The sequence below is a fragment of the Muscardinus avellanarius genome (assembly GCF_963383645.1).
Source record: "Muscardinus avellanarius genome assembly, chromosome: 4".
NCBI lineage: Eukaryota > Metazoa > Chordata > Mammalia > Rodentia > Gliridae > Muscardinus > Muscardinus avellanarius.
In genome coordinates, this window is record NC_137789.1 from 142,602,511 (window position 1) to 142,663,458 (window position 60,948).

The 60,948-nt window shown below is 39.6% G+C and overlaps 1 protein-coding gene across 1 annotated transcript; it reads left to right on the plus strand.

Moving 5' to 3' along the window:
- Positions 1–11,425: 11,425 nt before the first annotated feature.
- On the plus strand, positions 11,426–55,598 carry SMC3 (structural maintenance of chromosomes 3; the record flags this gene model as incomplete). The annotated part of the gene is made up of 29 exons (XM_080694096.1): positions 11,426–11,440; positions 12,187–12,262; positions 20,580–20,618; positions 22,225–22,292; positions 25,272–25,343; positions 25,688–25,767; positions 26,444–26,522; positions 31,521–31,638; positions 32,790–32,965; positions 33,385–33,465; positions 33,894–34,058; positions 34,333–34,454; positions 35,886–36,099; positions 37,976–38,079; positions 38,181–38,280; positions 38,664–38,824; positions 39,158–39,299; positions 41,855–42,005; positions 46,092–46,246; positions 47,795–47,944; positions 48,923–49,081; positions 50,140–50,247; positions 50,721–50,829; positions 51,635–51,882; positions 51,969–52,181; positions 52,633–52,824; positions 53,153–53,330; positions 54,750–54,856; positions 55,527–55,598. The coding sequence occupies 29 exons, from the start codon at positions 11,426–11,428 to the stop codon at positions 55,596–55,598; spliced, it is 3,654 nt and encodes a 1,217-aa protein (XP_080550222.1).
- Between the last annotated feature and the right edge of the window lie 5,350 nt (positions 55,599–60,948).

Here is a 60,948-nt window from a genome sequence, read left to right on the forward strand (position 1 = left end):
AATCCCTAGTACTACAAAAAACAAAAACAAACAAAAAAAATGATAGACATAATAGGACTAAGTACATTCACATTATTGTGCAACCCATCTCTAGGATTCTTTTCATTATACAAAGTTATCTGTTCAACTTCATGTCATCCCATTTTTTACCGACCATCTTGGTTTTAGCTCCAAATACAGAATCACTGGGTTTTGACCTCTTTAGTCTTAGTGTGGCACGGGATGATATTAGCATTCAGTAAGTGTTCAATGGGTAATTGATCTTGCTTTTTTTTTTCCCTGCATGTTTCAATCTCTAGGTTTAAAAGCTAGTTGAGAGCCGGGCGTGTTGGCGCACGCTTGTAATCCCAGCATTTGGGAGGCTGAGACTGGAGGACCGACGTTTGAGGACAGCCTCAGCTACTTAGTGAGGACCTCTGCAACTCAATGAGACCCAGTTTTAAAATAAAGAATAAAAAAATAGGGCAGGGGGTGTAGCTCGGAGGTAGAATGCTCCTGAGTTCCATCCCCAGACCCGCAAAAAAAACAAACAAACAAACAAACAAAAAAACTAGTTGAGCTTTGTACATACATCCCACAGTTATAAGTACTTATTGACTGCCCTCTAGTGGGAAAGATGAAAAAGTGACGGAGGGATAGTATTACTTTCTTTTTCTTTTTCTTTTTGGTACTAGGGATGAGCCCAGGGGCATTCTACCTCCGAGCTACACCTCCAGCCCTATCTTTTTATTTTTATATTCTTTATTTTCAAACAGGGTCTCACTGAATTGCAAAGGACCCCACTAAGTAGCTGAGGCTAGCCGTGAACCTTGATTCTCCTGTCTCAGCCTCCCGAATGCTGGGATTACAAGCATGAGCCACCACACCTGGCCAATCACTCTATCTAAAGTAAATTAAATTGTTTATCTATCCCCAGTATCACACACAAAAAAAAATGTAGGTAGAGTGGTTGGCGACAGTTGGGTAAAGGTGTGAAGAGAAGACCAAATCTTAGGGGTCTCTGGTAGGAGTGTTCACCAGACAATGTGAAGTGGTTAGGCGAAGCCTTTCTTTCTGTGTGTGTGTGTGTGTGTGTGTGTGTGTGTGTGTGTGTGTGTGTGGTACTGGGGATTGAAACCAAGGGCATTCTACTTCCAAGATACACCCCCAGCCCTTTTTATTTTTTTAAACAGGGTCTCATGGGGCTGGGATGTAGCTCAGTGGCAAAGCACCTGCTTTGCAGGTGCAGTGCTCTGGGTTGGATCCTCAGGTCCAAAAAGACACACACACAAAAATCTTTAAACACGGTCTCACTAAGTTGTGGAAGACCTCATGAAGTTGCTGAGGCTGGCCTCAAGCCTGTGATCGGCCTGTCTCAGCCTCCCAAGTACTAGGATTATAGGTGTGCACCACCACGCCCGGCTTAAACGGGAAAATATTAAAATGAAAAACAGCCGGGCGTGGTGGCGCACGCTTGTAATCCCCGCGCTTGGGAGGCAGAGACAGGAGGATCGCGCAGCTTCGAAGCCAGCCTCGCTGGCTTAAGAGACCCTGTTTCCAAATAAAAATATAAAATAGGTCTGGGAGTGTAGCCCGGAGGTAGAAGGGTTTCCGGGAACCCCAGTACCATCATAAATAAATAAATAAATAAATAAATAAATAGCATATGTACTTCAGGGCTGGGGTTGTAGTTCGGTGGTTTGTGCTTGCGTAGCATGCATGAGGGCATGTGTCCAATTCCCATTACTGCAAAAAATAAACAAAACCCCAAACTCGTGCTTCAAATGGACGTTATCGAGAAAATAAAAAGACAGAAATGGGAGAAATAGTTGTAAACCATGTGTTTTGGGCAGGACGTGGAGAATTGGAGTCCTCCTTGCTGGTTTATAGTTCTATAAAGCTTGGAAGAAGAGAGATATGAGAAATTTCTTTTGATTGATAGAAAAGTAACCAGAAGGCCAGACGTGGTGGTGTGTGCTTGTAATCCCAGTTCTTGGGAGGCTGAGACAGGAGGCTCTCAAGTTTGAAGCCAGCTTCAGCAACTCGAGTAATGAGGTTCTCAGCAATTTAGCAAGACCCTATTTCCAAATAAAAATAATAGATTTGGGGGTATAGCCTGGAGGTAAAAGGCCCCTAGGTTCTATTTCCTGTACCACAAAAAAAAAGTAAGCTTAAAGGTTATAGTAGCCGGACATGGTGGCGCACGCTTGTAATCCCAGTGTTCAGGAGGCTGAGACTGGAGGATCGCCATTTGTGGACAGCCTCAGCTACTTAGTGAGGCCCTCTGCAACTCAGTGAGACCCGGTTTCAAAATAAAGAATAAAAAAAAATAGGGCGGGAGGGGTGTAGCTCGAAGACAGATTGCCCCTGGGTTCCACCCCAGACCTGCAAAATAAATGAATAAATGAATGAATGAATGAATGAATAAATAAATAAATAAATGTTATATTATCACCCAATAGAGTACTTACCAACTTTACGTCTTACTTGAGAAAAATATTTCAGCATTCTTTTTTTTTCCAATGATTCTGTAAACTTCAGTTTCTTATATTCTCTTTACTTATTATTTTATTTTGTGGTACTGGGGATTGAACCTAGGAGCATTCTACCTCTGAGCTAGACTCCAGTCCTCTAAATTTTTTTTTTTTTTTGAAACAGGATCTCACTAAGTCGCTGAGGCTGTCCTTGAACCTGTCATCCTGCTGCCTCAGCCCTCCAAGTAATGGCATTACAAATACACAGCACCACACCTAGATCTTATATTTTCTGTCTCTTTTTGGTACTAAGGATTGAACCCAAGACATTTTCCCTCCAAGGTACACCCCCAGTCCTAATTGGTTTTTCATTTTGAAGCAGGGTGTTGCGAAATTGCTGAGGCTGGCCTTGAACCTGCGATCCTCCTGTCTCAGTCTCCCAAGTTCTGGGATTACAGATGTACACTATCATGCTCGGCTCTTGCGTTCTCTCTCTCTCTCTCTCTCTCTCTCTCTCTCTCTCTCTCTCTCTCTCTCTTTTTTTTTTTTTTTTTTGGTGGTACTGGGGGTGGAACCCAGAGGCTTTCTACCTCTGGGCTATACCCCCAGATTTATTTTATATTTTATTTGGAAACAGGGTCTCACTAAGTTGCTGAGAGCCTCACTAAGTAGCTGAGGCTGGCTTTGAACCTGCGCGATCCTCCTGTCTCAGCCTCCCAAGCGCGGTGATTACAAGCGTGCGCCACCACACCCGGCTCTTACGTTCTCTTTTAAACCAGTGTTGTCATCTTACTGATTTTCCCATTAATCATTTAAATAGAACTTTGGCATATGCTCCTGTGAGAATTCATTTTTAATAAAAAATTGAAGATTACAGATGTCACGTAAAGGAAGCTGAAAATATGGAAGAGAAATGAGGGTTATTGAGGTTGTATTGAGCCCTCATTTTTTAATTACTGGGTTTTTCCTACAATGATCCACTAATTTCATCTAGTGGAGGGATGAGGGTCTGTATTACCCATAAGGTATAAGAGTATGGTTTTTAGCTTTGGGAATTGGTACTAGTACCTCAAAAGCTTTCTTCCTATTCTAAGTTTTGTTTTGTTTTTCATTTCTTGTGATGCTTTCATTTCTTGTGGTACTGGGGATTGAAACCAGAGGCATTTTACCTCTGAACTACACCGACAGACTGGTTATTTATTTATTTATTTATTTATTTATTTATTTATTTATTTTTGTGGTACTGGGATTGAACCCAGGGATATTCTTCCCTCCAGCTACACCCTCAGCTCTATTATTTATTTTGAAACAGGGTCCACTAAGTTGCAGAGAACCTCATTAAGTAGCTGAGGCTGGCCATGAACCTGTGATCCTCCTGTCTCAGACTCCCAAGTACTGGAATTAAAAGCGTCCACCACCATGTCCAGCTTTTTATTTTTTATTTGGAAATAGGAACTCACTAGATTTCTGAGAGCCTCATGAAATTGCTGTGGCTGGCTTTGAATCTGCAATCCTCCTGTCTCAGCCTCCTAAGTGCTGGGATTTCAGGCATGCACCACCACTCCCAGCTCTCCCTAAGTTTCTTTCTTTTTTTTTTTTCTCGCAGGTCTTGGGATGGAACCCAGGGGCATTCGACCTCTGAGCTATACCCCCTGCCCTATTTTTTATTCTTTATTTTGAAACCAGGTCTCACTGAGTTGCAGAGGGCCTCACTAAGTAGCTGAGGCTGTCTGTGAACCGCGATCCTCCGGTCTCAGCCTCCCGTGTGCCACCACGCCCGGCCTCTCCCTAAGTTTCTTAAAAAGGTCTTGAAATGTGTCTGTGAGAGAAGCAATGAATAATTTTGTCTTTCTTTTTTTCTCTTTCTTTCTTTCTTTTTTTTTCTTTTTGTGGTACAGGGGTTCCTAGAACCCCTTCTACCTCCGGGCTACACTCTCAGACCTAATATATATATATATATATATATATATATATATATATATATATATATATATATATATATATATATTGTTGTTGTTGTTGTTGTTGAAACAGGGTCTCTTGAGTCAGCGGCTGGCTTTGATCCTGCATGATCCTCCTGTCTCCTCCTCCCAAGCTCTGGGATTACAAGCGTGCGCCACCACACCCTGCTTGTCTTTCTTTTCTAAGCCTCATCTTCCCACAAGTGCTATGCTTGCATCTTGCCAGGCTAGAAATTTCCCAGGTTTTCTCTTAGGTGATCTAAGATTTAAGGGTCCAAAAATCACTAAGACAAAACTAATTTGGGGGCATCTTTGGTGTGTCAATTCCATCTCCTGGGGACCATAAGAATCAAGCAATAGTGAGGTAACTCCCTCCTGATCCCTGTGGGAGCATCCATACAAAGTCTACATAGCCTAAGAATAAAAAAAGACAAGCACACATTGAGAGAGAGAATAAGAGAGAGAGAGAGAGGAGAGAGAGAGAGAGAGAGAGAGAGAGAGAGAGAGCACGTGCCGTGCTCACGCCAGGCATGATGGTGTATGCCTGTAATACCTATAATCCCAGTACTGAAAGGACAAAGTTTGACCACACCAGAGACTACCTTGTAGCCAAGAGATTTATTGGAGGGGCCAGTTTGAAAGGAAGAAAGAGAGAAAGAGAGAAAAAGGGGGGGGGGAGAGAGAAAGAAGAATCCAGGAAGCGAAGAGCACGTGCTGGGATCAGGGTTATATAGGGTCTTGGGGTTACAGATTGGGGGCTAATAGGCTAGGAGAAATGCCCTTTGAACTACTTGGCTAGAGTCACATGAGAGAGGGTCGCACAGCCAGGTCATTGGCTAATGGTCAGCGGGGAATGTCCCTTTCACTGATTGGCCAAGGGCACCAGGAGGGGGCAGGTCTCCCAGGTAAGTGACCAGGTGTGGTCAGAGGGGGATGGTAGCTTAACTGGTCAGACCAGGGCCTTTCAGGAAACTTAGCTTATGGTGGGTGGTTCTGAAGTAAGGACCTAATTCATCTAACAAGTACTTGGGAGGCAGAGACAAGGAGGAGTACAGGTTTAAGGCCAGCCTCATCAACGTAGTGAAGATTCTCAGCAACCTAGTGAGACCCTGTTTTAAATATATATATATTATATACTCTGTGAATTGAAATTAACCTAACAATGGAGCTTTGCCATGGAACCTCTTAGCAGTAGAAGGGAGAGGAAAAGGAGGAGAGACAGTGACATCAAGGGTGATACTGTACCTGACATCAAGGGATACTGTACCTGCCCTTGACCGTCTCCCACCTTTGCTGACCTTGAACTTTTTATTGCTCTAGATACCGCAAACTCTACGAAATTTTAGTGAGTATAGGGCAACATCCTCAGAACTTAAAAAATACGATCAGAAGTCTGGGTGCAGGGAGCTGGGCCCTCTGCTCAGGTAACAGGCTGCCATCGAGGCATTGGGCAGCCTGCAATTTCACTGCGCCCCTTCTGTACAGGCTCATCGGGATTGGAAAGTTAGTTCCTTGCAGTCATAGTGTTAGGTCATTAGATAGGAAAATAAACAGGGCAGGGAAGGAGGACAGAGAATAAAGTCTTCCTGAAAGGAGGCACAGGAATTGCCCCGCCCCATCCGTGGTCAGAGACTTCCAGCCTATTACCTGCAGCCTTAGGTTTCCCATGTGACATCCGTCATGTGCAGCTGCACAAGCTGTGCACAAATCCCAAAACTGTTAAACATAAAAGGGGTGGAATTTCTAGGGGGATATACCATGTGGCAGGAACCCTCTCTTTCTTCTGGCCCTCTCCCTCTTACCCCGCTCCTGGACTCACCGGCTCTGTGGCCCTCCTATGGAATCTATCCAATAAAGCTTTTTTCATGCCTACCTTACCTGTGTTTTCTGGATGGAATCTTTCTTCTAGGGGACAAGAACCGAGGAAAACTCCAGGGCCCTCTAACAACAGGGGTGAGACTGTTGCGTCCTAAAGCCTGCTGTCATTCCCTTGTGTTACATCTGCCTCTGCAACATGCAGTTAACTTTTTAAAGGCTGAGAGGAGCACATTTCTGTCTGCAAATCTTTTTGATGTGATTTCCTTTCTGATGCCCTCTTTTTTTGTGTGTGGTACTGGGGATGGAACTCAAGGGCCTTCTACCTCCAGGCTACACCCCCAGACCTATCTTTTTTTTTTTTTTTTAATTTGGAAACAGGGTCTCACTAAGTTGCTAAGAGCCTCACTGAGTTGCTGAGGCTGGCTGCAAATCAGCAATCCTCCAGTCTCAGCCTCCCAAGTACTGGGATTACAAGTGCATGCCATCATGCCCAGCTCTGATGCCCTCTTTTAAAGAAATCATCTGATTAAGCCAGACCCACTGAAAATAATGTCCCTTTTCATGAATTCAAAGTAAACTGATCAGGCATATAAAATTACATTTGTAAAGTCCCTTTGCCTTTGTGATATATTGGAAATTATAGTAATGATACCCCATCATCTTTATCTCTACACTTGAAGGTAGGAGGCTATCCAGGGTGTGTTCAGCACAGAGGAGAAATCTTAGGGTCCATGATAGAATTTTCCCTGCCACAGAAAGTGAGGGAGAAAATCAAAGAGATAGAAAAGTGTTAGTCAGCTTTCTGTCACTAACAAATATACCTGAGACAAATAAACTGGTAAAGAGAAAAGGTCTCTTTCGGCTCACAGTTTTAGAGGTTTAAGCCTATGATGGTTGACTCTCTTGCTTTAGGTCATGGCAGAAGCAAAACCACTCACTGCCTGGCTGGACAGTAAAAGAGAGGAAGAGGAAGGGGCTGGGGTCTCATTATCCCCTTCAAAAGCTGGCTTCCAGAAACCTGAAGATCTCTCTCTAACCACCCCTCCCTCTACCTCGTAAAGTTCCACAACCTCCCAATGGCACGACTCTGGGAAACGGGGCTTTAACACATGTGTGTTCAGGATGTAACAATGAGGGAAGAGAGTTTCAGGCATCAGGAAGGACAAGTGCAAATCCCTGAGGTATGAGACACCTGGGACCCTTAAATGTGTGGCTCGAAGAGAGGAGAGAGGTAGCAAGAGATGAGATCAGAGAGGCAAAGACAGGCTAGATTTAAGATTTGGAAAGACTTATCTCCCAACATGTTATCATTTCAAGGTGCAAAAAAATGATTTTTAAAATTTTATAATAAAACCCACAACCTACTACACGGATCCCATTAGTGCTTTACTACACCTGCGTTGTCACATCTGTTCATTCATTGATCTAATTCTTCTGGAATCATTCCCAAGTAAGTTGCAGATATCTGTATCATATAATTCCCCTTAAATGCTTCAGCGCTGAAATCATTAACTAGAAATTAACATTCATTTGTTATTACTTTTTTTTTTTGTGGTACAGGGGATTGAAACCAGGGGCATTCTACCTCCGAGCTACAGCCCCAGTCCTATTTTTTATTCTTTATTTTGAAGCAGGGTCTAAGTTGCAGATGACTTGGCGAAGTAGTTAAGGCTGGCTGTGAACCTGTGATCCTCCTGTCTCAGCCTCCTAGGCTTTTGTTATTTCTTTTTTTTTTGGGGGGGGGGTCTGGGGATGAACCTAGGAGCATTTGACCTCCGAGCTACAACCCTGCCTTATTTTTTTTTTTATTCTTTATTTCGAAACAGGGTCTAAGTTGCGGAGGGCCTCACTAAGTAGCTGAGGCTGTCTGTGAACCGTGATCCTCCAGTCTCAGCCTCCCTAATGCTGGGATTATAAGCGTGTGCCACCCCGCCCAGCTGATTTCTTTTGATGTAAGAATCACATAAAATGAAATGCAAAATCCTTAAGTGAATACTGAGTTTTGATAAGTGCATATACCTTGGAACCCTATAATGATATGAACAGTACTACCTCTGCCCCACCCCCTACCGCCATCCTTGGAAAATTTCCTTGTATTTCTTCCAGTTCCCTCTTATGCTCCCTGAAGGAATAATTTTTGAGGGTTTTTTTTTGTTATTGTAGATTTATTTCACTTGTTCTAGTTTCAGAATGGATAAAACATCTTTTTTCAGTATAATATTCTTATCCATGTTCTTGTATGTATAAGCAGCTTATTTCTCCTCTCTCTCTCTCTCTCTCTCTCTCTCTCTCTCTCTCTCTTTGCGGCACTGGGGATGGAACCCAGGGGCATTCTACCTCCTACCTACAGCCCTGGTCCTATTTTTTAGTCTTTTTATTTTTTGAAACAGGGTCTCACTGAGTTGCAAAGGGCCTCGCTAAGTAGCCGAGGCTGTCTGAGAACCGCAATCATCCAGTCTCCGTCTCCTGACCTGTTTCAAAATAAAAAATAAATTAGGACTGGGTGCATAGCTCAGAAATAGAATGCCCCAGGTTTCAATCCTTAGTATCAAAAATAAGTGGAAAGAAATGGGATTATAAACTGGGATTACAAACGTGCACCACCATGCCTGGCCTTTTTCTAATTCACTTATTTATTTATTTACTTATTTATTTTGCGGGTCTGGGGATGGAACTCAGGAGCATTTGGCCTCTGAGCTATGCTTATACCTGCCCTATTTTTTTATTTATTTTGAAACCAGGTTTCACTTAGTTGCAAAGGGCCTCACTAAGTAGCTGAGGCTGTCCGCGAACTGCGATCCTCTGGTCTCAGCCTCCCAAATGCTAGGATTACAAGCGTGTGTCACCACACCCGGCTCCTTTTTCTAATTCTTAATGTACAACTATTGTCTTTATACATTGTCTTTATACTGATGGCTATAAAACTTTTCATTCCAGCACTTCTTTCACTTTTTATCACTTGCCACTGGTATGCTTCTATAGTATAACCCAGCAGGTGCTGTATATGAGCCAGGCACTGTGGTAAGTACTTTGCTTCTGTGCATTTTTTGTCCATAAATATTTCTTTCCACTTATTTTTGGTACTGAGGATTGAAGCTTGGAGCATTCTATTTCTGAGCTACGCACCCAGTCTTATCTTTTTTTTTTACTTTGAAACAGGGTTTCAGGAAGTTTTTGAGGGTTTCCCTAAATTGCTGAGGCTTGCCTGGAACCTTTAATTCTCCTCTTTCTGCCTCCCAAGTAGTGCGGTTACAGGCATGGACCAGCTGTATTTATTCTTTCTGTAAACTAATTACTGAGGGAATGGCAGGAACAAAATAAAGTCCTTCTCCCTTTGGTTTATATTCTTGTCCAGAGAGACAATAAACATATAAATATTTATAAATAAGAGGACAGCATTGAACTCTCAAAATCACCTTTTGATATTTTAGGTTTTCACACCGATACACACAAACACACACACACACACTACACACACACACACACACACACACACACACACACACACACATATATATATATATATATATTTGCCTGCATAAATTATAAGCTAATTATTTATGATTCACTTAATATGAAAAAGTCTGAGGAATAAAATAAATATTCCTTTACTGGAAAAGTCATCACAAATGTTTTGGTGGTTTTATCCTTATTTTAAAGAATAGAAATTAGAGGCTTAACACTACATCGTAAATGCTTAAAATTCCACAAATTGGCGGCGGCGGGGGGGGGATATTAATCCAGAAATGAAATGTTTGAGTTTTATTTTTATTTTTGCCAAGGGTTAGATCGGATTAACCTCAGCTTCAGATAAAGGATTCCTAGAGATAAGGGTTAAATTCATTAACTGAAGCCAGAGGCCTAGGTGGGCTCGTTTGCAATCCTGGTAAAGGAAGGCAGGTTCAAAGCTAGATCTAGAAATTTAGTGAGACCCTGTTTCAAAATAAAAAATTAAAAAGGCTGGGGGTGTAGCTGAGGTAGAAGGCTCTTGGTCCAATCTCCAGTAGAGGGGGAAAAATCGTTAGTTTAAGAGAACGGAATTTGTAGGATATTAAGTTCAAGCTGGAAAAAATGGGGGCCAGAGTTGCCTCAGGCAGCAGGATGGGCGGCCAGGACCAATTTGGGTAGTTTTTGTTCTTTCCAAGTAATTTTAGAGCCCTCCAGAGATCCAATTTTATTGGTGTTGTTTCAGTCATGATCTTAAGAGTAGAAGATGGCAAAGGCATAAATGCACACATCACTCCTTTAGCCCCTCCCCAATTCCCACCCCATTCCCTCCTCCTGTTTCTGAGATCCAATTTCTGAACTAGTAGCGCTTTTCTACCAAGACAGATAGGCATCAGATACGTTTAGATGAAAACCTCATCTAGGGTTGCCACTAGTATCTTTCAGGCTATTTTTCTTTTAAAAGTAACGTTTACCCTCATCTACGTGTTGCTATTGCATAGGTCTTCGTAGATTTAGAACACCGCAGAGCAGTAATAGTTTCCGAGATAGTATCACATCACTGAAACAAAATTTCCAGCATCTGCCAGCCGCCTTGGGGGGGCAGTCCAGCGAGTGGGCAACTCAGAAACAGTGGGAGGAGTTCTAAGAGAGCAAAAGTTCAGGGGCCGGAGAGCAGAATGGAGGTACAGGGGTCCCGCAAGCTGGACTCCAGCCGCCGCCAGGATCCCATAGGTTGGAGGACAGGCGCGGGCAGCCGCGTCCGCTGTTTTAAACAGCCCGGGATCACGTGGGCCTCGGCCCGCTCTGCTATTGGCCCTCAGAATCTCACGCCTGGCTTTGGCGCCCAACCATTTCCCCCCTCGCGGGCGCGACCATTATCTGAGCATGGGGAGGGGACACAGGCCTAGTAGGCGTTCAAGGCTTCTCGGAACCAAGGTTTCAACGAACTCCCAGAAACCACTCAGCTTCCAACTAAATAATTAAGTAAGAGCCACCCGAGTAGGCCGGAGGAGGCCGGCTTTCCGACAGCACACGGCGCAGGCTCGCTCCTGGCTCCCCCCGCGCTTGCAGAATGGTTCGGTCCGAGGCGCGGGCTCCGCCTCCGCGGGCGCCGCCATCTTGTTTGGCTGGAGGGGAGCGAGCGGCGCTTTGGGGGAGGGGTCTCGTCGGCGCCTCGCCTGCCCCTGCGGCCCAGTGGTTGCTGCTCCGGGGGGCGACCCTGTCCCCGGCGGGGGGCGTGCAGCCATGTACATCAAGCAGGTGAGGCCTCCGCGCCCCTCGCGGCGGGCGGCTGCGAGCGCTCCTCGCGGCGGGCGTCGCGGCGAGCCCCGCGGCCTCCCCCTCTCGGGGCGGGGTGGGCCGGGCCGCGGGCCCCTCGGGCGGGCGCGGGCTGCAGGCGGGCGGAGGGCGGGAAGGCGGGCTGGCAGAGCGGGCGGCGGGCCGCCGGGTGCGGGCCTGCGGAAAGGCGGGGTCCCGGGCGCCCTGGGGGCTCGGGCCCCGACGTCCGCGCGGGTTCTTCCCGCCTGCATTGACCTGGGATCCGCGGGGACTGTGGCGCCGCCGCCTCCGGCAATTGTTTACTTCTGTCAAAATGGTTTTCCCGCGCCGCGGCCCCCGCAGAGATGAGCCCGCTCGCATCCTTTGAGGCCAGTTTTCCTCTTGGATTTGTCGGACTCCAAGCGCTTGACCTTTGAAATACTGACTCTTGTTTGGCTTAGTGTCTGAAAGGAGTAGTCGGTGGTCTGGCAGTCTCGGAAAGCTTGGGACCTCGCTGCCTGCCTTGAATTCTTTTACTATAGTGCTGTGCAGTGTTTAGTGTTCCTGTTAACTGGCAGAGGTTTCGGACAAAAAGACGGTTTTTAGGAGATTTTTAGCCTTTATGTTCTCAAGTGACTATTTTACATGAAATTGAACGTCTTCTATCATGCATTAAGTAATAACAAAAGGAAGAAATGCAAAAGATGTCAGTTCTTTTTGTATGTTCTTAAAAATGTCTCTCTTATTAGGTGATTATCCAGGGTTTTCGAAGTTATAGAGATCAAACAATTGTAGACCCCTTCAGTTCAAAACATAATGTTATTGGTAAGTGTTCTTAGTTTTTACGCATATGTATACATAAATAGATATACATATTTATGTGTGTATATATCCTGTTCATCTATTTAGCATTAAAAAGGCATGAATTGTATTTGGATGTTAAGTAAATTTATATATGTATTTCTCTATTAAGTTATTTTTATCTTTTGTCTGTACTGCTGAATTATTTTATAAACTGAAGTGTTTTGTTAAATGAATCATAAGTTACTCATTTGAGGACTAGAGGTATAGTTCAGTGGTATAGCCTCATGTGGGAGGTCCTGGGTTTGATTCCTGGGCACTGTTTTTGTTTTTGTTTTGCAGTATTGGAGATTGAACCCAGGGGCATTCTACTTCTAAGCTACTTCCCCAGCCTTATTCTTTATTCTTCATTTTGAAACAGTGTCTCATTAAGTCGTGAGGGGCCTCACTAAGTAGTTGAGGTTGGCCAGTGAACCTGCTATCCTTCTGTCTCAACCTCCCAAGTACTGGGATTACAAATGTGGCACATGCCTGGCTCCTGGGCACTGTTGAAAAAAAAATCACTTGTACTTGACTTCTCTTTGTATGTGTGAGAGTGTTTTAATAGCTTTAAGCCTATAGTGGAGGAAACAATTTAGCAATTGAGCTATGTTATTGATATATCGCATCCTAGTTCAAGTGCTCACAGTTGCCTTATTTTAGAAATAAATTTTTATTCATAAATTAAATCGTTCTCTGGTTTTTGTTGTGTTTTTGTCCTGTCAATGCCAAAGACTCTGTAAACCTTGGAGCATAACAAAATATGTTTCACATGTCATTTCTGGCATATTCTCTCCTTTAACAGTATTTGTTTGAGAATGTTCAGTTTAGCTGGGCATGGTGGCGCATGCTTGTAATCCCCGTGCTTGGGAGGCTGAGACAGGAGGACCACAGGTTCAAAGCCAGCCTCAGCAACTTAATGAGACTCAGCAACTTACTGAGTCCCTGTTTCCAAATAAAAAAATTAAATAGGTCTGGGGGTAAAAAAAAAAAAAAAAAAAAATAGCCCAGATGTAGAAGGGTAGAAGGCCTTTGGGATTCATGCCCAGTACCACACATAAAAAAAAAAGAAGGTTCAGTTTTCTCATAAAGTGAAGATAGAACCAGGTTTGGTGGTACATATTTGTAATGCCAGTACATGGGGGGCTGAGACAAGAGGATTGCAGGTTGTCAAGCCAGCCTCAGCAACTTAGACTGTGTGTGTGTGTGTTTTGGTGGTAATGGGGGTGGAACCCAGAGGCTTTCTACACTCCAGGCTATACTCTCAGACCTATTTTATATTTTATTTGGAAACAGGGTCTTGCTAGGTTGCTGAGAGCCTCACTAAGTAGCTGAGGCTGGCTTCGAACCTGTGCGATTCTCCTGTCTCAGTTTCCCAAGTGCTGGAATTACAAGCGTGCGCCACCACACCTGGCTGAGACCTTGTGTTTTATTTGTTTGTTTGTTTGTTTATTTATTATTTTTTGGGTGGTACTGGGGTTCCTGGAAGCCCTTCTACTTTCGGGCTACACTCCCAGACCTATTTTATATTTTTATTTGGAAACAGGGTCTCTTAAGCCTGTGCGGCTGACTTCGAACTTGCTTCAAACTTGCGCGATCCTCCTTTCTCCACCTCCCAAGCACGGGGATTACAAGCGTGTGCCACCACGACCAGCTGAGGCCATGTTTTTAAATAAAAAATAACGTGCATCTTGGGGTGTAGCCTGGAGGTGGAAGGCTCCTGGATTCCATCCCCAGTAACATATCATTAAAAAAAAAGCTGGGCGTGGTGGCACACCCTTGTAATCCCAGTACTTTGGAGGCTGAAACTGGAGGTTGGCTGCCAGCCTCAGCTACTTAGTTAGGCCCTCCTTAATGAGACCTTGTTTCAAAATAATGCATACAAAATAGGGCTAGGGGTGGAGCTCTGAGGTAGAATGCCCTTGGGTTCAATTCCTGCTGTTCCCCCAAATTAATTAAATAAATAAGTAAGTAAATAAAAGAGATACCTTCTGGGCATGGTGGCTCAAGGCTATAATCCCAGTACTTGGGAGGCTGAGACAGGAGGATCACATATTTGTGTACAGCTTCAGCAAGTATTGAGATTCCTCATCAACCTAGAGAGACCCTGTTTCCAAAAAAAAAAAAATTGGGCTAGGGTTATAGCTCAGAGATAAATGCTCCTGGGTTCTATCCCCAGTACCACCCATATACACACCAAAAAGAAAGAAAAAAAACACGAAGTAGAAGTACCTTATTCATACTGCTGTTGGGAAAATTAAATGAGAAAGTATATGTCTGAGAAAAAAGAGCTAATTTTTTTGGGGGGGGTGGTACTGGGATTCCTGGAAACCCTTCTACCACCAGGCTACACTTCCAGACCTATTTTTTATATTTTTATTTGGAAACGGGGTCTCTTAAGTCAGTGAGGCTGGCTTCGAACCAGCACGATCCTCCGGTCTCCACCTCCCAAGCAGGGGGATTACAAGCGTGCCACCGCGCCTGGCTAAAAAGAGCTAATTATGATCGTCATTAACTATTTAGTTGTTAATAGATAGTATGTGTGTGTGTGTAACCCAGTCTGCCTCGGAGCTATGCCCCCTGCCCTCATTTCATTTTTATTTTGAAACAGGGTCTTGCTAGATGAGATCCTCATTACTTGCTGAGGCTGTCCTTAAACCTGTGATCCTCCAGTCTCAGCCTCCTAAACACTGGGATTACAGGTGTGCACCACATGGCCGGCCTAGTTGTTACAGATTATTTTGCTGTTATAGCTAACAAAATATTGTCTGGTATTTTGTTGAATATTAAATAATTTATTTGGTGGTACTGAGGATTGAACCCTGAGGCATTCTATCCTTGAGCTATACCCCAGCCCAGTTTTATTTCTTAATAAAACAGGAAACAGGATCTCACTAGGTTGATGAGATTTTCACCATTTGTTAAAGCTGTCTCGAACCTGCCATCTTCCTGTGTCACCTTCCCAAGTACTAGGATTTCAAGTGTGTGCCACCACCACACCCAGCTGAACTTTTTGGCTGGGGAGGTATTGGAACCCAGAGACATTCTACCTCCAAGCTACACTCCCGGCCCTATTTTTTATTCTTTATTTTGAAACGGTCTCACTGAGTTGCAAAGGGCCTTGCTAAGAAGCTGAGGCTGTCAGTTAACCACAATCCTCCTGTCTCAGCCTTTCAAATGCTGGGATTACAAGTGTGTGCCATCATGCCTGGCTCCCACCTGAGTTTTTAAAAGGTAGATGAAATGAGTGTTCCAGACACCAGGAAGTTAGACTATTGACACAGTTCTGCTAGACAGTGTGCTCATTAGAAGGTATATTAGTTATGACAGCCATAACAAAATACCATCGAGTGGTAGCTTAAGCAGCAGATTTATTTTCTCAGTTCGGAGGCTGTAAGTCCCTGCTTATGGTATCAATGTGATGGGTTCTGGCAATGGCTTCTTCCTGGCGTGTAGACAACTGATGTTGTGTATTCAATGGCCCCCACCCTCATGACCTCATCTAACCCTAATTATCACCCAAAGGCCTCCATACCCAAATACTGTCACATTGGGGTTTAGGGTGTAGCATGAATTTTAGTGGAACACAGTTCAGTTCATAGCACAGGTGAGATTTGTGTAAAAAATTAGTAAAGGGCTCGGGCATGGTGGCGCATGCTTGTAATCCCAGCATTCGGGAGGCTGAGACTGAGACCGATACCGGAGGATCGCGGTTCACGGATAGCCTCATCTACTTAGTGAGGCCCTTCGCAACTCAGTGAGACCCTGTTTCAAATAAAAAATAAAAAAAATAAAAAAAATTGGGCAGGGGGTGTAGCTTGGAGGTCAAATGCCTCTGGGTTCTAGCCCCAGACCCACACACACACACACTGAATGCTATTTGCAGAAGGCCATTAAGAAAATCATTCTTTCCAGCCGGGCGTGGTAGTGCGCGCTTGTCATCCCAGCCAGGGATGTCATCTCAGTCAGGAGGCTGAGACTGGAGGATCGCGGTTTGTGGACAGCCTCAGCTACTTAGTGAGATCCTGTTTCAAAATAAAGAATAGAAAACAGAGCAGAGGGTGTATCTCGGAGGTCGAATGCCCCAGGGTTCTATCCCTAAACCCGCAAAAAAAAAAAAGAGAGAGAGAAAGAGAATCATACTTTTTGTTGTTTGTTTGCCAGTGCTAGGGATTGAACCCAGGACTTCATCTAACCAATAAAATCACCTTAGGTTTTAGGTAAAAGAAAGGTCAGGCATGGTGACGCACATCTGTAATCCCAGTACTTGTGAGGCTAAGACAGGAGGATTGCAGGTTCAAAGCCAGCCGTAGCAACTTAGCGAAGATCTCAGCAACTTAGCCAACTTAAAAAAAAAAAAAAAAAAAGTAGGTCTAGGGATGTAGCTCAGAAGTAGAATGCCTCTAGGTATGATCTGGAGCACCACAAAACAACAACAACAAAAATTCTTAGTTCTCCTTTGTAAAATTGACTGTTAATCCTAAAGTTGCAACCAAAGTAGCAAAACAGCCACCAATAACAGTTAAAAACAAAGATATTTGATAGACCTTATTTATATGTAATGCAGTGATTTCAGATAATATTAGTCATTTTAAAGATCATTTATAAACTGAAGATAGTTTAGCTTATAAATTCAAGTAATATAAGGCTAGTAATTATTTTTCTTCATTTCTAAAGACTCTGATGAAAATCAGCACCCGTATCAAAATGCAAGTGAAACCCCACATGTGGTGATTATGTGCCTGTAATCCCAGTATTTGGGAGGCTGAGACAGGAGTATCACAGGTTCGAGGACAGCCTCAGCAAGTAGTGACACTTATCAACCTAGCAAGACCTTGTTTCAAAATAAAAATAAAATAGGATTGAGGGTGTAGCTCAGGTAGAATTCCCTGTGTTAATCCCCAGTACCAAAAAAAAAAAAAAAAAAAATTCATGGTGTGGATATTCCATTATTTGTTTATTCAGTTGGTGAATACAAACATGACCTTTTCCATTCTTTTGCCTATTACAGATAAAATGCAATGAACACTTGTGTACCATTTTTATGTGGAAATATATTTCATACATAGGTTTAATCTCTACACACACACACACACACACACACACACACACACACACACACACACTAAACCAGGTACCTTAATGTGAGAAAGACAAAAAGTAATATTTAGTGATATTGGCTTTAAAAATATCTGGTGAAAGCATACAACTTTGATTGTCTAGTACCTTTTCCCTTAAAAAAAAAATCAGTATTCAAAAGCAAATATCTCTTGTGCTAATAATTGAATGTTTGATATATGTACCAAAAACAGCTGACCTCCCTGCCTGTTGCCAGTCCTCAGATTTATCTAAAAATATGAAAATACTAGAAGAAAAAAATACTGAAATACTGCCAGCTGAAAATATTAGAAGAAAAAAATTGCGTCTCTGCTGAACATGTACAGAGTTTGTTTTCTTGTCATTATGTTCTGAACAATACAATGTAAGAGCTACTTACCTAGCATTTACTGGCAGAGGTTACAACAAAAGGATTGTTTTAGCAGTCTCTTATTTAACCAGTTGTATTAGGTGTTAAGAGTAATCTAGAGGGTAGGTTATCTACAAATACTATGTCATTTTATATAAAGGACGTGAACATCCTTGGGTTGATTTTTTTTTTTTTTTTTGGTACTGGGAATTGAAATCAGGGATCAGGGGTGTTCTGTCTCTGAGTTATACTCTCAGCCCTATTTCATTTTTTATTTTGTAACAGTCTCACTAAGTTGTTGAGGCTGGCCTTGAACCTGCAATCTTCCTGTTTTAGCCTCCCATGTACTGGGATTACAGCAAGCATCCTTGGATTTTGATGGCCATGGCTAGAGAAGGGAGGGTTGTCCTGGAATCAGTCTCCTAAGGATATGAGGGATGCCTACATATACCTTTTTTAGGGTTGTATTTCCTCTAGCCTTTTAACAAAATGCATGTTGATGCAGGATATGATAAGAAAACAGAAAAAAAAAGATAATTGTAATTCTATTCACTGATAATCATTTTTCCTCCTAGTATTAGGGATTGAATCAAGGGCCTTGCACGTGTTAGGCAGGTACTCCACCACTGAGCTGCATCCTGAGCCCTTTTTCAATTTTAAGAGAGTCTCCCTTTGTTGCTCAGACTGGCCTGGAACTTGTAATTCCCCTTCCTTAGCTTCCCGAGTTGCTGGGATTATAGGCATGCACCACTATGCCCTCCAGATAATCAGTGTGTATGTGTGTGTGGTGGGGAGGAGGTCTGGGGGTACTGAGGATCAGACCCAGAGGCACTGTACCTTCTAGCTATACCCTCAGCCCATTTTTTATATTTGGTTTGAAACAGAGTCTTGCTAGGTTGCTGAAAGTCTTTTCTGCATTGCTGAGGCTATCCTTCAGCCTGCCATTCTCCTGTCTTAGCCTCCTGGGTACTGGGATTACTGGCCAGATAATCATTCTTAATGATAATCTATCCTTGTATTAGCCTTGGTTTGTCATGCCTGGCCACATAATTTTTTTTTTTTTTTTTTTTTTGTACTGGGAATTGAACCCAGAGGCATTCTACCTCCAAGCTATACTCCCAGCACAATTTTATTTCTTACTTAGAAACAGGGTCTCACTAGGTTGCTGAGAGCCTCGCTAAATTGCTGAAGCTGGCTTTGAAACCTGTGATCCTTCTGTCTGTCTCCTAAGTATTAGAATTACAAGTATGTGTCACCATGCCTGGCTCAGATAGTCATTAATGATAACCCATTCTTATATTAGCTCTGGTTTCCTAGAAAACAGGAAGGGGCAGTCTGAAAGCAATAATGAAGGAAAAGCTGGGTACAGCTTTATAAAAAAGACAGAGAATCCCAGCATTCCGGAGGCTGAGACTGGAGGATCGCGGTTCGCAGCCAGCCTCAGCTACTTAGTGAGGCCCTCTGCAACTTAGTGAGACCCTGTTTCAAAATAAAGAATAAAAATTAAGGCAGAGGGTGTAGTTCGGAGGTCAAATGCCCCTGGGTTCCATCCCCAGATCCGCAAAAAAAAAAAAAAGACAACCATGGCATGATCACTTGGATTCCTGTAGAGATGGCCTCAATTCCCACAGTTAGAGATTCTCAAGCTGTGTAGATAGGGTGGGGGCCCGGGGGCTATTATGAAGTTTGGAAATAATTGTCTCTTGTAGATCCAATGTTTTTAAGATCTTGTAGATCTTAATGTTTTTCTGATATCCTAGTAAAAGCAGAGGTTTGTGTGGAGGGGATACTGGGGATGGAACCTAGGAACATTCTACATTCAAACTACACCCCCAGCCCTATTTTTTTATTCTTTCTTTTGAAACAAGGTCTCACTAAATTGCAGAAGGCAGCCTGTATAGTGGACAGCGAACCCATGATCCTCCTGTCTCAGCCTCCCAAGTACAGGGATTAGAAGCATGTACCATCACACCTGGCTGAAATTTTAAATGATTAAATATTTTTAAATGATAGAAATAAGCCGGGCGTGGTGGCGCACGCTTGTAATCCCCGCGCTTCGGAGGCTGGCTTAAGAGACCCTGTTTCCAAATAAAATATAAAATAGGTCTGGGAGTGAAACCCAGAGGTAGAAGGCCCCTGGGTTCCATCCCCAGTACCACCACCACCAAAAAAAAAAAGTTAGAAATATATGAATCTTTAAATTTAAAAAATAGTATATATCAAATATTAATATTAAATATTAAACTATATATATATTTATATATCAAATATATTAAAATGAAATTATATACCTATTGATTTTAAATTATGAATGACAGGTATATTTAGTTATTCCCATTCACTTAAAGTTATTAGGAAAGAATCAGTAATTAAGTATCTTTTAAAAAACACTCTACTGGACCTGGTGGCACACACTTAAAATCCCAGTACTTGGAAGCCTGAGTCAGGAAGATCATGAATTCGTGGCCAACCTCAGCCACTTAGTGAGGCCCTCTGCAATTTGCTAAGACCCTGTTTCAAAATAAAGAATAAAAAAATAGGGCTGGGGTAATAGCTCAGAGGTAGAATGCCCCGAGTTCAAGTTGCAGTAAAAAAAAAACAAAAAAACAAAAAACCCACCCATTATTGGAAGTTTTTAAAAAAGTCACTCTCATTTGGTGATCACAACTGTTTTATTTATTGGTTCCTTTTGTTCATTTCAGTTATATTGAATTTCAAATATTAAGATGTGTTAGAGAATTGAATTTAATTTTTTTGTGCATTTGACAGTTTTAATGTTACTGGTTTTTGCATAAAATGACTTTAAAATGACTTGTTCTTTTTGAAATTTTATAGTGGGCAGAAATGGATCTGGAAAAAGTAACTTTTTTTATGGTAAGCATTATGTTTTGAATTCTAGTTATATTAACATTTAAGTATCTTAAGATAATTTATTAAAATCATTGGTTTTTGCAAACTATGTCTTCATGAATCCCAATAAATACTTTATACAGGGTTGCTATTCAGAGGGCTTAAAGGGAAGGGTTTGGGTTCTACTCTATACCAAGTGAGTAATTAGCTATGTGAGACTTAGCAATTAAATTTTCAAATTATTCTTTTTTCTGTAAAAATGGAGATGTTTATCATAGTTGGGTATTGAATATTAAATGATATAATATGAATGAAAGTAGAATCATTGTTAATACTGTTTTAGAAAATTTGTCTTCCCTTTCACCTTTTATAAAATATTTTCTAAACCAATCATTTTTATGAAGGGCAGAATGATATAAAAACTTGCAACTCAAAACTGTTGTCAGTAAATAGAGCTTTGAGTATTCTTTTTAAAGATAAAATGTCTGTAGTGCCTCTTGTTAACAAATCCTTTGAGGGAATATTTTTTTTTTTTTTTTTTTTTTGTGGTACTGGGGTTCCTGGAAGCCCTTCTACCTCCGGGCTACACTCCCAGACCAAATTTTTATTTTTGGAAACAGGGTCTCTTAAAGCCAGTGCTGCTGGCTTCGAACCTGCGCGATCCTCCTGTCTCCGCCTCCCAAGTGCGGGGATTACAAGCGTGCGCCACCACGCCCAGCGCGAATTTTTTTTTTTTTTAATGGCATTAGACTGTACAACAAGTAGGTCCAAAAAATTTTGAACTCCTTAGTTGGATAGTCTGAGAAAAAAAGAGGTTTATTGATATAAAGGTTCTGTACGTTCTGCACATACAGATCTGAAGGGTACCTGTCCAGGTATACCCTATTGTGATTATAATTTGAAGGGGGGAGAGTTAGTGTGTATTTCAGAATCCAGGGGGAATGGAGGCAGTTTGAATCCCACCCCTTTACCCAGGTGATTAAGAAAGCCAGTCTCCATCCCAAGCATACGCATTAATGCATGAGTGCTTCCTCCTCCCCCCTCGCTCCCCACCCCACAGAATGTCAGTGGTCTCCTGGGTACACGCAGACAGGGACAGCTGAGTAAAATCTTGGGTGAGATGGGCCAGGTAGGTACTCTGATGAGGAAGGTAGGTGTGGCTCCTTACAGAAGGTAAGGGTAGTACAAGCAGTGCAGTAGAATTGGGAATCTGAAACATTTTCTTGTATTTCCTTAGTTTTGAGAAATCTGTTATATTACAGTACATCCACTCTCATGTCACTAGGCAGTAGGATTATATCTATTATAATCTTATGGCGTTGTTCTTGTTCACACATATAATGGTAACCAAACCAGTTAGGGTATGCTTTATCAAGAGGGATAATTTTGTACTTTAGTCTTTTCTCTATTTTCTTACCTCATATTTCATTTAAAATTTAATATTTTTGTCATATCATTTCCTGCCTAATATGTAAGCAAATTTTGTGCAATCATTTTTTCTGTTTGAAACAAGTAATTCATTTTATCTGCAATGCTTGTCACCTGACATACTGTATTAAGGCATGAGAACTTATGAATAAATCATTCGTCTCTTTTAGACTGTATTAATAATTATTTTTTGTATTTCTAGCAATTCAGTTTGTTCTCAGCGATGAATTTAGTCATCTTCGTCCGGAACAGCGGTTGGCTTTGTTGCATGTAAGTGAGACTACTTTTAAGAGACACACACACACACACACACACACACACACACACACACACGCACGACGTATGCTAATATGCACGTATGCACGCACATACTTTTTGGTGGTACTGGGGATTGAAACCAGAGATGCTCTACCTCAGACCCAAATTCCCTGCCCTATTTTATTTTTATTTTGAAACAGTATCTCTGAATTGCTGACGGTTTCATTAAATTGCTGAGGCCTGCCTCAAACCTTTGATCTTCCAGTCTCAGCTTCTCATGTGCCACCACACCTGGCCTATATTATATATATTCTGTGCGTGCGTGTGTGCGTGCGTGCGTGCGTGCGTGCGTGTGTGTGTGTGTTTTACTGGGGATTGAACCACCCAGGGGGGCATTCTACCTCTGAGCTACATTCCGGCACTATTTTTTATTCTTTATTTTGAAACAGGGTCTCACTGAGTAGTAGCTCTCAGTACTTGGGAGCCTCTCTGAGAACCACGATCCTCCTGTCTCAGCCTCCCAAATGCTGGGATTATAAGCATGCACACCCATGCCTTGCTCTATATTGTATATTTTTAAATTTTTAAAAAGTACATTGTCAGTAATTTGTTTTGTATGTGGTACTGAGGGTGGAACCCAAGGGCCTTCTACATCTGAGCTATACCCTCAGACCTATTTTATTTTATTTTTTATTTGTAAACAGGGTCTTGCTAAGTTGCTGAGAGCCTCACTAGTTACTGAGGCTGATTTTGAACTGTGATCCTCCTTTCTAACCCTCCCAAGTACTGGGATTACAGGCGTGTGCCACCACACCCAGAATTGTTTAAGTTTTAGATCCTTTCTGAATGTGACATTTTTTTTATTGTGTGTGTGGGGGGGGTGAGGAGGAGAATACTGGGGATTAAACCCACAGGTGCTCTACCACTGAGTTATACCCCAGTCCTTTTAAAAAGGACTTTATTGAAGTAGGGTCTTTCTAAACGACCGTGTACTGGCCTTGAACCTAGGCGGCTCCTGCCTCCACCTCCCAAGTACTGAGATTACAGGCATGTGCCGCCATGCCTGGCACAGTCTCTTTTAAGTGCTCTGGAATTTCTGCTGTGAAATTTACCATATCAGTGTCAGAAAAAGGCCTAATTTTTATATACTTGCTAGAAAAAAATTGTAGGATTTGCCAATAGATGGATGCCTTCCATATAAATTTTTATAAGAATGTGACGTAAGGTTTGCTGAGAATAATGAGTCTTCAGGTTGGGGGTTAGGTAAGCTACAGAACTGGAAATTAATTGGGGCACAGAGAAACAACCATTGCAAACTAAGCAAAATTTGTTGTAATCTCAGTACTTGGGAGGCCGAGACAGAAGGTTCACAAGTTTGAGGTGCTAGCTAGTGAAACTCTTTGTCGAAATAAAAAAAAGGCTGGAGGGGTAGCTCTGTGGTAGTGTTCTTGGGTTCAATTCCCAGTACCATAATCATAAATAAAACCTATATTTGCACTTAGATAGCAACATCATTTTTCAATGTGAAAAAGATTTCAAATAGTAATGCAAGTTGTTAGTATATTTCATTAGGATACATTTTATAAAAGGCTGTAATAAGCCAGGCATGGTGGTGCATGCTCATAATCCTAGTACTTTGGAGGGTGAGACAAGAGGATCACAGGTTCGCGACCAGCCTCAGCTACTTAGTGAAGCCCTTTACAACTTAGACTGGAATTGAACCTGTCATCCTCCTGTACTGAGATTACAGGTATGCGCCACTGCACCGTTTCCTCAGTATGTCTTGATCAGTGCTTCTCACAAATAGGAACTTTCTTTGTTTAACCTTTTTTTTTTCTTTTGCATTTATAAGCACGGTAATGAGAACCACTACCGTACAGAAAAAATTTTAGGGTTTTCAAATTGATATTCAAATCATTAATAAGGTATCATTATTAGGTACTTTTTTGTTGTATTAAATCATTATTTATTGATATAGTTTCTAAAAACTGGAAATTAAGAGTTAAAAACTGAAGATGGCGCACGCTTGTAATCCCAGCATTCAGGAGGGAGACTGAGACAGGAGGATTGTGGTTTGTAGACAGCCTCGGCTACTTAGTAAGGCCCTCTGCAACTCAGTGAGACCCTGTTTCAAAATAAAGAGCTGGACTTGGTGGTGCACACTTGTAATCCTAGCTCTTGGGAGGCTGAGACAGGAGAATTGCACAGGTTTGAAGCCAGCCTCATCTACCTAGTGAGGCTCTCGGCAACTTAGACCCTGTTTTCAAATGAAGTATAAAACAGGTCTGGGGGTATAGTCCAGAGGTAGAAAAGCCCCTGGGTTGCACCCTCAGTACCACACACACACACAAAAAAAATTAATAAATAATAGGGCTGTGGGTGTAGCTCAGAGGTTCCATCCCCAGTACCACAAAAAATAAATAAATAAAAACTGAAAATTATCTGGACCTTCCTCATACGTAGGGTCATAGATTGGTCTAAATGTGACATGGGTTAAATATGTATATTTCTGTAACATTTAAAACTACATAGAATTGATATTGTTTGGATAATTCTTATACTTTATTCATAATAAAAAATGGTTTGGTAGGGCCTGGTGGCGCACGCTTGTAATCCCAGCATTTGGGAGGCTGAGACGAGGATTGTGCTTCACGGACAGCCTCAGCTACTTAGTGAGGGGCACTCTGTAACTTAGTGAGACCCTGTTTCAAAATAAAGAATAAAGAACAGGGCAGGGGGTATAGCTCAGAGGTTGAATGCCCCTGGGTTTCATCCTCAGACCTGCAAAAAATAAAAATGGTTTGAGAAGTTTTATTATTCTGATAACAGTGTCTCTGCTGTTTTGGCAAAAAGGATATATATACTGACTAGTCTGATAGAAATTTTTCTCTTTTGAATCAGGTTTGTTACCATGTCCCTGACTTTAAAAAATGTTTAAAGAATATGAAAATACTACTTACATGACAGTTTTCTCATTTTTCTCATTTTCAGGAGGGTACTGGTCCTCGTGTTATTTCTGCTTTTGTTGAAATTATTTTTGACAATTCAGATAACCGATTACCCGTAAGTAACTGTTACTCTTTAGTAATGTTAAGAATTTCATTGATGTGGCTAATTTTTCATACTTTAAAACAATTATAGCTCTACTTAGGTTTTCATAATTTAGTTTATAATGTGTAATTATAGTTCACTTACTGATTTTTGTTTTTAAATTGCATTGAACATTCTGATAAACAGCAAATGGGATTGTGTAAGTTATTGTGAAAAAAGTGTTTGAGTATTCATAATCTTTAGTGAGATAAAATTTTAAGATAAGTAGTCATAGTCAGGGACTTTAAAATGACCTTATCTAAGAAGTTTTCTACTTTACTATTAAATTAATTTTGGGCTTATACACTTTTTCTTAGATTGATAAAGAGGAAGTTTCACTTCGAAGGGTTATTGGTGCCAAAAAAGACCAGTATTTCTTAGACAAGAAGATGGTCACGTAAGCATTTTTCTTTTTTTTTCCTTTTTTTTTTTTTTGGTGGTACCGGGGTTCCTGGAAGCCCTTCTACCTCCGGGCTACACTCCCAGACCTATTTTTACATTTTCATTTTTGGAAACAGGGTCTCCTAAGCCAGCGCATGCGGCTGGCTTCGAACCTGCGCGATCCTCCTGTCTCTGCCTCCCAAGCGCGGGGATTACAAGCGTGCGCCACCACGCCTGGCAGCATTTTTCTTTACAAAAGAATAATAGTATTCTTTAACTTGCCTCGTGGTCAACAAATACGTAGAGTATGAACATGAGAATCAGAAGGTTTGCTGCAAGCCAGACGTGGGGGCGCATGCTTGTATGTTAGTACTTGGGAGGCTGAGACAGGAGGATCACAGGTTTGCGGCCAGCCTCAGCAACTTAGTGAGGCCCTTCACAACTTAGTGACATCCTGTTTCAAAATAAAGAATAAAAAATAGGGCTGGGAGTGTAACTCAGAGTTAGAATGTCCCTGGGTTCCATTCCCAGTACTGCAAGAAAAAAGTTTGCTTAAGGGTGATATAGCAGGTAGTTTAATGTCTAGTTTGTACTTCCTAATGCTATTTAACCTAGGAACTAGACTGCTTATTCTTTTCATATTGTTTGGTGCTTTAAAATTATCTGAATATAATTTGATTGTTTACCAACAGGAAAAATGATGTAATGAACCTCCTTGAAAGTGCTGGTTTCTCTCGAAGCAATCCGTACTATATTGTTAAACAAGGAAAGGTAAAACAATTGTATGTCCTTTTTCATAGAAATTTTTCTCTGAGTCTGTTCCCTTTAAATATGAAGTTGGTTTTTTGATTCTAATTGTTAAGCTGAAGTAAAAGTAGACTTTACTGTCTTTTTGTCTTTATCAACATATAAAATACATTTGTGTATATGTGTGCAAATACATGTCAGTTGACTTAGTTTATTGACGTTAGTCATTTATATTGCCAGAAAGTATCAAACAGGTCCATTTTATATTGGGATAGAAACATTTTGGCAGATTAAATGGATCTTGTTTTTTTAGTGACATATTACCTAATCAGTTGCAGTATACTAGAAGACATTATTGACTTGTGGGAGTTAGAATTATTGAACTTTAAGAATATAAATCAAACATGGTGGCACATAACTGTTAATCCAGTATTTAAAGCGCTTCAACAGGAATGCAGGTTCAAGTCCAGCCTCGGCAATTTAGGAGGCCCTCGGCAACTGATTGAGACTGTTTCCAATGAAAAATAAAATAGGGGTGGAGATGTAGCTCAGAGGTAGAATGCTCCTGGGTTCAATCCCCAGTATCACACATACACAAGAATTATATACATTCTGTAAAACTTATTTATTTTTTTTCTTTTTTTTTTTAATTTTATTTTATTGGTGCACTGTATTCATATATCATAGTGGGATACAAACTTTTGTAGACATACATGCACACATTGCCCAGTCAGCCCCCACCCGATCCCCACCCCATTCTCTCCCCATCCCTCCTTCCCATGCTTGGCTTAGTGGTTGACATCTAGTATTATAGCAATTTATCCAAAATTAAAAATGATAATCTCACATAACAGTTTCATTTGTCTGATACCAAGCTTTTGATGACTTAAAGATAACATTTCAATATTTCTTTTTGCTTTCTTTCTTACCAGAGAATATTTTTTTCTTTTTTTTAGGTGAAACTATCATATATTTATTTTTCAGAAAAAAATCTATCCTAATATGGAATATGGACTCTAGATACCCAAAACAATCTCGAAGCAAAAACAAAGATAGAAGATGTATATTTTCTGATTTCAAACCATATAAAGCTACAATAATTGAAACAGTGTAGTACTGTTCTAAAGGCAGATATATAGACCATTGGAGTTAAATACAAGCCTAGAGCTAACTTCTTCCCTATATTGTCAAGTTATTTTTGACAAGGTTTCCACGAAGATTTGGTGGTGGAAATAATAATCTTTTAACTAAATATTGTTGAAACATAATAATTACATGGAAAAGAATAAAATTGGACCCTTACCTAATCCCACATACAAGTATTAACTCAAACTAGATAAAAGACCTAAATATAAATCTTAAGACTATAAACTTTTAGGAGAAAATCTGGGTCATAAAACCTCACAACATTGAAATTGGCAGTGATTTCTTGGATATGATTTCAATGGCACAGGCAACAGAAGAATATACAAACTCCCTAAAAAATAAAAGAAAATATTGTATATCCAAAGACAATGTAAACAGAGTTAAAAGTTACTAATAGAATTGGATAAAATATTTCCAAATGCTATATCTGAAGGTATATTAATATTCCAACTAGAAATCCTAAAAATTAACAACAATAAAGGCAAACAATACAATTTAGAGATAGGTAAAAGACTAACATAAATAATGAATCTCCACAGATAACCAATCTTAGTTGTCTGTTGGATGGAAACTCTTGTTTCTCTGGTTCTGGTGAGTGTTACCTATTTCTTCTTTGTAGTTAATCTCTTTGAGTATTTTCTCTAGTGCTGGTTTTGAAGACATAAATTCCTTCAGTTTCTGTTTGTCATGGAAGCTTCTTATTTCTCCATCTAATTTGATAGAAAGTTTTGCTGGATAGGAAATTTTTGGCTGGAAGTTGTTTTCTTTCAGAGTTTGGAATATGTTACTCCAAGCCCTTCTGGCTCTCATGACTTGGTTTGGGAAGTCTGGAGTGATTCTAATTGGTTTGCCTCTGAATGTCACTTGGCCCTTTGTTTTTGTTGCCTTTAAGATTCTCTGCTTGGCTTCCACATTGGTCATTTTGACAATTATATGGCGTGGGGATCCTCTTCTCGGATCCTGTCTAAAGGGAGTTCTATAAGTTTCCTGGATCTGTGTATCAACCTCTTGCTCTATATTTGGAAAATTTTCTGCTATTACTTCCTTGAAGAGATTGTTGATCCCTTTGGTATCACTTTCTTTTCCCTCCTCTATTCCAATTATTCTTAGGTTAGCTCTCTTAAGATGGGCCCATATTTCTTCAATGTCAGATTCCTGCTGTTGGATATCTTTTTCTAGATTAGAAACTATGCATTCATTTTTGGATTGCTCATCTTCTAAGAGCGAGATTCTGTTCTCCATGTGGTCTAATCGGTTGTTTGTGCTTTGAATTGAGGCCTTTACTTCATTAATTGCATCCTTTATCTCTTTTTGGCTCTCTCTGAGTTCTTTTCGAAGCACCTCTATTATTTCTACAGTTATTTTCCTGATTTGATCTTCTAGAAATCTCTGATTTTCTGTTTTATCAGGTTCTGATGTTGTGGGGTTGTGCACATTCATTACTTCAGTGTTATTCCTCTTTCCCATGATTTCGGAGGTTTGTGCCTTCTCTGGGTTCTTGCCTTGGGTCACTATGGCTTCACTTAAGGTGCTCTGGATCTCGAGTCTGTATTATCTCAGACCCTACTACTCCTTTACTGGGTTGTATCACAGAGTCTCCGACCCAGGGAGTCGATAGAGGCTGCTTTAAACTATGGGGGGGTGCCAGGTTGCACGCTCTCCTATGGTGTGATATCTCTGCCACCACCACTCCCTCACTGGGTCAAGTCCCAGGAGGCACAATACTGGGATTTCTCCTCTGTGGCCCGCAATTTGACTCACTGTTCTTGAGTACGTAGATGTAGCTGTACTGGACTCGGTGAATTCACTGCTGCTGCCGCCGCTGGTGGCAATATGGCGCCTCTGCCACGCCCTCGGCCATGAGGCTGGCGTATTTTTTCTTCTCTGGTTTTGATTTCCACTCTGAATCCCTGCAGCGTGTGCTGAGCTCAGCCACTGGGAGCTTTAAATGCTGTCTGCGCCGAAAGATCCCGCCTGGCTGTTCCACATCAGCTCACCTTGGCTTGCTGTAGCCGTCCGCTGAGTTCGCCGCTGCCGCCGGCAATATGGCGCTGCTGCCGCGTCCTCGGGCGCGTGTGTCTCCTCTGTGGCCCTGAGCTCTGTTCTCAGTCCGCTTTCTCTCTGGAGCCTGGTGGTTTTTTTGTTTTTCTGGTGATGGTGTTTTCTGGCTATGAAAGGCGCTCTTTTTGTGGTAATGGAGATTGGTTGTTAGCGGGACTCTTAAGCCCCGCTTTTCTCGGTCGCCATCTTCCCGGCAGGATCTGTAAAACTTATTTAAAATGTCACTTCCTAAAATTAGCATTTTATACTACTCAGGTTATCACATAATTAAAATAGTAAAAATGTTTACCAGAAATCTACCATAATGTTACATATTATTTCCCCTAAAGAGGTTATATTTACATCTGCTAAATTACAGACTTTAGCCTATTGTTCTGCTGTCTGTTTATAATTTTCATATGTATTTAAAGTATTTTTTCCTTGGAACTTATGCTTCAATAGGTTTTTTAAAAGTTCTAGAAAATTCTTAGTGTATGTACTTTTTAAAAATATGCTTTTATTGGTGTATTTTGGTCTCACATAATGTAAGTCGTAAAGCTGGGCATGTTGGCTTAGGCTTGTAATCCAGTACTTGGGAGGCTGAGACAGGGGGATCACAGGTTTGCAGCCAGCCTCAGCCATTTAGCGAGGCCCTATGCAACTTAGTGAGACTCTGTTTCAAAAATGAATAAAATATAGGGCTGAGGGTATAGCTTGGAGGTAGAATGCCTCTGGGTTCAATCCCCAGTACCTCTTTTTTTATGTAAATGTGTAACTATCAGTGTAGTTTTTTGTGAGTTTTGGACCCAGTGGCATTTTACCACCTGGCTATATTCTCAGCTCTTTAAATTATTTTGAAACAGCCTTCCTCAAAGTTCCTGAGCCTGGCCTTGAACCTGTGATCCTCCTACTTCAGCCGTCTAAGCACTGGGATTACAGGCTGTACCACCATGCTTTAGGTTTTCTTTTTCATTTTCTTTTTTCTTTTTCTGTTTGGTTCTGAGGATTGAGTGCAACGCTTCCAATCCTACTTTAATTTTTTATTTTGAAACAGCGTCTTGCTAGGTTGACGAAAGTCTCGCTACTTGCTGAGGCTGTCCTCGAGTCTGTTATCTTCCTGTTTTAGCCTCCCAAGTCCTGGGATTAGTGTGCCATCATGCTGGGCATCGCTTCAGTTTTTTAGTGCAGTGATAGCATTTTTGACTTCTCATGATATCTGATATGTTGTTACATGGCACTTATAGCATATCATTCTCTTTGTATTTAAAGCTATTATTTCTGTTATATTTTTTAAAAAAATGTAGTCAGTGATGATTTCCCTTTGTAAATATTTTTCTTTGAAAATGGAGCTCATCTTTTTATAATGACTAAAAAAATAGTGGTGTTTCATTTGTGAGTTGGTTTCCTCATAAAGGAAATTTATAAATGGATCTTTTTTTTTTTTTTTTTTTCTTGGTGTTACTGGGGTTCCTGGAAGCCCTTCTACCTCTGGGCTATACACCCAGACCTATTTTTATATTTTTTTTAAATTTGGAAACAGGGTCTCCTAAGCCAGCAAGGCTGGCTTCAAACCTGCGCGATCCTCCTGTCTCGGCCTCCCAATCGCGGGGATTACAAGTGTGTGCCACCACGCCCGGCTGGATCAAGTTTATTTGATAAGTATAATTTAAGTAAGGGAAATAATAGATATATTGTTATATGTACCATATAAATTGTTTTCTCCAAATCATTATCTACTAAAAACTTAGCATATGACTATATATATGTACTTAGAACTCTTTCAAGGTAGACTCTTGTTCTTAAAGAGTAGTTGATAGCTGTGTAATGACTTTTTAGATCAACCAGATGGCAACAGCACCAGATTCTCAGAGACTGAAGCTATTAAGAGAAGTAGCTGGCACTAGAGTATATGATGAGCGCAAGGAAGAAAGTATCTCCTTAATGAAAGAAACAGGTAAAAATAAATGTGAGACTGTCGTTTTTTTTTTTTTTTTTGCAAATTGCTTTGTTAATATTTTGTTATGACAAAATAATAATGTCTATGTCATGGTACTTTATAATAATATGCCTATGTACTGAATGGAGAGGAAATTAGAGGCAGTTTGAGTTTTCCAGTAATTCATTTAAATTTGAATGAAGAAGCACAACTTTTCTATACAAGGGTCTTTGCAGGTCAGCTCCTTTTGCCTTTGGCTTCCTTGTCCTTGTTAGTGAGGACAACAAATGTGGATGCATCTTCCCTCCCAGAGACTGGAGTGTCAGTGCATGTTAGGCTTAAACTTGTTTGGGAACAAGTAAATATAAAACTTGAAGTCTTCACTAATACATTTACTATAGAAACCCTATTTTGCTTTTCAAAAGCTGTGTAATATCATGGCTTAGAGTCTGACCATCCCATGTTGAAAATCTAAAATACTAATAAACTGATATTATGAGTTTAGACTTTTAATCTCTCTGGGCCAAAGCTTGCTCCACAAAGTCCTCTTTTGAGCAGGTGTGGTGGCGCACACTTGTAATCCCAGGACTTGGGAGGCTGACACAAGAGAATCGCAGGTTTGTGGCCAGCCTCAGATACTTAGTGAAGCCTTCCACAGCTTAGTGAGACCCTGTTTTCAAATAAAGTAGGGCTGAGGGGATGTGGCTCAGAGGAAGAATGCCCCTGAGTTCCACTCCCAGTACCAGACACACAAAATACATACCTACCTACTTACCTACCTCTTGTTGGTTTTGGTGGTGAGTAGAGGGGAACAAGGTGTCATGATTAGAATGTAGCTATTTAGGAAACGGTAGCTATAAGTAATGCTATTTATTATTAATAAAAATTAAGAATTAGTGGCCAGCGATGTTAATTTTAAGTTTTTGGAAGGTGTATTGACTTTTACAAAGGTTGCTTAAACTTTACAGAGGTTACTATTTGTACTATAAGAATCATTGCTCCCATATGTAAACTTGTTTTCTGCTTTTCATAGAAAACTCATTGCCATTTTAATATCTGACATTTGATTATCAAAGAAGTAATGCTATAGTTCTTAAAAATAAATTTGTGGTATATTTGAGAAGTAATGTCACATACAATATTTATTTAACTTCCTCTTGTTTGTTAAGAGGGCAAACGGGAAAAGATCAATGAGTTGCTAAAATACATTGAAGAGAGATTACATACTTTAGAAGAAGAAAAGGAAGAATTAGCTCAGTATCAGAAGTGGGATAAAATGAGACGAGCCCTGGAGTATACCATTTACAATCAGGAACTTAATGAGACTCGTGCTAAACTTGATGAGGTAAGATACTTTGATAGTTTAATTTTATTTTTATGATTATGCTAAATTCATTCCATATTTATACTTTTCAATGACTTTAAATAGACGCTTAAAATTAAAAACCTTATAATGAATTCATTAGTCACTGATTTTTTTAAATTTTTGTTTACTGTAAAGAAAATGACTAAACCTGTGTTGTTCTTAAAATAGCTAACTGAATATTTTATTGGTATTATAGAATGTATTTTGTAAATTTGCATTGCTTTTTTATGTAAAAATTTGAGTTATCTAATTAAAGAAAAATAATATTTTTTAGTATATGAACATTTTAGGTGAATGGCTACTTTTGGCTTAACAGATGCAGAAATTTTTACTAGGTGTTACAAAATACTAGATTAATGTAAAATGAGTTAGAAATGATAGCTTGTTTTTTCCCCCAGCTTTCTGCTAAGAGAGAAACGAGTGGAGAAAAATCCAGACAATTAAGAGATGCCCAGCAGGATGCAAGAGATAAAATGGAGGTAAGATTATAAAGGTTTACTCATATATTTTTTCCTCTCTGCTACTGGGGATTGGACTTAGGGTTGCTTTATCACTAAGCCATACCCTTGGTCCTGGTGTGTGTGTGTGTGTTACTGGGGATTGAACACGGGCAATATACCTCCTAGTTACACCCTCAGCCCTTTTTATGTTTTGTTTGGAAATAGGCTTTTGCTAGATTCTGAGACTGTACTCAAACCTGCGATCCTTATGTCTCAGCCTCCCAAGGATTACAGGTGTGTGCCACCATATTGGGCCTTTTATTTTTCATTTAGAGATAGTGTCTCACTAAGTCATTGAGGCTAGCCTTAACTTTCTTTCCTCCTGCCTTAGCTTCCTGAGTAGCTGGGATTATAGACACGTACTGCAAATTCTCTGACTCATTTTCTGTTTGGTATTTTTTGAATAGGATATTGAGCGCCAAGTTAGAGAATTGAAAACAAAAATTTCAGCTATGAAAGAAGAGAAAGAACAACTCAGTGCTGAAAGACAAGAACAAATTAAGCAGAGGACTAAATTGGAGCTTAAAGCCAAGGATTTACAAGATGAACTGGCAGGCAATAGTGAGCAAAGGGTAAGTTAACATGCTCACAACTAAGAGATAGGAATGTTAGGGTGAGAACAATACAAGATAGTTTTCATGGAGTACATGCTTGAATGTTTTGTGAAAGCTTTGCCACATTAAAATTTGTACTTGAGTAGCAACCTATTACTACCTTACATTAAAAAAATTGTTTTATGTTGCACGATTGTTTTTTCTCGTGAGTTTTTCCTGAGAAAACATTTTTTGCTAGTTTTAAATTAAGCAAAATTTAAATAGATCACATTTTTACTTGCTTTATTTACAGAAACGTTTATTAAAAGAAAGGCAGAAGCTGCTTGAAAAAATAGAAGAAAAACAGAAAGAACTGGCAGAAACAGAACCTAAATTCAACAGTGTAAAAGAAAAAGAAGAGCGAGGAATTGCTAGGTCTGCGAATTTTCGCCAACAACTAACTTTCTATATAGTTCCTCTAAAACCTACATGTCTATGGGTTAAGAAGGTACTAGTGTGATAATTAAGGGCAAAAGTTAAATGACCACATGAAAGTAATAATACATGAGCTGGGCGTGGTGGCACACGCTTGTAATTCCAGTACCTGGGAGCCTGAGACAGGAGGATTGCAGATTTGCGGCCAGCCTCAGCCACTTAGTAAGGCCCTCTGCAATTTAGACCCTGTTTCAAAATAATTATTTTGAAAAATAATTCTATATTATTTTGAATAATTATTTTGAAAAAACCCAGGGTGAGCTCCCTGGGTTCCATTCTCAGTACTACAAAAAAAAAAAAAAAAAAAAATCTAATGTTAAACTACTGTGGGTCACGTGGCATTGTACACATACTGCCTAGGTTATTTCTACTCAAAGGCCCTAGGAGATTGGCATTAAGCCCACCTTAAATTCAGTGAACTTTAGATTCTAAGAGGCCAATAACTTCTCCAAGACAACAGCTAAATGTTAGTCTTTTTAAAACATGCATCGTGGTTTTTGTTGTTTTTTTACTCACATGGCATCTTTATGTGTCATTCTGCACCTCTTTTACTCAGTGCTATTTAACTTTTAGTATGTGTCTGTAGATTTTACTTGTCAACATTGCTGATTTCACATAATTTTAGTGTATTATGGTTTCATATCATTTAACATTCATTTTGGTGAGTTGTTAAATACATAAAGCATTTTTTAAAGTTTCTGAGGTGGGGCATTAGAATTGTTTAGATTTACTGACTAACCCAGACCTGGAGTGAATACTGGATCTGCCTGAAATCCTTAAGGAATGGGTCATTTATCTCATTTTAAATGTGATTTTTTCTTTTTAGTTATTTTTTGAGGTGCTAGGATCTCATGCTTGCTAAGTGAATGCTTTACTATAGTACAACATCCTCAGCCCTACTTTCTTTTTTTTTGAGGGGGGGGGGTTCCTGGAAACCCTTCTACTTCCGGGCTATACTCCCAGACATATATATATTTATTATTATTATTATTTTTAAACAGGGTCTCTTAAGCCAGCAAGATCCTCCTGTCTCCACCTCCCAAGCCCGGGGATTACAAGTATGCGCCACCACACCTGGCCCCAGCCCTATTTTCTGACTTGTACTTTGTGTGGTGCTGCTGGGGATCAAATCCAAGGCCTTGCACATGCTGGGCAAGCTCTCTATCACTGAGCTACATCCCAACCCTAATTTTGATTTTATTAAGTTGTATTAATACAATATAAACAAGTTAGTTCAAGTTTTAGTATATAACTCTTGCTTTTTATGCTTAATTCCTCTTTAATGTAACTTAAACATGAATGTTATTCATTGCAATTAAACTTGATTGTTTCCTGTTCTCATTTTCAACCCATTCTCTCTGTCTTCAATAGATTGGCTCAAGCTACTCAGGAAAGAACGGACCTTTATGCAAAGCAGGGCCGAGGAAGCCAGTTTACATCAAAGGAAGAAAGGGATAAGTGGATTAAAAAGGAACTCAAGTCTTTAGATCAGGCAATTAATGACAAGAAAAGACAGATTGCTGCTATACATAAGGATCTGGAGGACACTGAGGCAAATAAGGAGAAAAATCTGGAGCAGTATAATGTAAGAATTTTTATAATGGCTTTGTGAAATCTTTCAGAACATATAAACATATATATATATATATTTTGGTGATACTTGGAGTGGAACCCAGGGGCTTACTACCTCCGGGCTATACTCCCAGACCTATTTTATATTTTATTTGGAAACAGGGTCTCACTAAGTTGCTGAGAGCCTCACTAAGTAGCTGAGGCTGGCTTCAAACCTGTGCGATTCTCTTGTCTCTGCCTCCCAAACCGGGGGGGATTGCAAGCGTGGGCTACCACGCCCGGCCATACATTACTTTTATATTTTTAAAATCTACTGTTTTATTTTTAAACAAATTTGCATACTTCTTTTAAAATACACAAAACAGAGCCAGGTGTGGTGGTGCATGCCTGTAATCCCAGTCCTTGGGAGGCCAAGACAGGAGGGTATCAGGTTCGAGGACAGCCTCATCAAGTAGTGAGACTCCCATCAACCTAGCGAGACCCTGTTTTAGAAATTAAAACATTAGCTGGGCGTGGTGGCGCACGCTTGTAATCCCCGTGCTTGGGAGGCTGAGACAGGAGGATCACACAGGTTCGAAGCCAGCCTCAGCTACTTAGTGAGGCTCTCAGCAACTTACTGAGACCCTATTTCCAAATAAAATATAAAATGGGTCTGGGAGTATTACGAACATACATTCATATACCTAACTACTTTAAAAAGAGCCAGCACAATTAAATATACATATAGTCGTTCTCTCTTTAAGGATATTTGGTAGCCAGGCATGGTGGTATATGCCTATAATCCCAGTACTTGGGAGACTGAGACAGGAGGATTGCAGATTTTAAGGTCAGCCCCCAGTAATTTAGTGAGAACTTGTTTCAAAATTAAAAAAAAAAAATAGGGTTGGGGTTGTAGCCTACAGGTAGAATTACCCCTGGTTCAGTCCCTAGTACTGGGGGGGGGGGGAGTACACTTGATTCATGTCAGTGAGTATTCATCGGGATTAAGTATTTTTAAAGTACATTTTTATGAATTGGTAGTATGTACCTAGTATACCCTAAATTATAACATGACATACAAGTCTAAAACAACTATAGTAACTTTTAAAGAAATTTTTAAATTTTTTATTCTAACATTTTCTGTTAGTAACTAATTGAGGAATTTTTTTTTGTTGTTGGTTAAAACTGATTTTTATAAGCATTTTTTTTTCAGTGATTTAAGCATTTATTTTAAATATTTACCTAGCATTTTCTTAAAAATTAAAGTAGAAGATAGACCTTCACTTCCTATGAACCTTAGCTGAAAGGTTTATAGGAAGACCTTTCACCTCCAGAGTAAGGAAGGTCTCATTACTTGAAAGAATAAAGGGGGGATGCTTTCTGAAGCTGTGTGTGCAGGTGAGTGCAGAGTGATGGGATTGACGAGAAGGTGAGTAGGCCAGGCATAGCGTCTGCTGAGTTGTTGAGGCTGGCCGCAAACCTGTGATCCTTCTGTCGCTGGGACTACAAGTGTATACCTCCATGCTTGGCTAGACCTTGTTTTAAAATGGAAAATTAAAAAAAGGGCTGGGAATGTAGCTCAGGTAAAAGACCCCTGGGTTCAATTCCCATTACCAAAAGAAAAAAAAAATTAAAGTTGGATTTTTTAATAGCTTCATTGAGGTAAAACCAGCGTACTATAAATTGTATTTATTTAAAGTGTATCATTTCGTGATTTTCATTGCGCATATACACTGAAAAAACCATCACCACAGTTAAAATAATAAACATGTTCATCGCTCAGAAATGTTTCTGCCTCCTTTGGTAATTCCTCTCTCTCTCACCTTTTGCAGCCAGTAATCTGCTTCTTGTCAGTATGGATTCGTTTGATGAAATTGAATTTTAAATATGAATTGTTTTTATTTCTATAGAAATTGGATCAGGATCTTAATGAAGTCAAAGCTCGAGTAGAAGAACTGGACAGAAAGTATTATGAAGTAAAAAATAAGAAAGATGAATTACAAAGTGAAAGAAAGTTAGTATAGCCTAAAATATTCCTTAATTTTTTGAGTAATACTTTAAAATTGTACTGTCAGTATAATTTAAGTTGAATTTTTATTAATTTGCATCAATTAGCTACTTGTGGAGAGAGGAGAATGCAGAACAGCAAGCACTTGCCGCTAAAAGGGAAGATCTTGAGAAGAAGCAGCAGCTTCTTAGAGCTGCCACAGGAAAGGTGAGCGAGCTCTTTTGTTGTCTGAATCGTCAGGTCATCAGTGCGTAAGAATTTAGCAGCTCTCATGCTGCAGACCTTGGTTCCAGGTAATAGAGTCCAAATCACTTACCCTGTAAGTGTGAAACAATAGAGATTATTTAACCATTCTTGCTAGTGCCCATGTTATGAATGATAGCACTTTTGATTTTTAGATGAAGAGCCCAGCTGTAACATCACCGGACTGCTAATATGAAATGTTACATGTAGTTGACATTTTTCAAGGGGTGATGTGTTTGTTTGGGAGGATGTTTAATCTTCAGTGTTTATGTGTATGATGTGATGGGCTTATTATCAGCAAGAGTGTCATTGGTGACATTAATATTTTTTCACTAAACAATTTATAGGCCATTTTAAATGGAATAGACAGCATAAACAAAGTACTAGACCACTTTCGTCGAAAAGGAATAAACCAGCATGTACAAAATGGCTATCATGGCATTGTGATGAATAACTTTGAATGTGAGCCAGCTTTCTACACATGTGTGGAAGTCACTGCTGGGAACAGGTGAAATTTTTTTCTCTCCTTGATTTAGAGTTTAGAAGAAATAAGAATAGCCTAAGAAACACCTTTTCATAGTTGTAGTGTCTTGCATTATCTCGTGTCCTCATTTTCTTATTTTAACTTTCTAATTAAAGAAGTAGGTGCTAATGCTAAGTATTTGTTTCTATTGTAGAAAACAACTGTCCCTTTTATGTACTGCTTCCCCTCTTGGAAGAATTTTAGTAGTCTTCTTATGTACAAATTGAATTGTATAGAAGAGGAGCAAATTGATGCTTAAATGTTTGTACCTCTTTAAAGTCTCGCGGTAAAAATGTATTTTATTCTGTTTATATGTAGGTTATTTTATCACATTGTTGATTCAGATGAAGTCAGCACGAAGATTTTAATGGAGTTTAATAAAATGAATCTTCCCGGAGAGGTCACTTTTCTGCCTCTTAACAAGTTAGACGTCAGGGATACTGCCTACCCTGAAACCAATGTGAGTCGATGTGTGTTCAGGTCTGGTTTTCATTGGGTTATTTTCTATCATAGAATTTGCTTAATCCGAGGTGTAGTGCCCAGGTACTGTACATCGGGGTTCACTGGCCTGTAAGGTAAACATTCTTCCCAGGGGACATAGTTCTAGGTGGGCTTGAGGAGTGAAACAAGTCACAGCCAGGGTAGGAAGGAAGTCACTGCAGATATGTAATCTCCAGAATGACAAGGTAGGGTTAGTGAATTGGGGAAAATTCTTGAGGAACTGTTTGTTTGTTTCTTTGTTTGTTTTGTGGTACTGGGGATTTAGCCCAGGGGCATTTTTTGTTTGTTTGTTTGTTTGTTTGGAAATAGAGTCTCTTAAGTTTCTGAGGCTGGCCTTGAATCTGATTCTTCTGTCTTAGCCTTCCAGATAATGACTGGGATTACAGGTGTGCCTAGTTAAAGGAATTTTTTTTGGTACTGAGGATTGAACCCAGGGGCATTCTATTTCTGAGCTATACCCCCAGCCCATTTTTATTTTGTATTCGGAAACAGGGTCTCAGTTGCTGAGGCTGTCCTCAAACCTGTGACTCTCTTGTCTCAGCCTTTCAAGGGCCTGGATTACAGGCATGTGCCATAATGGGAATATTTTTAAATTTTCTGGATATGCTTTAAATATAGTAAAATGGCTTGCAAGAAAATAGACTGGAAGCATAATGTTACTTTTGTAACTAGCAAGTACGTATTAAATGGATTAAAAATATTCTTCAGATACTATTATTGAAAAACTGTAATTGAGATGTTTTGACCTCAGAACATTGATGGTGGTGGTAACTTTTATCCTCTTAAGGTTAAAGCTGAAGCATATTACAGAATGTTCAGCAGGCCGTAACATGGTGCACATAACCTGTAATCCTAGTATTTGGGAAGCCAAGACAGGAGGATTGCAGGTTTGTATCCAATCGTTGCAACTTAGCCAGGCCTTGTTTCAGAATTAAAAATAAAATAGGGTAGAGGTTACAGCTCAGAGGTAGAATGTTCTTGAGTTCATCCCTGATACCACTAATAAAAAAAAGAATGGTCAGCAATTTAAATTGAATATTGAGAACCTACAGGCTACTAATGGGTCTAACTTTCTCTGTTTTCAAATCTACAAATTATCTTGGAAGTATTTGGGAGGAAAATTGAGTCTCACAAACATCTATGAGTGAAACAAAACACAAAACTGCATGTAGTGTAGATTCATTTGTACAGTGAAACACAACTTAGATGACATAACTGGGAAGCAGTGCCGGAAAGTGCATAGCATAGAGTCAGAGTGTGCTCGCTTCAGGCAGGTGGCCACTGTTGGTGACCACTGATGAGGAAGGGCGCTGTGCTTCTGGACTGACGGCAGTGTTGTGTTTCTTATGCTCCGCAGTGGCTATATTGTTGGTGTCTTTTTTTTTTTTTTTTTTTTTTGTACTTGGGATTGAACCTAGGGCTACCCTACCCTGGAGCTGTACCACCAGCTCTTTTTATTTTTTATTTTGAAACAGGGTCTCGCTAAGTTACTGAGGGCCTCAAATCCATGATCCTCCTATCTCAATCTCCCAAGTACTGTGAACCACAGGTGTGCACCACCAGGCCTGGCTAGGAAGGTACTATTATTATTGAAGCTTTGTAGATAAAATAATTGTTATGTAGAGAAGTTAAGCAACATATCCATTGTACATGTTGGATAGGTGGCAGAACTGGGATATAAATTTAAATCTTCAGAGCCATGAAGTTCTTTATCAGTTTTTTTCTTTGGAAAATCTTGATGAGCAAGGAAGGCTTTGTGGCCGGTGATACACATGTATGATCACAGTACTTGGGAGATCAATACAAGAGAATCACAGGTTCAAAACTAGTCTCAGCACGTCAGGCGAGGTGGCGCACGCTTGTAATCCCCGCGCTTGGGAGGTGGAGGCAGGAGGATCGCGCAGGTTCAAAGCTAGCCACGCTGGCTTAAGAAACCCTGTTTCAAAAATATAAAGAAATGTAGGTCTGGGAGTGTAGCCCGGAGGTAGAAGGGCTTCCAGGAACCCCAGTACCACCAAAAAAAAAAAAAAAAAAAAACTAGTTTTAAAACAAAAAGGGATAGGGACATAGCTCAGAAGTCTCATTCTCCTGCATTCAATTCCCAGTACCAAAAAAGAAAAGAAAACTGATAACATGAACAAAAATTCCAGGATATCTCAGTAAAATGATTATTTTAATTTCCGCAATATAAAAACTATTACTTCTGAAATATAAAGGTGTTTGTGTTTCATAAAGATGTAAATCAGCTGGATGCAGTGGTGCACTCTTGTTATCCTAGTACTTGGGAGGCTGAGACAGGAGAATCTGGGTTGTGGCCAGTCTCAGCTGCTTAGTGAGACCTTGTTTCAAAATAAAGAATAAAAACTAGGGCTGGGGCGGGGGGTGTAGTTTGGAGGTAGAATGCCCCTGGGTTCATTCACCAGCATTAAAAAAGAAAAAAGATGTAAATCATAATTCTGCAAACAGTTTTTAACTGTCATGATCTCTGCTTGTTACGGAATGTTTTGTTTTTAGGATGCCATTCCTATGATCAGCAAACTGAGGTACAATCCCAGATTTGACAAAGCTTTCAAACACGTGTTTGGAAAGACTCTCATCTGTCGTAGCATGGAAGTTTCAACACAGCTGGCCCGCGCCTTCACCATGGACTGCATCACCCTGGAAGGTTCGTAATAGTGGTCTAAGCTTTGAGCAAGTAAACTCTAGTAAGTCACTTTCACACAGAATAAGCTATATGATATTTTTTGAGCTCTGTTTGATGTCTCACATAATAATTCAGAGTTATAGTGTTAAGAGTACTTGAAAATTCATGTCCAATTATTTAATCTTTTTGTGTGGATGTGGCACTGGGGATTGAACCCAAGGGCATTTTACCTCTAAGCTACACCCCCAGCCCTATTAGCTGAGGCTGTCCAGGAACCACGATCCTCCTGTCTTAGCCTCCTGAATGCTGGGGTTACAAGCATGCTCCAGCACACCCAGCTTTTTTTTTTTTAACATTTTTTAAAATAGTTGGTTTGTTTAAAATGAGGCTATAGACAGGATCTGTATTCGATATTTAGTTTTGTAAGTATAAATGTTTGGTCTATAATGGGTTCTTAGCCTTTTTTGTATCATAGGCTCTTTGTTAAAAGCTTCCCTCAAAAATTTTAAATGCATAAAATAATTACATTGGATCACAAAGCCATTTATATTACAATATTTAAAAATATATAGTAATTCTTACATTATTAAAATCAGATTTAGCAATAGATTTAATAATTCATAATTTTGAAGTACTGACACATGTGAATAAGTTTGCTTTTTTTGTTTTGTTTTGTTTTTGGTGGTAGTGGGAATTGAACTCAGAGGCATTCTGCCTCTAAGCTATACCCCCAGGCCTATTTTTTATTTTGAAATAGGGTCTCACTAAGTTATGGAGGGCCTCACTGAGTAGCTGAGGCTGGCCACGAACCTGGGATCCTCCTGTCTCGGCTTCCCAAATACTGGGATTACAAGCATGTACCACCATTTTAAAGTCACAGGAATTGGGCATTGTAATGCATGTCTATAGTCCTAGTACTTGGGAGGCTGAGACAGGAGAATTGCAGATATGAGGCTAGCCTTAGCAACTTAATGAGGCTCTCAGTAACTTAGCAAGACTCTGTTTCTTTTCTGATGCTGGGAATGAACTGAGGGGTGTTGTTCTAACCTCTGAGCTATACGCTAGTTTTATTTTATTTTTATTTTGAAGTAAGTTCTCACTAGGTAGTCCTCAAATCTTCAGTCCTTCTATTTCCACTTCCCAAGTACTGGGATTATAAGCAAAAGTCACTATGTCCAGCTTGATGCTGTTTCAAAATAAAAAGAAGTCCTGGATACTCCTGTTGTTCTTATTCATTAGAGAAAGAGGTACTAAACTGGATATGGTGATAATCCCAGTATTTGGGAGGCTAAGACAGGAGAATTAAAGACTCATACCCAGCCTCAGCAACTTAGCAACTTTATTTTTTTCAAAACAAAAATAAAAAGGGCTGTGGGGGTATTGCTTAGTGGTAGAATGCCCCTGGATTCAATCTCCAATATCACAAAAATAAGTAAAAGGGCTGAGGTGTAGTTTGAAGGTAGAATACCTCTGGGTTCAATCCCCATTACCACCAAAAAAAAATGCTAAATTTTATTTTGAGATTAATAAAAATGTGCATTTTTCCCCTCCCAAGTGACAGATCTGAAATTTATCTGTAGAGTACCAATTAAAAACCCCTGATAAACTGGGCATGGAGTTGCACATCCTGTAATCTCAGTACTTGGGAGGCTGAGACAGAAGGATTACAGGTTGGGGACAGCCTCAGCGATTTATTAAACTCCCAGCAAGCAAGCAAGACCCTATTTCAAAATAAATAATCAGAAGTGCTAGGGGTGTGGCTGGGAGGTGAGTGCCCCTGGTATGTCAGTTTATCTGAGCTCATTTTTTTCCAGCTGTATAATTTGTTGAAAGGAAAAGATAACATGCTTGCCCCTAGCTTTATTTCTTTGTGTACATTTTGTTGTTAGTGTTGAATCATCTGAGAATAAATTGTAACATGACACTTCATTCCTAAAACTTAAGCATATTTTTTTCTGAGAATTAGGGCATCTGCATTGTAACTTCTGTATCATTCTCAAATCTAAGAAATTGAACATTAACCTAATAACAACTATTAGGTAACTACATTCAAATTTTCTGAGTTGTCCTCAGATATTTTTCTGTTCAGGATACAAACTAAGACACATGCAGTGTCTTCTCTTTAGTGGTACTGGGGGTGGAACCCAGAGGCTTTCTACCTCCGGGCTATACTCCCAGACCTTTTTTTTTTTTTTTAATATTTTATTTGGAAACAGGGTCTCGCTAAGTTGCTGAAGGCCTCACTAAGTAGCTGAGGCTGGCTTCAAAACTGTGTGATCCTCCTGTCTCAGCCTCCCAAGCGCAGGGATTACAAGCGAGCGCCACCACGCCCGGCTGTGTCTTTAGATTCTTTAAATCTAAGAGTTCCTTCCATTTCCTTCTCCAACTCTTCCACCTCTTGAAATTGGCTCTCAGAGGCTTTCCTGTTTTCTGGATTCACCCTACTGCTTCATTATGAATAGACTTAGGTTAAGCCTTCTTGGTGTGGTTACTACATGAGGGACATGTACCTCTCAGTGCATCAGGCAATGTCTCCCACTGTGACTGGTGCTAAGTTTGATCACTAACAATCTTTTCAGTGCATTTTCCCCTTTTCTAAGTGATATGTGCAGTTCTTTAAGACTGTATTAGGTTCCCTGACAACTCTTTGTTAGCATCTTTTTTGATTGTTATCTAATCTGTTATTATAATAAAAGTTTTGAAATGATGACAAATTCTCTTGTTCTGCTGGGCATGGTGGTGCAGGTCTGTGACCCAGTACTTGGGAGGCTGAGAGCAGAAGATCTCAGGTTTGAGGACAGTCTCAGCAAGTAGTGAGACCATCATCAACCTAGCAAGACCCTGTTTCCAATTAAAAAAAAAATTTTTTTTTGTGATGCTAGGGATTAAACCCAGGGGCATTCTACTCTGAGCTACACCCCCAGCCCTATTTTTAAACAGGGTCTTGCTAGGTTTGCTGAGACTGGCCTCAAACCTTTGATTTTCCTGTCTCAGCCTCCTAGATATTGGGATTACAGGTGTGCACCACCATGCCTAGCCTCTCTTCAAGAATCATTATGATTCATGGTTGTGTTTGTTTGTTTGTTTGTTGTACTGGGGATGGAACCCAGGGGTGGGTATCCTAACTCTGACCTTTACCCCCAGCATTATTTTTATTTTATTTTTTTTATTTTTATTTTTTGGTGGTACTGGGGTTCCTGGAAGCCCTTCTACCTCCGGGCTACACTCCCAGACCTATTTTTACATTTTTATTTGGAAACAGGGTCTCCTAAGCCAGCGCGCGCGGCTGGCTTCGAACCTGCGCGATCCTCCTGTCTCTGCCTCCCAAGCGCAGGGATTACAAGGGTGCGCCACCATGCCCAGCTATTATTTTTAATTTTGAAATGGGGTCTCAGCCAGGTGTGGTAGTGCATTCCTATAATTTCAGTACTTGGAATGCTGAGACAGGATCACAGTTTGGAGGCCAGCCTCAGAAACTTATTGAGACCCTGTTCTGAAATAAAAAATAAAATAGGCCCAGGGATGTAGCTCAGAGGTATAGTGCCCCTGAATTCAATCTCTGGTCCCAAAAAGACAAACTAAAACACATGGTCTCACTAAGTTACTTCATGCTGGCTTTGAACCTGCAGTCTTCTCAAGTACTGGGATCACAGGAGTTTGCTACCACTCCCAGCTTCACATTATTATTTTTTTAAAGGGGGTCTTTTTTTTTTTTTTTTTTTTTTTTTTTTTTTGGCCTGGGGATCGAACCCAGAGTGGTGCATTTGCCAGGCAATTGCTTTGTCACTGAGCTACATCCGAGCCCCAAGTTATTATTTTTGATGCCCGATTTTCCCCAAATATAACTAGTGGGAATTCTAAGCTATGTCTAGCATCCTATCGATAGGTCCTCCTTCATTGGACTTTAGCACACCTTTCTGGAAGATGTTCAGGCTTACTTAGATATGGTACATTTTTTTAAAGACTGCTTTTCCAGAATGGCTTAAGTTCTTAATTTTTTCTTTTAATTCACATTATGTAATTTAAAGCCTTTAGATTAGTATTTGCTATGTCGGTTCATCTTTGAATAAAGAGGTTGCTATACAGAATTACACCTTTTGTTTATAGGTGACCAAGTCAGTCATCGGGGCGCTCTAACTGGAGGTTATTATGACACGAGAAAGTCTCGTCTTGAATTACAGAAAGATGTTAGAAAAGCAGAAGAAGAACTGGGTGAACTTGAAGCGAAGCTCAATGAAAACTTGCGCAGGAATATTGAAAATATCTTTTTGTTGTGCTTAGTGATGCACACTGGAGAAAGAACTGCATCTTGACTGCAATCTATAATCTTTTGCATATTGGGTATGTTTTATAATAGGATTCTGTGTGTTTTATTTTGGCTTTTTAAGCTCTAGGAGAGTTTATATTTGTCTAACTTCTGAAGACTGAGGAAAAACTAAAAACTAATATTGAGTCTTTAAACTAAAGTTGACTTTAACTGTTGAGTAGCTAATACCAGTAAGTCTCTTTTTGAAGGAAAAAAAGATCCTCAGCAATATCAAGATTTAAGGATATCAGGCCAAAAAAAAAAAAAAAAAAGAGTACTGTGGTTCTTTTAATGAATTTTAGAAGGAAAACCTAGATAGTGTTTCAAGGAGGGTTGAAGACATTTAGTAATGTCATGTACTATATAGATGTCAAATCCTTCAATAAAGATTAAAATATCTTAGCTTTTACTATCTTGAGGTCATTTGGTACAAATTTATTGTTAGTGGAAGAAATGGCCAGCAAATAATCCAAATCTGAGTAACTTCGGGGTTTTTTTGTGGTGGTGGTGGTGGTACTGGGGTTCCTGGAAGCCCTTCTACCTCTGGGCTACACTCCCAGACCTATTTTTAAAATTTTATTTGGAAACAGGGTCTCTTAAGCCAGCATAGCGGGCTTCGAACCAGCGTGATCCTCCTGTCTCCACCTCCCAAGCGTGGGGATTACAAGCGTGCGCCACCACGCCCGGTAATAACTTCAGTTTTTTATAAATAAAAATACTGCCCCATGAACAGTGGCTAGTTTAGCTCGTAGTCAGAATGAGTTGTGCCATGTTCATAGTGTTTTGCTGTAGCAAGGAAGCTCTCAGTGGGTACATCCCCTTTGTCATACAGTATTGAGTATACAGGTTACTTGAGCATCGAGAGTAAAGTTAATTTTTACTGCCACAAGGACATTTTTATGCAAAACCAGTATTTAATTTTACATTTCAAGTTTGTAGCTTCTGTGATATTAATGCAAACAACACAGAAAAAGACGAGCATTTTAGCTTTGACCTTGCAAGGATCTGCATTTCACAGTGAGAACGGCCTAATTTTGCCAAGACATTAGCACAAAGAAAGTACTAGGAAGTACTAGAAAAAAAGGATATTGACGTCTTCTACCAGCTACCTTCTGTCTGATAATAGAGCTAGATTGAATTGTTCCAAATTGGACAGGCCTACTCCATGAAATAATGCCTTAATCATCATAGACTACATAATAAAGAAAATATTTAAAAGTATATGATATTAAGTTTCCTTTAGGCATTCTTTTTACATAGGTTATTAGTAAAGTTAAATATACATACTACTTTGAGAGTAGAATGATGGGATGAAATTTTCTAAGCTTTTATGATTGAACACATTTAATTTGTTTAGCTTAGCATTGTTAGAGATGATAAATTTGGGGAAATAATTGCTGTTTAGGTTAAAAAAGGGATACAGGGTGTTTTAAGAACTGAAGAGAATTTAGATCTTATGGTATGTTTAGAACCTGGAGAGCGTTTTCCTTAGCTTTCTATATGGATTAATAATGAAATTGATCAGTTAATGAACCAAATGCAGCAGATAGAGACCCAGCAACGGAAGTTTAAAGCATCTAGAGACAGCATATTATCAGAAATGAAGATGTTAAAAGAGAAGAGGCAGCAGTCAGAGAAAACCTTTATGCCTAAGGTCCGTAAGTATGTCTTTTGCTATAGATTTGTCTTAGTTATTTTATAGAGTTGGGGTAGATATTATGTTACATTCTTATCATTGAATCTCATATGTTCCGTTTGAGTTTGAACCCATCCTTTCCGGTATCATTGTCATATGTACTGTAGTCTTCTGTTACAGATTTCATTCAAACTTCCTCGTTAATGGGACAAGTAGCACTTTGAGCTCTGGCATAATAGTATGTCTGGCAGTCAGTACTTAATTTGTCAGTAACCATTTTTGTATGGGAAGCACTATGGAGCTATTGGAATATTTGCATATTTTGTCCATACTGTACTAAAATGAGTAGAAAGCAATCTGTATTACAAAGGGTGGTTTATTATTGTCTCATAAACTTGAAGGAGTTTTGAAAAAAAACTTTTATTTAATATATCAGTTGCACTAAGCCAACAGAAGACACAAAGAAGTTTTACTCTCCCAAAATGTTCTGCTAACAAAGAACAAAAAGTTCTTATGAATACTAAAGATTTTTAAAAATAATTCAGCCAGGGAATATGGTCTGCCCCCTTCTTATAGTATTACATTGTAAGTAATTTTCTTGTCTACACAGTTCTGATTCTCATATTTAATTAGTGTAAGGAATATGGGTGTCGATCAGTGGTAGAGTGCTTGCCTAGCATACACAAAGCACTGAGTCCAGTTCCCTAGTACCACTAAAAAAGATAGGAGAAAATGTAGTTAGTATAGTTGTTTCTTGTATGATGGGGTTGTATCCTGATAAATACATTGTAAGCTGAAAATATTGCAAGTCAGAAATGCACTTAATACACCTAACTTACCAAATACAGTTTAGCAATGCATTGTAGCACCTAATATTTAATTGGGTTGTGGTTTTTTTAGTTCACTTTAAAATCACAGATATTGATTGCAGTTTTTTCATTATTATTAGTACAGTGACTAATACCCTTTTTAATAAGTGGATCATCTGTCATGCAGCAACGCAGCTTACAAAGCTTGGAGGCAAGCTTGCATGCTATGGAGTCCACCAGGGAATCACTGAAAGCAGAACTGGGAACTGATCTGCTTTCTCAACTTAGTCTGGAAGATCAGAAAAGAGTAGATGCACTGAATGATGAAATTCGTCAGCTTCAGCAGGCAAGTACATGACAGGAAAAGAAGTGTCCTTTGATAATTGGCCGTTGTGGAAAGTGCCTTTCTGGCCAAAAGTGTTGAGAAAATACAGAAGTGAGATTTGGATTTGTAATACCCTTAATAAGACTTTAGTAAGTTCTTAGGCCATTGTGGATATGTTAGAATTACATAAGAAATCTTCATTTTTTTCATCTTATTTAATGCATAATTATCATTAGTAAGATGGAGCTTGTTGGCTTAATATGTGTATATACATATATATAAATGCATTGATCTTAATCACCTTTATGTTTGTAGATTAAACATTTTAAAATAAACTTTTTTTTTTTTTTTCGGTGGTGGTGGTACGGGGGTTCCTGGAAACCCTTCTACCTCCAGGCTATGCTCCCAGACCTATTTTATATTTTTGTTTGGAAACAGGGTCTCTTAAGCCAGAGAGGCTGGCTTTGAACCTGCGCAATCCTCCTGTCTCCGCCTCCCAAGCGCACACGTTACAAGCTTGCGCCACCATGCCCAGCTAAAATAAACTTTTTTTAATGCATAAGTATAGACAACCAATACTAGTCTAAAATATGAAAAGTAGGAACACTTATTTTGGTAGCATGTCTTATTAAAAATAACCAGGCAAAGCCAGGTGTGGTGGTGCACGCTTGTAATCCCAGCATTAGGGAGGCTGAGACCAGAGGATTGTGGTTCACGGACAGCCTCAGCTACTTAGCGAGCCCCTCCACAACTCAGTGAGACCTGGTTTCAAAATAAAGAATAAAATCTAGGGCAGGGGGTGTAGCTCAGAGGTCGAATGCCCCTGGGTTCCATCCCCAGACCCACCAAAAAAATAAAAAAGGAAGGAAAAAAGAAAAAGAACCAGGCACCAGAGAATTAGCATTGTATTGTATAAATAAGAAAATTAAAGTATAGTACTTTTTGGAAGGGTATAAAATATAAAATTCCAGCTCATTTGAGCCCAGGTAATTGAGAGGACAGCAGATTAATGACACTTTTGTGTATGAAATGTTCATGCTTATCTAGAAAACTAATTTTTCTTTTTTTCTTAATTCTAGGAAAACAGACAGTTACTGAATGAAAGAATTAAATTAGAAGGTATTATTACTCGAGTAGAGACTTACCTCAATGAGAATCTGAGAAAACGCTTGGACCAAGTAGAACAGGTATTTAGGCTTCCCTGGTGGCCGTAACCTGTTCCAGGTGGTCATATGAGAGGATCTGATTGAAAGCTGGGGCATGGGAGATAGACCAGTTGTCTGACCTCAGGCCCTGCGTTGGGAGTTCTGGCATTGCCAAACTAGTGTGTGATTTGGGGCAAGTAATTTAATATTTCTTAACCCAGTTTGCTCTTGTGCAAAACAAGCATGTAGTAGTACCTGCTTTGTATAATTACTATCCTGGCCAGAAATGTTAATATTTTAAAAGTTAATAAATGTTTTAGTAATTATATCTACTTTTATTTTCCTTTTAATGGATACTTATTTGCTGTTGAATGAAGTATGTGTATATTTTGGCTTTCCTGAGTGTGCATTCAAACATAGCAATAGCTATAGAAAGTATTGGTAGTCATAGCATTTTGAAGCTAACAAAATTCCTGTTTTGTGGTTTAGTGCTCAGAGACCCTTTTTTGTTGCAGGAACTTAATGAACTGAGAGAGACAGAAGGTGGTACTGTTCTCACCGCCACAACATCGGAACTTGAAGCCATTAATAAAAGAGTAAAAGATACTATGGCGCGATCAGAAGGTGAATCTTTGTGTAGTAAAAACTTGTTGCTATTTAAAAGTTAAATTTGGCTTACTTGTTTTATAAAATTGCATACTCTAAATGAAATATCCAGATAGGTAATAGTATGTACTAATAAGTTTGTTTTCTATCGTTTAGCAGGTTGATTATACACAATGACTTTTACTTCGTTCATATGTTTCTGATGATTTTATGAGAGACCATAAATTACTCATATTAACAGTAGATAGAATACGTGAATCACGTTTCTTACCATTTAGTTGTTGAGAAGAAAATAATTTTTTTAGTTTTTTATAAACATGAACATTAATCAAAGCTGTGTAATAGGTAGTCAGTTTCAGGATAAGTCTTTTTTTTTATGGTACTGGGGGTGGAACCTAGGGGCTTTTCTACCTCCAGGCTATACTCCCAGACCTATTTTATACTTTATTGGGCAACAGGGTCTCACTAAGTAGCTGAGGCTGGCTTCGAACCTGTGCAATCCTCCTGTCTCAGCCTCCCAAGTGATGGGATTACAAGCGTGCACCACCACGCCCGGCTGAAAAAATCTAAAACTTACATATTTTGAAAAATTTGTTTGGTTCTTGCTCAAATAATACTCTGGCTTTAAAATGTTTTTTAAGAATATTTGGTTTTGTTTTGCCTTCATTTTTAAAATATATATATACTTTTATTGGTGCACTGTCGTTTCCATCATAATGAAGTTCAGAGTGACAGGACAGCGCTTGGTGGCCCCTCTCCACTTCCTCTCCTTCCTCATACTGAAGTAGTTTTTATAGCCTGATTTAATTTTTTCCTGTTTTAGATTTGGACAATTCCATTGATAAGACAGAAGCTGGCATTAAGGAGCTTCAGAAGAGTATGGAGCGCTGGAAAAATATGGAAAAAGAGCACATGGATGCCATCAATCACGATACTAAGGAGCTGGAGAAGATGACAAACCGACAAGGCATGCTTCTGAAGAAGAAAGAGGAGTGTATGAAGAAAATCCGAGAGCTTGGGTCACTCCCCCAGGAGGCGTTTGAGAAGTACCAGACTCTCAGCCTCAAACAGGTCAGTCTGGTTGGATTTAAATTGGAAATCGCATTGCAATTTCCCTCTGGTATGCAAATTTATTTACTTTTTTTTTCTCTTTACAGTTGTTTCGAAAACTCGAGCAATGCAACACTGAATTAAAGAAGTATAGCCATGTTAACAAAAAGGCTTTAGATCAGTTTGTAAATTTCTCTGAGCAGAAAGAAAAGTTGATAAAGCGGCAGGAAGAGCTGGACAGGGGGTACAAGTCAATCATGGAACTGATGAATGTGCTTGAACTTCGAAAATATGAGGCTATTCAGTTAACATTCAAACAGGTACGTTTCTGCTCTGTTTAGAACAAGACAGCCAGCCATGGTTGGCACCCCTGTAGTCCTTGTACTTGGGAGGCTGGGACTGGAGGATCACAGGTTTGAGGACAGCCTCCGCAATTTTAACAAGGCCCTCAGTGAAACCCTGTTTCAAAATAAAAGAATAAATAGAGCTGGGGGTGTTGCTCAGATGTGACATGACCCTGGGTTTCATCCCCAGTACCACAAACAACAACAAAACAAAAAACTTCAGCTCTTACTCAGTTTGTGAGGTGAATCTTACACATGTGAGCAAATCCACAAATTGATAACATACATTTTACACACCTTAGAAACAACCCAGGCTGTCATTCGTGTTCTTAATAGATACTTTGGTTGCTTTTAAATATTTGTCTTAAATGGTAGTATGTATAATTTTACCTAAGCAAAATTGATATTTGAATTGCCCCTTTTTAAGGTATCCAAGAACTTCAGTGAAGTATTCCAGAAGTTAGTGCCTGGAGGCAAAGCTACTTTGGTGATGAAGAAAGGCGACGTGGAGGGCAGCCAGTCTCAGGACGAAGGAGAAGGGAGCGGCGAAAGCGAGCGGGGCTCCGGGTCACAGAGCAGCGTGCCGTCTGTCGACCAGTTCACAGGAGTTGGAATCAGGGTAAAATACTTTACGCTTTTCAGAGCATTATCATAGTAGAATTTGTTCTTTTGCAAACCTAAATTGGTACATTATATGCAACTTATTTTTAAGAGGTGATGGTAGCCAGGCCTGGTGGGAGGCTAAAAAACAGGAGGATCGCAGGTTCGAAGACGGACTCAGCAAGTAGTGAGACTCAACCTAGCGAGACCCCGTTTCAAAATAAAATAGGGCTGGGGTCTCGCTTGGAGCTAGAATGCATCTGAGTTCCATCCTCAGTACCACCAAGAAGAAAAAAGCGATGGTGCTCGTATCCCTGTGGATAGTAACTCATAATATGTCTTTCTAGGTGTCATTTACAGGAAAACAAGGAGAAATGAGAGAAATGCAACAGCTCTCAGGTGGCCAGAAGTCCTTGGTGGCCCTTGCTCTGATTTTTGCCATTCAGAAGTGTGACCCGGCTCCCTTCTACTTGTTTGATGAGATCGATCAGGCTCTGGACGCTCAGCACAGAAAGGCCGTGTCAGGTACAGTTGTGGTTTTACATCTAATAGTGAAGACTCGCTTAAAGATAGCTTACCTGTCTATTAGCTGAGATATTTGGGGAGGGTTGATGGTATATATTCAGTAAAGAAGATAATTTCTCTTTTTAACAGTTTTCTAAGAGTTTGTTATTAGATTACTTTTTAAAGTTTAGTTATATGAGAAATAGCTGCAATTTTTAGAATTAATTGAAAATCCTATTTCAATTAAATTTTTATATAAAACACTTACCTTCAAATTTGTTTTCCTTAATGTTAGAATAGTGTTTGTCATAAACAATGTTAATCCTGTATTTAAAGAATGTAATTCTGATCTTGTAAGTTCAAAAGACTGGAGGCGGAAGACAGGAAAGGTGGTTGTTATTTTTGTGTGTGTTTGCTCTGATGTTATTTCTAGTATTAGAAGGTTTTTTTTTTAATGTTAAATAAGAATTTATTTATTTTTGTGGTACTAGGGGTTGAACCCAGGGGCATTCTACCACCAAGCTACACCCCCAATTCTATTTTTGTATTCTTTACCTTGAAACAGGGTCTCGCTAAGTTGTGGAGTGCCTCGCTAAGTAGTTGAGGCTGGCCGCAAACGTGTAATCTTCCTGTCCCAGCCTCCCAAGTACTGGGATTACAAGCATTCACCACCATGCCCAGCTAAGAATTTATATTCTTAACTTTAAGATACTGGGGTTAAAGATTTATGCCTAATTTAAGAAGTTGAGTTGATAGTTTTTGCAAATATGGAATATAAAAGTCATAAGGCTGTTCTTAGAGTTTTTAGTTTTAGGTTAGAGTAAAAGTAGTTGCTTTTAAAATACCCAAATCGCCGGGCATGGTGTGAGTGTAGCCCAGAGGTAGAAGGGTTTCCAGGAACCCCAGTACCAAAAAATAAAATAAAATACCCAAACGTAGCTGAGCATGGTGGTACACACCTATAATACCAGTACCTGGGAGGCTGAGACAGGAGGATTACAGGTTTGAGGACAGCCTTAGCAAATAGTGACTCTCATCAACGTAGGGAGATGCTGTTTCAAATTAAAAAGAAAATGGGTCTAGGGGTATAGGTCAGAGGTAGAATGTCCCTGATTTCAATCCCCAGTAAAACACACACACACACACACACACACACACACAGAGTCAGATCTGTCAGGTGAAGCAGCATGCCTGTAGTATCAGTACGTGGGAGGCTGAGACAGGAGGATCACAGGTCTGAGGATAACCTCAGCAATTAAATGAGGTCCTCAGCAACTTAAGGAGATAGATTCTATTTCAAAAGAAAAAAATGGACTGGGAGTGTAGCTCTGAAGTAGAATGCCCCTGAGTTCAATCCCCAGTACCACAAAAGAAAGAAAAATGGAAAAATTCAGATCTGCTGAGAAAAGGAATTTATTAAATTACTATTTTATTTTTCAGATATGATTATGGAACTTGCTGTACATGCTCAATTTATTACAACTACTTTTAGGCCTGAACTACTTGAATCAGCTGATAAATTCTATGGTGTAAAGTTTAGAAATAAGGTAATTTTTTTTCCACAAAGTTTATTTTTGTTAGTATTTAATTCATATTTGTTGAGTTCGGGTTTTTTGTTACTTAAATAGTGAAAGATGACTTACTCATTGTTTATCTGATAATGTCTTAGTAAAGAAAAATCTTTTCAGATACCTTTGAAGTTTGGCAGTTTTATTTAAAAGCAGTTATTGTCTTAATTTTTTTTAAAAATGTTCACTGATATTAAGAAATAGTATTGGGCCAGGGGTGTAGCTGAGAGGTAGTGCACTTGCCTAGAATGTATGAGGTCATTTTTCATCCCAGCACCAAAAAAAAAGAGAAGAGAGCTTATCTTCCTTTCAGATCTTTATCAGTGCACCGTGTTTAACAGTTATGTATATTTATTTTTATTTGGCTGGACCACACAGCTCTTCCTGGTATCTTTTAGCCTAAATTTTCTTTGATGAAATAGCAAAGTAATAAAACTCGGGGGAAAAAATGTAGTTCAGATGGACAAGCAAAAGGTCTTCAGAGCATTAAAATAGAAAACACTTTTTGAATATCACATTGAATAAACCTTTATTGAGTAAATAAAGGTTTTAATAGTGCTTTAGAATCATTTAACATGATACATAAAATTTGCAGGGAATAGGCGGAGACATTTCTTTAACAGATTTTGTTTTAACATCTGTTCTGCAGGTCAGTCATATTGATGTGATCACAGCAGAGATGGCCAAAGACTTCGTTGAAGACGACACCACACATGGTTAACTGAGAAGCGCTGCCCACTGTTTTGGAAGAGGTGTATAGTAATATGGTTCTCCTACCCCGAAACTGTAAATTTACACCTAAATATTTGGTCATTATTAATCATTTTCAGACTTAGAACATGTAGTCAGTCTTTTTGTATTTCTGTCCTTGTATTTTATAAGATACCCTAATGTTTTATTTCTACTTACAGTTTAAATTTTAATTTGCTTTTTGTAAAGTGTCCTGCTTCTATCTTAAACATTTTGAAACATCCTAAATATTCTTTCCTAATTATTTTATCACTTATACTGCCTCTTTTTTTATAGCTTCAATTAAATAATTGCTTTTATGACTAATTTGGTATTTTGTGGCTTTCTATTTATCATACTGATTAGAAACCAATTTTTATTAAAATATGCTTTTTATTTTGCCTAAGAAAGGGTCAATTTCACTTGAAAGAATAAAAAAATACAGTTCCATATTTTATTTATATCAGTAGTTCTCAATCCTAGTTGCATGTTTGAATCTCTTTTTTTCCCTTTGGTTGGTACTGAAGATTGATCCCAGAGGCATTTTGCCTCCAAGCTATATCCCCAGCCTAAATAGGATCTCACTAAGTTGCTGAAGATGTCACTAATTTACTAGGGTGGCCTTGAACCTGAGATCTTCCTGTCTCAGCTTCCCAAGTACTGGGATTTACAGGCATTTGCCACTGCACCTGGCTTCCACGAGGAAGTTTTAAAAAATGCAACACTGCTAGAATTTGTGTATTTGGGAAGGTAGTTTTAAGAGTATAGAGCACTAAAACCAAAAATATGAGCCATATAATTTCTTTGGCTTTTTAGTAATTGAGTGTGTGTGTGTGTGTGTGTGTGTGTGTGTGTGTGTGAGAGAGAGAGAGAGAGAGAGAGAGAGAGAGAGAGAGAGAGAGAGAGAGAGAGATTGATTTTCTGTGCATATAGTAGTACTGAGGATTGAACCCAGAGACATTCTACCTCCAAGGTACACCTCCAGCCCTATTGTATATTTTATTTTGAAACAAAGTCTCTCTAGGTTCATGAGAGTCTCACTTTTTGCTGAGTCTGTCCTCAAACCTGTGATACTTCTGTCTCAGTCTCCCAAGTACTGGGTCATTTATATTTTTCTGGGTAAATAAACATTTTAGAAGCCAGGCATGGTAATGCACACTTGTAATCCCAGTACTTGGGATTCTGAGACAGGAGGATCTCAGGTTTGCAGCCAGCCTCAGCTATTTAGTGAGGTTCTCTGCAACTTATCAAGACTCTGTTTCAAAATAAAGAATAAAAAATAGGGCTGGGAGTGTAGCTGCCATTTCTCCCAGGTCTTTGGGGCATTTTATTTGTCTTTAAAGGGCTTTATTGAGATACTACCCAAATACCATAAAGTTCACCCAGGTATACCTATGTGCAATGCAGTATTTTTAGTATATTCACCGAATTGTGTCGCCATTTCTACAGTCTAAAGTGTGTGTGTTTTATACTAGGAATTGAACCCAGAGGCATATTCTACCTATGAGTGAAGCCCCCAGACTGATTTTCTTTCCTCCTCCTCCTCCTCCTCCTCCTCCTCCTCCTCCTCCTCCTCCTCCTCCTCCTCCTCTTCCTCCTCCTCTTCCTCCTCCTTCTACTTTTTTTTTTTTTTTTACACGAACCTATGGATATATATTTTTTGGTACTGGGGGTGGAACCTAGGGACAGTCTACCTCCAAGCTACCCACCCTCAGCCCTATTTTTAAATTTATTCTTTAGTTTGAAACAGTCTCACTGAGTTGCAAAGGACCTCACTAAGTATCTGAGGCTGTCAGCTAACCATGATCCTCCTGTCTCAGCCTCCCAAGTGCTAGAATTACAAGTTGTACCCTCATGCCTGGCTTGGACTTTTTTTTATATATAGTTAGAAGAACCAATTTTATTTATTTGGAAACAGGGTATCACTACGGTTGCTGAGAGCCTTGCTAAATTGTTGAGGCTGTCCTCAGACCTGTGATCTTCCTGTCTCAGCCTCCCAAGTTACTAGGATTACAAGTGTGCACTACCATACCTGGCTTACATTTAATTTTAGAACATTTTTGTCACCCCCCTACCCCCAGGAAACTCTACTTGTTAGTCTGACCTCTCTCTTCAGCTCCTGGTATCTACAAATCTACCTTCTGTCTCCTGCTATAGATTTGCCTGTTCTGGTCATTTCATATGAAATCAAACAGTATGTGACCCTTTGTGATTGGCTTCTTTGATTTTATATGGTCTATAGTTAGAGAATTTGATATAGAATGAGATTCCCTAATAGCAAGTGCTAAAAATCCCAAATGCTCCAAAACTTAAAACTTTTTTAGTGTTACGTTCATACTTCAGAGCTTTTGAACTTTGGTCGTTTTCAGACCAACGGTACTTAATGAGTCCTCATCCCCCCACAAAAAAAATCTGAAACAGACTTTAGTATTTTGAATAAGGAAATCACATAAACTGTATATATTCTATCTAAGATGCCATTCAAAGGGTTATATCACCAAAATATCTTTTTTTTTTAAACAGGTCTTGCTAAGTTGTTGATGCTGGCCTCGATCCTGCAATCCTCCTATCTCAGTTTCCTAAGTACTAGGATTACAGACATGTCCATCGCACCCAGGTACCATGATTTCTTTCTTATAATGTGTTTTTTCTGCATCTACCCAAGAATATTCATCATGAGTCACTGAACTGTAGAGCCTGAAATGGTTGGTATGTGATACATGACCTATAGCTTTGATACAACTTGATATAACTCTATAATACAGACATTAGTATTGTAAGTTCCATCTAAGACAGTTCAAGGGATATTGGGGCATAGTATAATTTTTAGAATTTATTATTGTTTGGAAGCATCTCAAGAATATCAATAAAAGCCGGGCAAGGTGGGGCACGCTTGTAATCCCAGCATTCGGGAGGCTGAGACCGGAGGATGGCGGTTCTCAGACAGCCTCAGCTACTTAGTGAGGCTCTTTGCAATTCAGTGAGACCCAGTTTCAAAATAAAGAATAAAAGATAGGGCTGGGGGTGGAGCTCAGAGGTAGAGTGCCCTTGGATTCCACAGTACCACAAAAAATAAGAATAAAAAATAAGGCTGGGTGTAGCTCAGAAGCAGAATACCCCTGGTTTCTATCCCCAGTACCCCCACCACGTTATAACAATAAAGTACCTAAATAATGAAACAGAATATGTATTCTTAAAAATCCATACTATTAGCTATAATAATCACTATTAATTGTAATGAGATTGAGTAGAAAAAATGTGAAAAACATGAGTACACTTAATCTAGAAAGTTAGCAAAAGACATTCAGGTAAGGAATCAGCCAGTGATTCATAAGAAATCTAAGTACTTCTCCACTTGGAGATTTTTGTTAATAGTGTTAACCAATTTACTATGTTCGAAGATTTGAAGAATACATTTTCAAATGACTTTCAGTCAAACTGCCACTATTAACATTTTCAGGCATTTTCTTCAAAACCTTCATAAAATGTTTTGTGGTTTATTTCTCTTTTATACTACATGTATAATTTTATATCCTGGATTTATCACTTAGTAATACAGTCTAAAATATTCCCATCTAAATTATCCAGAAGCAGCTGGGCATCGTGACACACTCTTGTAATCCTAGTATTTGGGAGGCTGAGACAGGAGGATCACAGGTTCGCAGCCAGCATCAGCACCTTAGTGAGATCCTGTTTCAAAATAAAGAATAAGAAATAGGGCTGAAGGGCAGCTCAGAGGTAGAATGCCCCTGCGTTCAATTCCTAGTACTGCAACAAAAAAATCAAACAATTTAATAGCCATATTCAGGTAGAATTAGCATAGATTACTTAAATATTATACTGGAGGCTTAGATTAATAACCTTTTCATAATCTTTTGGTTATGAAAAGCAAAATTTGATAAATACTTTTACATATAAAACTTTAGAATTTTATCATTATTTTCCTAAAATAGATCCTCAGAAACCAGTTTTGTGTTTTTGGTGGTAAGGGGTTGGGTCCAGGGGCATTCCACCTCTGAGCTATACTCCGAGACTTTTGGAGTTTGAAGCAAGGGTCTCGCTAGGTTGCTGCATCTCACTGTTCTGTGGAGGCTGTCCTCAAGCCTGCAGTCCTCCTATTTCAGTCTCCCAAGTATTGGGACTACAGGCATGTACTGCCACACCCAGGGAGAAACCAGTGGGTGTGGGGGGAGGGTGGCAGTACTGGGGATGGAACCCAGGGGCATTCTACCTCCAAGCTACATTCCCAGTCCTGTTTTTAATTCTTTATTTTGAAACAGAGCCTCACTAAATAGCCAAGGCTGGTGGTTGTGAACCTGTGATCCTCCTGTGTTAGCCTCCCAAGTACTGGAATTACAAGCATGTACCACCACACCCAGCTAGAAACCAATATATTGGTAAAGATTTTGGTAAAATTTTTATACCTTCTTAAAAATGTGAGAAATAAGCAGGGTGTGGTGGTGCACACCTCTAATCCCAGTACTTGGGAGGCTGAGACCAGAGGATTGCAGGTTTGAGGACAGTCCCAGCAGTCATGTGACGCTCCTCAACCCTGAGACGGTTCTAAAATCAAATAGGACTGGGGTGTAGCTCAAAGGTAGAACAAGCCTAGGCTCAGTCCACAGTACCACACCCACAAATGTGAAATGTGATTAGTGTAAATGAATTATGGTTCGTCTAAGTAACTTTAGGAAATGATGCAGGTTATAGAAACAATGGTTCTTACTGTATAAGAATAGTATAAATAATCAGAAAAGTGGCAAAAGGTGAAAGATTAATTTTGTAGGATTTCTTTTTAAAGCAATAGCAAGCCTATTTTTTAAAATGTGTTCAATAAAAGTTTTTTCTAACAACTCTGGAGAATTAGCTCTTTTATCTAACCTCCACAATGGGAGACTCCTAGCGTTGGGAAAAGAGAAGAGTTTGAAGATTTCTCTAGCCCTGCACGGTGGCATTCGCCTGTAATCCTGGCACTTGGGAGGCTGGGCAGAAGAATCGCAGGTTCGTGACCGGCCTCAGCAATTTATGAGATGCTGTTTCAAAACAAAAAATAAAATAAGGCTGGGGAGTAGTTCAGAGGCAGATGGCCTCTGGATTCTCCGTCCCACTGCCTCCTGCAGGGGTCCTCACAGGGCACAGCACTGAGTGGCTGGGCTGCTTGCCACAGAGGTTCAGGACATGTTCTGTCTTAAGTAAGGATTGTTACAGAATTAGTGGTCCTCTTTTCATGTTTTACTCAGACATAGCTCCTTGTTCCAGAACACTAATAATACAGACTTGTGTATTTATGCTGAGTCTGCGGGGTGACGGGAAGAGTCGGCGGAAGCCTGCTGCACCTCGAT